Source organism: Heptranchias perlo, unplaced genomic scaffold (assembly GCF_035084215.1).
Source record: "Heptranchias perlo isolate sHepPer1 unplaced genomic scaffold, sHepPer1.hap1 HAP1_SCAFFOLD_489, whole genome shotgun sequence".
Taxonomy (NCBI): domain Eukaryota; kingdom Metazoa; phylum Chordata; class Chondrichthyes; order Hexanchiformes; family Hexanchidae; genus Heptranchias; species Heptranchias perlo.
The window spans coordinates 97616-169704 of NW_027139504.1; the positions used below are offsets into that span (position 1 = coordinate 97616).

The window sequence follows — 72089 nt, forward strand, 5'->3', positions numbered from 1 at the left end:
ACGCCGCACCGTGCCCAGCCCCGAGACGCCGCACTCTGCTCAGCCCCGAGACGCCGCACCGTGCCCAGCCCCGAGACGCCGCACTGTGCTCAGCCCGGCGACGCCGCACCGTGCCCAGCCCCGAGACGCCGCACTCTGCTCAGCCCCGAGACGCCGCACTCTGCTCAGCCCGGAGACGCCTCACTGCGCCCAGCCCCGAGACGCCGCACTGTGCTCAGCCCCGAGACGCCGCACCGCGCCCAGCACCGAGACGCCGCACCGCGCCCAGCCCTGAGACGCCGCACTCTGCTCAGCCCCGAGACGCCGCACCGTGCCCAGCCCCGAGACGCCGCACCGCGCCCAGCCCCGAGACGCCGCACTCTGCTCAGCCCCGAGACGCCGCACCGTGCCCAGCACCGAGACGCCTCACCGTGCCCAGCACCGAGACGCCGCACCGTGCCCAGCACCGAGACGCCGCACCGCGCCCAGCACCGAGTCGCCGCACCGCGCCCAGCCCCGAGACGCCGCACTCTGCTCAGCCCCGAGACGCCGCACCGCGCCCAGCACCGAGACGCCGCACCCCGCCCAGCCCCGAGACGCCGCACCGCGCCCAGCCCCGAGACGCCGCACCGTGCCCAGCCCCGAGACGCCGCACCGCGCCCAGCCCCGAGACGCCGCACCGCGCCCAGCACCGAGTCGCCGCACCGCGCCCAGCACCGAGACGCCGCACCGCGCCCAGCACCGAGACGCCGCACCGTGCCCAGCACCGAGACGCCGCACTCTGCTCAGCCCTGCCCTCCTCTGGCCAACTGCTGTCAATACGTCATTGATCCTCTTGGAGAGAACGATCTCCCGTTTCTCCAGCCCCCTTTCTCCACCTCAGGACGTCTCTCAGCCCTTCACGGCCAATGAAGTAGTGTGGTCCCTGTTGTAACGTCGGGGAGACGATTTGCGCTGGGTAAACACTGGCTTACGACAAGGAGTAGAAAAAAGTTCCTTTAATGTTGACTGGAGTTAAGCCAGCCCATTTAAAAGCGCTCCCTCTCTGTCTATCTCTCTCCCCCTCCCGCCTCTCGCCCTCCAGAATACAAAGCACCAGGACAGCCCCAGACACAAGCTGATCTGAGAGGAGGGTGAGGCTGGCTCAGCGAGAGCTCACCTCCTCCTGCTTCCTTCCCACAGTCTGGATGCTGTCCATGCTGCCTCACTTCAGCTGAACCTGGGCAGGGAGCCTGGTCCAGCTCTAATCTACACAGGCAGGAGAGGGAGAGAGAGAGAGAGAGAGAGAGACAGGGAAAGAGAGATAGAGGGGGATAGAGAGAGAGAGACAGAGAGAGAGAGAGGGGGATAGAGAGAGAGGCAGAGGGGGATAGAGAGAGAGGGAGGGGGACAGAGAGAGAGAGAGAGAGAGAGGGGGACAGAGAGAGAGGCAGAGAGAGACAGGAGAGCGAGGAGGACAGAGAGAGATAAAGAGAGAGAGAGGGGGACAGAGAGGCAGAGAAAGAGAGAGAGGCAGAGAGAGACAGAGAGAGCGACAAAGAGAGATAAAGAGAGAGAGAGGGGGAACAGAGAGACAGAGACAGAGAGAGAGACAGGAGCGACAGAGAGAGACAGGAGGGAGAGGGGGACAGAGAGAGAGAGAGAGAGGGGGACACAGAGACAGAGAGAGAGAGCGACAGAGAGAGACACACAGACAGGAGAGAGACAGAGTGGAAGAGACACACACACACTCAGATAGAGAGAGAGAGAGACACACACACATAGGAGAGAGACAGAGTGGGAGACACACGCAGAGAGAAAGGAGAAAGACAGAGCGAGAGAGAGACCGACAGGGAGAGAGGCAGCAGAGAGACAGAGGGGGACAGAGAGAGAGAGAGAAAGAGAGGCACACACACAGGAGAGAGAGACAGAGAGACAGAGAGAGAGAGACACACACACACACACAAGGGACTAACCATCTCTCCGTTCGTAACTCGCACAGACAAGAAGGCACCGAGCAAAACATTTCTCCGAAGAAAAAGTGAACAGACACAACCAGACAAACCAAAAAAGAAAGGAAGGATTTCTTTTTTCATGTGCACAGAGCTCTGCAGCTCCGGGAGTGAAAGGTGAGGGTATTTGCGGAGAATTTATTTTAAAGAATGTTATTTCGTTCGACAAGCTTTTCATGGCCATTTCCTGGTGTCTGTTTTTATGGAAATGGGAAGCAAGATACAGAACTTGGAGACAGGGACAGGTAGAGAGAGAGAGATAGAGAGAGGGAGAGAGAGAGAGAGAGAGGGAGAGAGAGACAGGGACAGGTAGAGAGAGAGAGATAGAGACAGAGACAGAGAGAGAGATAGAGAGACTGAGAGAGAGACAGAGAGAGGGAGACAGAGAGAGAGAGACTGAGAGAGAGAGAAGGACAGAGAGATAGAGAGAGCGATAGAGAGTTAGAGGCAGAGAGAGATGGAGATAGAGGCAGAGAGAGAGTCAGACAGAGAGAAAGAGACAGAGAGAGAGACAGACAAAGAGAGGGAGAGACTGAGAGAGACTGAGAGGGAGAGACAGAGAGAGAGAGAGACAGAGAGGGAGAGAGAGAGAGACTGAGGGACAGAGAGGGAGAGACAGAGACAGTGACAGAGAGAGACAGAGAGATTCAGAGAGACTGAGAGAGAGAGAGAGACAGAGAGGGGGAGAGATAGAGAGGGAGAGAGAGAGAGAGTAACAGAGAGGGGGAGAGAGAGAGAGGGGAGAGAGGGAGTAACAGAGAGGGGGGAGAGAGAGAGAGGGAGTAACATAGAGGGGGAGAGAGAGAGAGAGAGGGAGTAACAGAGAGGGGGAGAGAGAGAGAGGGGAGAGAGGGAGTAACAGAGAGGGGGGGAGAGAGAGAGGGAGTAACAGAGAGGGGGAGAGAGAGAGAGGGGAGAGAGGGAGTAACAGAGAGGGGGAGAGAGAGAGGGAGTAACAGAGAGGGGGAGAGAGAGAGAGGGGAGAGAGGGAGTAACAGAGAGGGGGAGAGAGAGAGAGGTGAATTGTCCGTGGCATTTTCCATGTGGTTTTCCTGCTGCTGAAACAATTAAATTCTTTGCATGATGACATCGGATGTATTTTACTTTGAACATTTGCAAAGTTGGCAAACCTGGAATGAAACTTCCCCTGGGGAATGCTACACACAGACCACAGAATATATATTGGCACGGCTTTAACAGCATCTGGGAGGAATGCTTCTTCAGCGAGCTGCAAATTCTCATTAAAAGGTTCAATGATTTGACTGTTTGGTTATCAGGTGGGGTGGGGTCCACAGACCTGGGGGAGAGGGTGGGGGGCAGTCCGTAAGGGAATTTGTGAGACCCTTTGGGGTTCAACCTGTCCAGGGCAGGGCAGATAGAAGCTACAGATCACACAGAGGGAGAGATATTAAAAGGGGGTCCCCGGGGAGTGTGTCAGTATTTACAGGGGGTCCCCGGGGAGTGTGTCAGTATTTACAGGGGGTCCCCGGGAGTGTGTCAGTATTTACAGGGGGTCCCCGGGAGTGTGTCAGTATTTACAGGGGGTCCCCGGGGAGTGTGTCAGTATTTACAGGGGGTCCCCGGGGAGTGTGTCAGTATTTACAGGGGGTCCCCGGGGAGTGTGTCGGTATTTACAGGGGGTCCCCGGGGAGTGTGTCAGTATTTACAGGGGGTCCCCGGGGAATGTGTCAGTATTTACAGGGGGTCCCCGGGGAGTGTGCCAGTATTTACAGGGGGTCCCCGGGGAGTGTGTCAGTATTTACAGGGGGTCCCCGGGAGTGTGTCAGTATTTACAGGGGGTCCCCGGGAGTGTGTCAGTATTTACAGGGGGTCCCCGGGAGTGTGTCAGTATTTGCGCAGAGTATTAACATGCAGGAAGGTTTGAAAGGCAATCTATTAAGGACAAAAGACCATCAGAAGGAAAATATCTGCATTTAATTCACGATATCAGTGATGGCCCAGAACGATGCTGGGCTGACTCAGAGCGGTGTCTGAGAAACTCCAGACATGAACCAAATTGAAAACTGGTGCCACCGAAGGAGACCGATTTTCCTGTTGTGTGTGTTTCAACTAATCCCACTGCCCCACTCTCTCCCCATAGCCCTGTATCAATCCCCAAACTAATCCCACTGCCCCACTCTCTCCCCATAGCCCTGTATCAATCCCCAAACTAATCCCACTGCCCCACTCTCTCCCCATAGCCCTGTATCAATCCCCAAACTAATCCCACTGCCCCACTCTCTCCCCATAGCCCTGTATCAATCCCCAAACTAATCCCACTGCCCCGCTCTCTCCCCATAGCCCTGTATCAATCCCCAAACTAATCCCACTGCCCCACTCTCTCCCCATAGCCCTGTATCAATCCCCAAACTAATCCCACTGCCCCACTCTCTCCCCATAGCCCTGTATCAATCCCCAAACTAATCCCACTGCCCCGCTCTCTCCCCATAGCCCTGTATCAATCCCCAAACTAATCCCACTGCCCCACTCTCTCCCCATAGTCCTGTATCAATCCCCAAACTAATCCCACTGCCCCGCTCTCTCCCCATAGCCCTGTATCAATCCCCAAACTAATCCCACTGCCCTGCTCTCTCCCCATAGCCCTGTATCAATCCCCAAACTAATCCCACTCTCCCCCTCTCTTTTACCTGCCCTGGGAGTGTTTGATGGGACAGTGTAGAGGGAGCTTTACTCTGTATCTAACCCTGTACCTGCCCTGGGAGTGTTTGATGGGACAGTGTAGAGGGAACTTTACTCTGTATCTAACCCTGTACCTGCCCTGGGAGTGTTTGATGGAACAGTGTAGAGGGAGCTTTACTCTGTATCTAACCCTGTGCCTGCCCTGGGAGTGTTTGACGGGACAGTGTAGAGGGAGCTTTACTCTGTATCTAACCCTGTACCTGCCCTGGGAGTGTTTGATGGGACAGTGTAGAGGGAGCTTTACTCTGTATCTAACCCTGTACCTGCCCTGGGAGTGTTTGATGGGACAGTGTAGAGGGAGCTTTACTCTGTATCTAACCCTGTACCTGCCCTGGGAGTGTTTGATGGGACAGTGTAGAGGGAGCTTTACTCTGTATCTAACCCTGTACCAGCCCTGGGAGTGTTTGATGGGACAGTGTAGAGGGAGCTTTACTCTGTATCTAACCCTGTACCTGCCCTGGGAGTGTTTGATGGGACAGTGTAGAGGGAGCTTTACTCTGTATCTAACCCTGTACCTGCCCTGGGAGTGTTTGATGGGACAGTGTAGAGGGAGCTTCACTCTGTATCTCACCCTGTACCTGCCCTGGGAGTGTTTGATGGGACAGTGTAGAGGGAGCTTCACTCTGTATCTAACCCTGTACCAGCCCTGGGAGTGTTTGATGGGACAGTGTAGAGGGAGCTTTACTCTGTATCTAACCCTGTACCTGCCCTGGGAGTGTTTGATGGGACAGTGTAGAGGGAGCTTCACTCTGTATCTAACCCTGTACCAGCCCTGGGAGTGTTTGATGGGACAGTGTAGAGGGAGCTTCACTCTGTATCTAACCCTGTACCAGCCCTGGGAGTGTTTGATGGGACAGTGTAGAGGGAGCTTTACTCTGTATCTAACCCTGTACCTGCCCTGGGAGTGTTTGATGGGACAGTGTAGAGGGAGCTTTACTCTGTATCTAACCCTGTTCCTGCCCTGGGAGTGTTTGATGGGACAGTGTAGAGGGAGCTTTACTCTGTATCTAACCCTGTACCAGCCCTGGGAGTGTTTGATGGGACAGTGTGGAGACTGGGGATGATGTGTTGTTTTATAATAATGGGGAGATTATCGGCAAAGTGTAACTGAGCAGGTGTCATGGAAAAAATGTGACAGCGAGAGTGTGACCAGAAACGTTGGATGGAGAAAGTTTGACGGAAAACTATGACGGAGGGGGCGTGACGGGGAAGGCGTGACGGGGAAGGCGTGATGGGGATGGTTTGACGGAGGGGGCGTGACGGGGAAGGCGTGAATGGGATGGTGTGACGGAGGGGGCGTGACGGGGAAGGCGTGACGGGGAAGGCGTGATGGGGATGGTGTGACGGGGAAGGCGTGACGGGGAAGGCGTGACGGGGAAGGTTTGACGGAGAAGGCGTGACGGAGAAAGCGTGACGGAGAAAGCGTGATGGGGAAGGTGTGACGGAGAAGGCGTGACGGAGAAGGCGTGACGGAGATGGCGTGACGGGGAAGGCGTGACACAGAAGGCGTGACGGGGAAGGTGTGACGGAGAAGGCGAGACGGAGAAAGCGTGATGGGGAATACGTGACAGAGGAGGCGTGACCGGGACGGTGTGATGGAGAAGGCATGACGGAGAAGGCGTGACGGGTAAGGCGTGACCGAGGAGGTGTGATGGGGAAGGTGTGACGGAGTAGGCGTGACGGAGACGGCGTGACGGAGAAGGCGTGACGGAGCAGGCGTCACGGGGAAGGCGTGACGGAGATGGCGTGACGGAGAAGGCATGACGGAGGAGGTGTGACGGAGATGGTGTGAAGGGGAAGGCGTGATGGGGAAGGCGTGATGGGGAAGGCGTGACGGGGAAGGCGTGACGGGGAAGGCGTGACGGAGAACGTGTGATGGAGGAGGCGTGACGGGGAAGCCGTGATGGAGAACGTGTGATGGAGGAGGCGTGACGGAGATGGTGTGAAGGGGAAGGCGTGATGGGGAAGGCGTGACGGGGAAGGCGTGACGGGGAAGGTGTGACGGAGGAGGCATGACGGAGAAGGCGTGACAGAGAAAATGTGACAGGGAAGCCGTGATGGAGGAGGCGTGACAGAGAAGGCATGACGGGGAAGGTGTGACGGAAGAGGCGTTACGGAGACGGTGTGACGGAGAAGGCGTGACCGAGGCGGCGTGATGGAGATGTGTGACGGAGACGGTGTGACGGGGAAGGTGTGACCGAGGCGGCGTGATGGAGATGTGTGACGGAGACGGTGTGACGGGGAAGGTGTGATGGAGCAGGCGTGACGGAGCAGGCGTGACGGAGCAGGCGTGACGGAGAAGGCGTGACGGAGACGGCGTGACGGGGAAGGTGTGACGGAGAAGGCGAGACGGAGAAAGCGTGATGGGGAATATGTGACAGAGGAGGCGTGACCGGGACGGTGTGATGGAGAAGGCGTGACGGAGAAGGCATGACGGAGAAAGCGTGACGGAAGAGGCATGACGGAGAAGGCGTGACGGGTAAGGCATGACCGAGGAGGTGTGACGGGGAAGGTGTGACGGAGAAGGTGTGACGGAGACGGCGTGACGGGTAAGGCATGACCGAGGAGGTGTGACGGGGAAGGTGTGACGGAGAAGGCGTGACGGAGACGGCGTGACGGAGAAAGCGTGACGGAGAAGGCATGACGGAGCAGGCGTGACGGGGAAGGCGTGACGGAGACGGCGTGACGGAGGAGGCATGACGGGGAAGTCATGACGGAGAAGGTGTGACGGGGAAGGCATGACGGCGAAGGCATGACGGGGAAGGCGTGACGGAGAAGGTGTGACGGGGAAGGCGTGACAGAGATGGTGTGAAGGAGATGGTGTGAAGGGGAAGGTGTGATGGGGAAGGCGTGACGGGGAAGGTGTGACGGAGGAGGCGTGACGGAGACGGCGTGACGGAGACAGCGTGACGGAGACGGTGTGACGGAGAAGGCGTGACGGAGATGGTGTGACAGAGCAGGCGTGAAGGAGATGGTGTGATGGAGAAAGCGTGACGGAGACGGTGTGACGGGGAAGGTGTGACCGAGGCGGCGTGATGGAGATGTGTGACGGAGACGGTGTGACGGGGAAGGTGTGACGGAGAAGGCGTGACGGAGCAGGCGTGACGGAGACGGTGTGACAGAGAAGGCGTGAAGGAGACGGTGTGACGGAGAAAGCGTGACGGAGACGGTGTGACGGAGAAGGCGTGACGGAGAAGGCGTGACGGAGACGGCGTGACGGAGACGGCGTGACGGGGAAGGTGTGACGGAGATGGCGTGACAGGGAAGGTGTGACGGAGATGGTGTGACGGGGAAGGTGTGACGGAGACGGTGGGACGGGGAAGGCGTGACGGGGAAGGCGTGACGGAGAATGCGTGTCCGAGAAGGCGTGATGGGGAAGGCGTGACGGAGAAGGTGTGACGGAGAATACGTGACGGGGAAGGTGTGACGGAGAATACGTGACGGAGAAAGCGTGACGGAGAAGGTGTGACGGGGAAGGCGTGACGGAGAATACGTGACGGGGAAGGCGTGAGGGGGAAGGCGTGACGGAGACGGCGTGACGGAGGAGGTATAAAATGGAGGGGCCTGAGGCTGTGGAAAGAAAGTCAGAGTTGCCAATCCTGGGCTCCCAGTGTGCCTCGAAAGTAATAAAATAATGTTAACGCTCCTGGGAATATTCAGCCAGGGGAGGGAGAGAGACGGTTGGCATGGTTACTGGAGGCGAAAGGAAATACACAAGTGGATCGTCAGTGAAAGATGCGGTCCTTTTACGGACCGTCCTGGATCTCCCGCTCCCTCTTTCTGTTCACAGGGCGCTGGCTGTTCCACTCGGCTGCTCCGCTGGGCTGATTCCCTTCCACGTCCATTAAGCAGCCCCCAGATGTCGGAGCTTGAGATCGGCCTCGTCCTCTCCCCGGGACTGAAATCCCAACCCGACTCTGAGGGGGACGGCGCGCGCGATGGTGAGTGTCGTCTTGGCGCCTTCTTCTCTGCAATGGCAAAACCTGGTCGGCGGCAGATGCAGAATCCCAATGGATCCCGAGCTAGGGCGACTTCCAGGATAACAGCTCGAGCAGACAAGGCGAGGGAGGGGTGGGGGGAGAGGGCAAAGGAAGTTGGGGGGAGTGGACTGAAGGTTCGAAGATTTCTTCAACTCTCCCCCTCACTCCCCGTCCCCTTTAATATCCCACCCAGTCTAATCCCACTCTCCCCCTCACTCCCCGTCCCCTTTAATATCCCACCCAGTCTAATCCCACTCTCCCCCCTCACTCCCCGTCCCCTTTAATATCCCACCCAGTCGAATCCCACTCTCCCCCTCACTCCCCGTCCCCTTTAATATCCCACCCAGTCTAATCCCACTCTACCCCTCACTCCACGTCCCCTTTAATATCCCACCCAGCCTAATCCCACTCTCCCCCTCACTCCCCGTCCCCTTTAATATCCCACCCAGTGTAATCCCACTCTCCCCCTCACTCCCCGTCCCCTTTAATATCCCACCCAGTCTAATCCCACTCTCCTGTTCACTCCCCATACCCTTTACTATCCCACCCAGTCTAATCCCTCTCTCCCTCTCACTCCCCGTACCCTTTAATATCCCACCCAGTCGAATCCCACTCTCCCCCTCACTCCCCGTCCCCTTTAATATCCCACCCAGTCTAATCCCACTCTCCCCCTCACTCCCCGTCCCCTTTAATATCCCACCCAGCCTAATCCCACTCTCCCCCTCACTCCCCGTCCCCTTTAATATCCCACCCAGTCTAATCCCACTCTCCCCCTCACTCCCCGTCCCCTTTAATATCCCACCCAGCCTAATCCCACTCTCCCCCTCACTCCCCGTCCCCTTTAATATCCCACCCAGTCTAATCCCACTCTCCCCCTCACGCCCCGTCCCCTTTAATATCCCACCCAGTCTAATCCCACTCTCCCCCTCACGCCCCGTCCCCTTTAATATCCCACCCAGTCTAATCCCACTCTCCCCCTCACTCCCCGTCCCCTTTAATATCCCACCCAGTCTAATCCCACTCTCCCCCTCACTCCCCGTCCCCTTTAATATCCCACCCAGCCTAATCCCACTCTCCCCCTCACTCCCCGTCCCCTTTAATATCCCACCCAGTCTAATCCCACTCTCCCCCCTCACTCCCCGTACCCTTTAATATCCCACCCAGTCTAATCCCACTCTCCCCCTCACTCCCCGTCCCCTTTAATATCCCACCCAGTCTAATCCCACTCTCCCCCTCACTCCCCGTACCCTTTAATATCCCACCCAGCCTAATCCCACTCTCCCCCTCACTCCCCGTCCCCTTTAATATCCCACCCAGTCTAATCCCACTCTCCCCCTCACTCCCCGTACCCTTTAATATCCCACCCAGCCTAATCCCACTCTCCCCCCTCACTCCCCGTACCCTTTAATATCCCACCCAGTCTAATCCCACTCTCCCCCTCACTCCCCGTCCCCTTTAATATCCCACCCAGTCCAATCCCACTCTCCCCCTCACTCCACGTCCCCTTTAATATCCCACCCAGTCTAATCCCACTCTCCCCCTCACTCCCCGTCCCCTTTAATATCCCACCCAGTCTAATCCCACTCTCCCCCTCACTCCCCGTACCCTTTAATATCCCACCCAGTCTAATCCCACTCTCCCCCTCACTCCCCGTCCCCTTTAATATCCCACCCAGTCTAATCCCACTCTCCCCCTCACTCCCCGTCCCCTTTAATATCCCACCCAGTCCAATCCCACTCTCCCCCTCACTCCCCGTCCCCTTTAATATCCCACCCAGTCCAATCCCACTCTCTCCCTCACTCCCCGTCCCCTTTAATATCCCACCCAGTCTAATCCCACTCTCCCCCCTCACTCCCCGTCCCCTTTAATATCCCACCCAGTCTAATCCCACTCTCCCCCTCACTCCCCGTCCCCTTTAATATCCCACCCAGTCTAATCCCACTCTCCCCCTCACTCCCCGTCCCCTTTAATATCCCACCCAGTCTAATCCCACTCTCCCCCTCACTCCCCGTCCCCTTTAATATCCCACCCAGTCTAATCCCACTCTCCCCCTCACTCCCCGTCCCCTTTAATATCCCACCCAGTCTAATCCCACTCTCTCCCTCACTCCCCGTCCCCTTTAATATCCCACCCAGTCTAATCCCACTCTCCCCCCTCACTCCCCGTCCCCTTTAATATCCCACCCAGTCTAATCCCACTCTCCCCCTCACTCCCCGTCCCCTTTAATATCCCACCCAGTCTAATCCCACTCTCCCCCTCACTCCCCGTCCCCTTTAATATCCCACCCAGTCTAATCCCACTCTCCCCCTCACTCCCCGTCCCCTTTAATATCCCACCCAGTCTAATCCCACTCTCCCCCTCACTCCCCGTCCCCTTTAATATCCCACCCAGTCTAATCCCACTCTCCCCCTCACTCCCCGTCCCCTTTAATATCCCACCCAGTCTAATCCCACTCTCCCCCTCACTCCCCGTCCCCTTTAATATCCCACCCAGTCTAATCCCACTCTCCCCCTCACTCCCCGTCCCCTTTAATATCCCACCCAGTCTAATCCCACTCTCCCCCTCACTCCCCGTCCCCTTTAATATCCCACCCAGTCTAATCCCACTCTCCCCCTCACTCCCCGTCCCCTTTAATATCCCACCCAGTCTAATCCCACTCTCCCCCTCGCTCCCCTTCCCCTTTAATATCCCACCCAGTCTAATCCCACTCTCCCCCTCACTCCCCGTACGCTTTAATATCCCACCCAGTCTAATCCCACTCTCCCCCCTCACTCCCCGTACCCTTTAATATCCCACCCAGTCTAATCCCACTCTCCCCCTCGCTCCCCGTCCCCTTTAATATCCCACCCAGTCTAATCCCACTCTCCCCCTCACTCCCCGTCCCCTTTAATATCCCACCCAGTCTAATCCCACTCTCTCCCCTCACTCCCCGTACCCTTTAATATCCCACCCAGTCTAATCCCACTCTCTCCCTCACTCCCCGTCCCCTTTAATATCCCACCCAGTCTAATCCCACTCTCTCCCTCACTCCCCGTACCCTTTAATATCCCACCCAGTCTAATCCCACTCTCCCCCTCACTCCCCGTCCCCTTTAATATCCCACCCAGTCTAATCCCACTCTCCCGCTCACTCCCCGTCCCCTTTAATATCCCACCCAGTCTAATCCCACTCTCCCCCTCACTCCCCGTCCCCTTTAATATCCCACCCAGTCTAATCCCACTCTCCCCCTCACTCCCCGTACGCTTTAATATCCCACCCAGTCTAATCCCACTCTCCCCCCTCACTCCCCGTCCCCTTTAATATCCCACCCAGTCTAATCCCACTCTCCCCCTCACTCCCCGTCCCCTTTAATATCCCACCCAGTCTAATCCCACTCTCCCCCTCACTCCCCGTCCCCTTTAATATCCCACCCAGTCTAATCCCACTCTCCCGCTCACTCCCCGTACCCTTTAATATCCCACCCAGTCTAATCCCACTCTCCCCCTCACTCCCCGTCCCCTTTAATATCCCACCCAGTCTAATCCCACTCTCCCCCTCACTCCCCGTCCCCTTTAATATCCCACCCAGTCTAATCCCACTCTCCCCCTCACTCCCCGTCCCCTTTAATATCCCACCCAGTCTAATCCCACTCTCCCCCTCGCTCCCCTTCCCCTTTAATATCCCACCCAGTCTAATCCCACTCTCCCCCTCGCTCCCCGTACCCTTTAATATCCCACCCAGCCTAATCCCACTCTCCCCCTCACTCCCCGTACCCTTTAATATCCCACCCAGTCTAATCCCACTCTCCCCCCTCACTCCCCGTCCCCTTTAATATCCCACCCAGTCTAATCCCACTCTCCCCTCACTCCCCGTACCCTTTAATATCCCACCCAGTCTAATCCCACTCTCCCCCTCACTCCCCGTACCCTTTAATATCCCACCCAGTCTAATCCCACTCTCCCCCTCACTCCCCGTCCCCTTTAATATCCCACCCAGTCTAATCCCACTCTCCCCTCACTCCACGTACCCTTTAATATCCCACCCAGTCTAATCCCACTCTCCCCCTCACTCCCCGTCCCCTTTAATATCCCACCCAGTCTAATCCCACTCTCCCCTCACTCCACGTACCCTTTAATATCCCACCCAGTCTAATCCCACTCTCCCCCTCACTCCCCGTACCCTTTAATATCCCACCCAGCCTAATCCCACTCTCCCCCTCACTCCCCGTCCCCTTTAATATCCCACCCAGTCTAATCCCACTCTCCCCCTCACTCCCCGTCCCCTTTAATATCCCACCCAGTCTAATCCCACTCTCCCCCTCGCTCCCCTTCCCCTTTAATATCCCACCCAGTCTAATCCCACTCTCCCCCTCGCTCCCCGTACCCTTTAATATCCCACCCAGTCTAATCCCACTCTCCCCTCACTCCCCGTCCCCTTTAATATCCCACCCAGTCTAATCCCACTCTCCCCTCACTCCACGTACCTTTATTATCTGCAAATAATCCATAGAGTTACATCGAGGAACAGGCCATTCAGCCCAACTGGTCTCTGCTGGATATTCTGCTCCACATGATCCAATTTGGGATACAGTATCTGAGTAATTTGAGACGTGATATGTGGGAGGTGTAGGAGGTTCGGGAGGAACAAAGTGACTTTTTAAAAAACAAATCATTCATTCTCGGGATGCGGGCATCGCTGGCAAGGCTGGCATTTATCGCTCGTTCCCTAGCTGCTCCTTGAGAAGGTGGCGGTGAGCCGCCTTCTTGAACCACTGCACCTGGAGTATTGTGTACAATTTTGGTCTCCTTACCTAAGAAAGGATAGACTTGCCACAGAGGGAGTGCAACAAAGGTTCACCAGATTCCTGAGATGGCGGGATTGTTGCATGAGGAGAGATTAAGTAAATCCGACAAAATTTCACACCGAGCCACATCTGGACATATTAGGACAGGTGACCAAAAGCTTGGTCAAAGAGGGAGGTTTTAAGGAGCGTCTTAAAGGAGGAGAGAGAGAGGCGGAGAGGTTTAGGGAGGGAATTCCAGAGCTCAGGGCCGAGGCAGCTGAAGGCACGGCCGCCAATGGCGGAGCGATGGGAATCGGGGGATGCGATTTGCCCTATCCGTTAGGGGAACCGAGAATTACAAGGAACCTGTTGATTTGCTCTCCGTTCTCTCCTCTCTTTCCCCAAAAGACAGGGGCGGAGATGGCCACCCATCCAACAGACAGCGCTCCCTCGCCGGAGACGAGTTCAGCACCAACGAGAGTTCTCGGCTGCTCCCGAGTCAAGAAGGACAAACTTCGGTGACACAGCTAGGTAAAAGTACAGCCCCCCTTGCTCCCCCGTCCCCGTCCTGCATTCTTGCAACCATCCGGGCCCCCTTTCCGAGAGTAAATCTCCCCTGGGATCGTCCCGCTCTGTGTGGGTTTGAGGAGTCAAGGACTGAAGACCCCTCACCCAGGTTACCTCAACTCTGACAGTGGGCGTCAGGCTGGGGAATTCCACCACGTGGGGCTTCGCAGCTGAGCCGGACGATTTGCGAGAGAGAGAGAGAATGTGTGAAAGAGATAGAGAATGTGTGAAAGAGAGAGAGAGAATGTGTGAAAGAGAGAGAGAGGGATAAGAATGTGTGAAAGAGAGAGAGATAGAGGATATGTGAAAGAGAGAGAGAGAGAGAACGTGTGAAAGAGAGAGAGATAGAGAGAGAATGTGTGAAAGAGAGAGAGAGAATGTGTGAAAGAGAGAGAGAGAATGTGTGAAAGAGACAGAGAGAGAGAATGTGTGAAAAAGAGAGAGAATGTGTGAAAGAGAGAGAGAATGTGTGAAAGAGAGAGAGAGAGAATGTGTGAAAGAGAGAGAGAGAGAATGGGTGAAAGAGAGAGAGAGAATGTGTGAAAGAGAGAGAGATAGAGAATGTGTGAAAGAGAGAGAGAGAGATAGAGAATGTGTGAAAGAGAGTGAGAGAGAGAATGTGTGAAAGAGAGAGAGAGAGATAATGTGTGAAAGAGAGAGAGAGTGAATGTGTGAAAGAGAGAGAGAGAGAGAGAGAATGTGTGAAAGAGAGAGAGAGAGAATGTGTGAAAGAGAGAGAGAGAGAGAATGTGTGAAAGATAGACAGAGGATATGTGAAAGAGAGAGAGAGAGAGATAGAGAATGTGTAAAAGAGAGACAGAGAGAGATAGAATGTGTTAAAGAGAGAGAGAGAATGTGTGAAAGAGAGAGAGAGATAGAGAATGTGTAAAAGAGAGACAGAGAGAGAGATAGAATGTGTGAAAGAGAGAGAGAGAAATAGCGAGGCCGGCATTTATTGCCCATCCCTAATTGCCCCTTGAGAAGGTGGTGGTGAGCCGCCTTCTTGAACCGCTGCAGTCCGTGTGGTGACGGTTCTCCCACAGTGCTGTTTGGGAGGGAGTTCCATGATTTTGACCCAGCGACGATGAAGGAACGGCCGATATATTTCCAAGTCGGGATGGTGTGTGACTTGGAGGGGAACGTGCAGGTGGTGTTGTTCCCATGTACCTGCTGCTCTTGTCCTTCTAGGTGGTAGAGGTCGTGGGTTTGGGAGGTGCTGTCGAAGAAGCCTTGGCGAGTTGCTGCAGTGCATCCTGTGGATGGTACACACTGCAGCCACAGTGCGCCGGTGGTGAAGGGAGTGAATGTTTAGGGTGGTGGATGGGGTGCCAATCAAGCGGGCTGCTTTGTCCTGGACGGTGTCGAGCTTCTTGAGTGTTGTTGGAGCTGCACTCATCCAGGCAAGTGGAGAGTATTCCATCACACTCCTGACTTGTGCCTTGTAGATGGTGGAAAGGCTTTGGGGAGTCAGGAGGTGAGTCACTCGCCGCAGAACACCCAGCCTCTGACCTGCTCTTGTAGCCACAGTATTTATGTGGCTGGTCCAGTTAAGTTTCTGGTCAATGGTGACCCCCAGGATGTTGATGGTGGGGGATTCGGCGATGGTAATGCCGTTGAATGTCAAGGGGAGGTGGTTAGACTCTCTCTTGTTGGAGATGGTCATTGCCTGGCACTTGTCTGGCGCGAATGTTACTTGCCACTTATGAGCCCAAGCCTGGATGTTGTCCAGGTCTTGCTGCATGCAGGCACGGACTGCTTCATTATCTGAGGGGTTGCGAATGGAACTGAACACTGTGCAATCATCAGCGAACATCCCCATTTCTGACCTTATGATGGAGGGAAGGTCATTGATGAAGCAGCTGAAGATGGTTGGGCCTAGGACACTGCCCTGAGGAACTCCTGCAGCAATGTCCTGGGGCTGAGATGATTGGTCTTCAACAACCACTACCATCTTCCTTTGTGCTAGGTATGACTCCAGCCACTGGAGAGTTTTCCCCGATTCCCATTGACTTCAATTTTACTCGGGCTCCTTGGTGCCACACTCGGTCAAATGCTGCCTTGATGTCAAGGGCAGTCACTCTCGCCTCACCTCTGGAATTCAGCTCTTTTGTGAAAGAGAGGCAGAGAGAGATAGAGAATGTGTGAAAGAGATAGAGAGAGACAGAGAGAAAGATACAGAGCTCTTGTGGCTACAAGAGCAGGTCAGAGGCTGGGTATTCTGCAGCGAGTGACTCACCTCCTGACTCTCCAAAGCCTTTCCACCATCTACAAGGCACAAGTCAGGAGTGTGATGGAATACTCTCCACTTGCCTGGATGAGTGCAGCTCCAACAACACTCAAGAAGCTCGACACCGTCCAGGACAAAGCAGCCCGCTTGATTGGCACCCCATCCACCACCCTAAACATTCACTCCCTTCACCACCGGCGCACTGTGGCTGCAGTGTGTACCATCCACAGGATGCACTGCAGCAACTCGCCAAGGCTTCTTCGACAGCACCTCCCAAACCCGCGACCTCTACCACCTAGAAGGACAAGAGCAGCAGGCACATGGGAACAACACCACCTGCACGTTCCCCTCCAAGTCACACACCATCCCGACTTGGAAATATATCGGCCGTTCCTTCATCGTCACTGGGTCAAAATCCTGGAACTCCCTTCCTAACAGCACTGTGGGAGAACCTTCACCACACGGACTGCAGCGGTTCAAGAAGGCGGCTCACCACCACCTTCTCAAGGGGCAATTAGGGATGGGCAATAAATGCCGGCCTCGCCAGCGACGCCCACATCCCATGAACAAATAAAAAAAAAGAGAATGTGTGAAAGAGAGAGAGAGAGAGATAGAGAATGTGTGAAAGAGAGAGAGAGATAGAGAGAATTTGTGAAAGAGAGAGAGAGAGAGAATGTGAGAGAGAGAGATAGAAAATGTGTGTGAGAGAGAGAAAGTGTGAAAGAGAGAGAGAGATAGAGAATGTGTAAGAGAGAGAGAGAATGTGTAAGAGAGAGAGAGAGAATGTGTAAAAGAGAGAGAGAGAATGTGTAAAAGAGAGAGAGATAGAGACTGTGTGAAAGAGAGAGATAGAGAATGTGTGAAAGAGAGAGAGAGAGAGAATGTGTGAAAGAGAGAGATAGAGAATGTGTGAAAGAGGGAGAGAGAGAGAATGTGTGAAAGAGAGAGAGAGAGAGAGAGAGAATGTGTGAAAGAGAGAGAGAGAGAATGTGTGAAAGAGAGAGAGAATGTGTGAAAGAGAGAGAGAGAGAGAATGTGTGAAAGAGAGAGAGAGAGATAGAATGTGTGAAAGAGAGACAAAGAGAGAATGTGTGAAAGAGAGAGAGAATGTGTGAAAGAGAGAGAGAGAGAGAATGTGTGAAAGAGAGAGAGAATGTGTGAAAGAGAGAGAGAGAGAGAATGTGTGAAAGAGAGAGAGAGAGAGAGAATGTGTGAAAGAGGGAGAGGAGGGTGTGTGAGAGACACTGAGACAGAGACGATTCCATGTGTGAGAGGGAAACAGGAAATCAGTGAGAAAGAGAAACCAGGGAGAGTGTGTGAGAGAGAGAGGGAGAGGGAGAATCAGTCAGAGCCTTCAGTCCGGGCTTTAAGGAAGATTGATGCTAAATGGACGAGTGCTGGCAGTCAGCCTCTGTCTGTCTCTTCCGTTCCATTAAGCCTGACATGCAGAGGTTGGGAGGGGAAGGAATTGCCAGACGGGGCTGTGACCAGATCAATCAGCACTGAGTGCAGGAAGACGGACTTCCAATTAAACTGCACCTTATCCTGTCGAAACCTTTCACATCCCGCAAAGTACATTGGAACACAATCACTGCTGGTTTGGTGACCGAGTCACACAGCAAGATCCCAGTGCAAGGAATCACAAGGCGAACCCATTTTATTTTTGGGGTGAGTGTTGGTCGAGGGATAAATATCGGCCCCAGGACCCCGGGGAGAACTCTTCCTCCCTCTGCTCTTCTTCCAATAGCGGCCATGGGATCTTTTACGTCCCGTCTGAGAGGGCAGACGGGGGCCTCGGTTTAACGTCTCATCCCGAAAGACGGCCCCTCCGACAGGGCGGCGCTCCCTCAGTACCGGCAACAGGGGAGTGTCGGGGCACTCACTGTAACACTCTGATATATCCCACACCCCTCACTGTAACACTCTGATATATCCCACACCCCTCACTGTAACACTCTGATATATCCCACACCCCTCACTGTAACACTCTGATATACCCCACACCCCTCACTGTAACACTCTGATATATCCCACACCCCTCACTGTAACACTCTGATATATCCCACACCCCTCACTGGAACACACTGATATACCCCACACCCCTCACTGTAACACTCTGATATATCCCACACCCCTCACTGTAACACTCTGATATACCCCACACCCCTCACTGTAACACTCTGATATATCCCACACCCCTCACTGTAACACTCTGATATACCCCACACCCCTCACTGTAACACTCTGATATATCCCACACCCCTCACTGTAACACTCTGATATATCCCACACCCCTCACTGTAACACACTGATATATCCCACACCCCTCACTGTAACACTCTGATATATCCCACACCCCCTCACTGTAACACTCTGATATACCCCACACCCCTCACTGTAACACTCTGATATATCCCACACCCCTCACTGTAACACTCTGATATATCCCACACCCCTCACTGTATCACTGTGATATACCCCACACCCCTCACTGTAACACTCTGATATATCCCACACCCCTCACTGTAACACTCTGATATATCCCACACCCCTCACTGTAACACTCTGATATACCCCACACCCCTCACTGTAACACTCTGATATACCCCACACCCCTCACTGTAACACTCTGATATATCCCACACCCCTCACTGTAACACTCTGATATATCCCACACCCCTCACTGTAACACTCTGATATACCCCACACCCCTCACTGTAACACTCTGATATATCCCACACCCCTCACTGTAACACTCTGATATATCCCACACCCCTCACTGTAACACTCTGATATATCCCACAGCCCTCACTGTAACACTCTGATATATCCCACACCCCTCACTGTAACACTCTGATATATCCCACACCCCTCACTGTAACACTCTGATATATCCCACACCCCTCACTGTAACACTCTGATATATCCCACACCCCTCACTGTAACACTCTGATATACCCCACACCCCTCACTGTAACACTCTGATATATCCCACACCCCTCACTGTAACACTCTGATATACCCCACACCCCTCACTGTAACACTCTGATATATCCCACACCCCTCACTGTAACACTCTGATATATCCCACACCCCTCACTGTAACACTCTGATATATCGCACACCCCTCACTGTAACACTCTGATATACCCCACACCCCTCACTGTAACACTCTGATATACCCCACACCCCTCACTGTAACACTCTGATATATCCCACACCCCTCACTGTAACACTCTGATATACCCCACACCCCTCACTGTAACACTCTGATATATCCCTCACCCCTCACTGTAACACTCTGATATATCCCACACCCCTCACTGTAACACTCTGATATATCCCACACCCCTCACTGTAACACTCTGATATACCCCTCACCCCTCACTGTAACACTCTGATATACCTCACACCCCTCACTGCAACACTCTGATATATCCCACACCCCTCACTGTAACACTCTGATATACCCCACACCCCTCACTGTAACACTCTGATATATCCCACACCCCTCACTGTAACACTCTGATATATCCCACACCCCTCACTGTAACACTCTGATATATCCCACACCCCTCACTGTAACACTCTGATATATCCCACACCCCTCACTGTAACACTCTGATATATCCCACACCCCTCACTGTAACACTCTGATATATCCCACAGCCCTCACTGTAACACTCTGATATATCCCACACCCCTCACTGTAACACTCTGATATACCCCACACCCCTCACTGTAACACTCTGATATATCCCACACCCCTCACTGTAACACTCTGATATACCCCACACCCCTCACTGTAACACTCTGATATACCCCACACCCCTCAGTGTAATACTCTGATATATCCCACACCCCTCACTGTAACACTCTGATATATCCCACATCCCTCACTGTAACACTCTGATATATCCCACACCCCTCACTGTAACACTCTGATATACCCCACACCCCTCACTGCAACACTCTGATATACCCCACACCCCTCACTGTAACACTCTGATATACCCCACACCCCTCACTGTAACACTCTGATATATCCCACACCCCTCACTGCAACAATCTGATATACCCCACACCCCTCACTGTAACACTCTGATATACCCCACACCCCTCACTGCAACACTCTGATATATCCCACACCCCTCACTGTAACACTCTGATATACCCCACACCCCTCACTGTAACACTCTGATATATCCCACACCCCTCACTGTAACACTCTGATATATCCCACACCCCTCACTGTAACACGGATATACCCCACACCCCTCACTGTAACACTCTGATATACCCCACACCCCTCACTGTAACACTCTGATATACCCCACACCCCTCACTGTAACACTCTGATATATCCCACACCCCTCACTGTAACACTCTGATATACCCCACACCCCTCACTGTAACACTCTGATATACCCCACACCCCTCACTGCAACACTCTGATATACCCCACACCCCTCACTGTAACACTCTGATATATCCCACACCCCTCACTGTAACACTCTGATATATCCCACACCCCTCACTGTAACACTCTGATATACCCCACACCCCTCACTGTAACACTCTGATATACCCCACACCCCTCACTGCAACACTCTGATATACCCCACACCCCTCACTGTAACACTCTGATATATCCCACACCCCTCACTGTAACACTCTGATATACCCCACACCCCTCACTGTAACACTCTGATATACCCCACACCCCTCACTGCAACACTCTGATATACCCCACACCCCTCACTGTAACACTCTGATATATCCCACACCCCTCACTGTAACACTCTGATATATCCCACACCCCTCACTGTAACACTCTGATATATCCCACACCCCTCACTGTAACACTCTGATATACCCCACACCCCTCACTGTAACACTCTGATATATCCCACACCCCTCACTGTAACACTCTGATATATCCCACACCCCTCACTGTAACACTCTGATATATCCCACACCCCTCACTGTAACACTCTGATATATCCCACACCCCTCACTGTAACACTCTGATATACCCCACACCCCTCACTGTAACACTCTGATATATCCCACACCCCTCACTGTAACACTCTGATATACCCCACAACCTTCAGTGTTTGATGGGACAGTGTAGAGGGAGCTTTACTCTGTATCTAACCCTGTACCTGCCCTGGGAGTGTTTGATGGGACAGTGTAGAGGGAGCTTTACTCTGTATCTAACCCTGTACCTGCCCTGGGAGTGTTTGATGGGACAGTGTAGAGGGAGCTTTACTCTGTATCTAACCCTGTACCTGCCCTGGGAGTGTTTGATGGGACAGTGTAGAGGGAGCTTTACTCTGTATCTAACCCTGTACCTGCCCTGGGAGTGTTTGATGGGACAGTGTAGAGGGAGCTTTACTCTGTATCTAACCCTGTACCTGCCCTGGGAGTGTTTGATGGGACAGTGTAGAGGGAGCTTTACTCTGTATCTAACCCTGTCCCTGCCCTGGGAGTGTTTGATGGGACAGTGTAGAGGGAGCTTTACTCTGTATCTAACCCTGTACCTGCCCTGGGAGTGTTTGATGCTCACACTTGATGTTCTACTCACCACCTCTCCCTTCGTGTTTTTTCTTCTCTTCCTTCTCCTCTGATGTGCAGTCACCTCCCTACCTCAGCCAGGAGACCCAGGCTCCGGCCCCAGCCCAGTCCCAGGCCCTACCAACAAGGGATCCAAGCGAGCGGCCTCCCTGTACGTCAACGGAGGCACCGCGTCGAGCTGCGTCCAGAGCGTGCCCGGGTCGCTCCCACCTCCGCCGCCCGTCTGCAAGTCGCCGGGCGCCCGGCCGGAGAAGATGCATCTGAGCTCGACCCCGTCTGTCTGCACCGGCGGCAGCTACAAGTCGGCAGCCTCCCAGATCCCGGCCGCTGCCAGCGACGGTGAGTTACCGCGGCCCCCCGCCCCATCACTTTGCCTCGACCGTCGGCCGACGGGGACTTCCAACCCGGGACGGCGCTGGGTCTCGAGCCCCCTGCTCCATGGGCCCATAATCTAAGGCCGGCCCCTCCCAGAGCAGCGCCGGGGGAGCGCGGTAATGGCGGATGTCAGACAGAAGGCTCTTGATAAAGTGCCACATGAGAGGCTTCTTGCAAAATGAAAAATTAAGGCTCACCAGATGAAATTTGCCCGGCTGGAGGATGGGGTAAGCGGCTGATGACAGAGAGTAGTGTTAAATGGCGGGTAAAGAAGTTTCTCCTGAATTCCCCGATTGGATTTGTTTGTGACTCTCTATTATTGATGGCCCGTCACCCACCAACCCGTCCACCGCCCCACCCCCCCCCCCGAGGGAACTCCCTTCTCTTCCAAAATCAAAGTGATCTAGACACAAGTACAAGGTAAATTTGCCGACGTTGTCAAATTAGGGGCCATGAGCAAGAGAATACGGGCACGGTTTGACGCCAAGAAATGGGAAGTCGGACGTTTTGGGAGAGTTAGCGAGGGGGAGTCTCGATGGGAAAATGCTTTAGGTTGTGGAGGGACAGAGTGCGGTGTGGAGTAGCAGAAGGATCCGCAGGCAGATTAACAGCCTGACAGGCCACGTTGTGGACCCTCCCCCCATGGCCGTAGCCATCTCTGTCCCAGCCGATAGCAGGGGGAGGGCGGGGGGTTAGTCCCACAGGGCGGGAGGGTTTTATGGTCCGGAGTTGCGGTCTCCGGGAGGTGGGGCTCGATCCTGACTCCGAATCCAGCGGGGGTTGGTCATCGGGGGGCTCAGTCATTAGGGGGTTCAGGGGGTCAGTCGTCGGGGTCAGGGGTCAATTCGGGGGTCGGAGATCGTAGGGGAGGGGGCGTGGTCCGCTGCAGCTAGGCCCGTTGAGCCTGGGGAGGTCACTCCCGCTCCTCTGGCTGTGCTTTTAAGGCACGGACCTGCAGTTCTGAGCCTTCTCGCCTCCTCTCACATGGCGTGAGGGAGTAGGCTCCAGAATCCCGGTCCCCAGGGGTTAAAAGCAAACAAAAAAACGTTAAAAATGGAGGCCCGCAGCCTCCTAGAAAGCATTCACTGACCGACCCGCCTCCGAAGAGCTAGTCAATCGCCTGCCCCTCGTCCCGCCTCCTTGAAAACCGGAAGTGGGCGACTTGGGGGGCGGGTTTTAGATTTAAACATTTTTTACTGTCCCCGGCTCGCTGCCAACCCATGTTTGTCCCATTTAAAATCACGTCCAAAAGCAAGGAAGTTGTGCTAAACCTTTATAAAACACTGGTTGGAGTATTGTGTCCAATTCTGGGCACCGCACTTTAGGAAGGATGTGAAGGCCTCGGAGAGGGTGCAGAGGAGATTTGCCAGAATGGTTCCAGGGATGAGGGACTCCAGTTATGTGGATAGACTGGAGAATCTGGGATTGTTCTCCTCAGAGCAGAGAAGGTTAAGGGGAGATTTGATCGAGGGGTTCAAAATCAGGAAGGGTTTTGATGGAGTAAATAAGGAGAAACCGTTTCCAGTGGGCAGGAGGGTCGGTGACCAAAGGACACGGATTTAAGATAATCGGGAAAAGACCCAGAGGGGGAGATGAGGAGATATTTTTTACGCAGCGAGTTGTTCTGATCTGGAATTCACTGCCTGAAAGGGAATAACTTTCGAAAGGGAATTGGATAAATACTTGAAGGGGAAAAATTTGCAGGGCTAAAGGGAAAGTAGGACGAATTGGATAGATCTTTCCTCAGCGGCAGTACAGGCACAATGGGCCGAATGGCCTTTAACACAAGGGGCGACTGAGGCAGAGGCTGTAACATCTCAAAGGAATGGACGGAGGTTTGGAAGGAAAGAATCAGGAAAGTTACAGGGAAATTGGACAAGAGAAGAGAGCTCCCATGAAGAGCTAGCCCAGGCACAATGGGCAGAACGGCCTCCTTCTGTGCTGCATTGTCTGCGACAGTCGGAGGTGCCGTCTTTCAGATGAGACTTTAAACCGAGGCCCTTAGTGCCTTTCTGGTGGACGTTAAAGACGCCAGAATGGATATCTGTACACTGACTGGTGTCTCTCAGTCCCTCTCTCTCAGGGAGATATCTGTACACTGACTGGTGTCTCTCAGTCCCCTCTCCCTCAGGGAGATATCTGTACACTGACTGGTGTCTCTCAGTCCCTCTCTCTCAGGGAGATATCTGTACACTGACTGGTGTCTCTCAGTCCCTCTCTCTCAGGGAGATATCTGTACACGGACTGGTGTCTCTCAGTCCCTCTCTCTCAGGGAGATATCTGTACACTGACTGGTGTCTCTCAGTCCCTCTCTCTCAGGGAGATATCTGTACACTGACTGGTGTCTCTCAGTCCCTCTCTCTCGGGGAGATATCTGTACACTGACTGGTGTCTCTCAGTCCCCTCTCTCTCAGGGTGATATCTGTACACTGACTGGTGTCTCTCAGTCCCCTCTCTCTCAGGGAGATATCTGTACACTGACTGGTGTCTCTCAGTCCCTCTCTCTCAGGGAGATATCTGTACACTGACTGGTGTCTCTCAGTCCCCTCTCTCTCAGGGAGATATCTGTACACTGACTGGTGTCTCTCAGTCCCCTCTCCCTCAGGGAGATATCTGTACACTGACTGGTGTCTCTCAGTCCCCTCTCCCTCAGGGAGATATCTGTACACTGACTGGTGTCTCCCAGTCCCCTCTCTCTCAGGGAGATATCTGTACACTGACTGGTGTCTCTCAGTCCCTCTCTCTCAGGGAGATATCTGTACACTGACTGGTGTCTCTCAGTCCCTCTCCCTCAGGGAGATATCTGTACACGGACTGGTGTCTCTCAGTCCCCTCTCTCTCAGGGAGATATCTGTACACTGACTGGTGTCTCTCAGTCCCCTCTCTCTCAGGGAGATATCTGTACAGTGATTGGGTCTCTCAGTCCCTCTCTCTCAGGGAGATATCTGTACACTGACTGGTGTCTCTCAGTCCCCTCTCTCTCAGGGAGATATCTGTACACTGACTGGTGTCTCTCAGTCCCTCTCTCCCTCAGGGAGATATCTGTACACTGACTGGTGTCTCTCAGTCCCCTCTCTCTCAGGGAGATATCTGTACACTGACTGGTGTCTCTCAGTCCCCTCTCTCTCAGGGAGATATCTGTACACTGACTGGTGTCTCTCAGTCCCTCTCTCTCAGGGAGATATCTGTACACTGACTGGTGTCTCTCAGTCCCCTCTCTCTCAGGGAGATATCTGTACACTGACTGGTGTCTCTCAGTCCCTCTCTCTCAGGGAGATATCTGTACACTGACTGGTGTCTCTCAGTCCCCTCTCTCTCAGGGAGATATCTGTACACTGACTGGTGTCTCTCAGTCCCCTCTCTCTCAGGGTGATATCTGTACACTGACTGGTGTCTCTCAGTCCCCTCTCTCTCAGGGAGATATCTGTACACTGACTGGTGTCTCTCAGTCTCCTCTCTCTCAGGGTGATATCTGTACACTGACTGGTGTCTCTCAGTCCCTCTCTCCCTCAGGGAGATATCTGTACACTGACTGGTGTCTCTCAGTCCCTCTCTCCATCAGGGAGATATCTGTACACGGACTGGTGTCTCTCAGTCCCTCTCTCTCAGGGAGATATCTGTACACTGACTGGTGTCTCTCAGTCCCCTCTCTCAGGGAGATATCTGTACACTGACTGGTGTCTCTCAGTCCCTCTCCCTCAGGGTGATATCTGTACACTGACTGGTGTCTCTCAGTCCCTCTCTCTCAGGGAGATATCTGTACACTGACTGGTGTCTCTCAGTCCCCTCTCTCATGGAGATATCTGTACACTGACTGGTGTCTCTCAGTCCCCTCTCTCTCAGGGAGATATCTGTACACTGACTGGTGTCTCTCAGTCCCCTCTCCCTCAGGGAGATATCTGTACAGTGATTGGGTCTCTCAGTCCCTCTCTCTCAGGGAGATATCTGTACATGGACTGGTGTCTCTCAGTCCCTCTCTCTCAGGGAGATATCTGTACACTGACTGGTGTCTCTCAGTCCCTCTCTCTCAGGGTGATATCTGTACACTGACTGGTGTCTCTCAGTCCCTCTCTCCATCAGGGAGATATCTGTACACTGACTGGTGTCTCTCAGTCCCTCTCTCCCTCAGGGAGATATCTGTACACTGACTGGTGTCTCTCAGTCCCTCTCTCCATCAGGGAGATATCTGTACATGGACTGGTGTCTCTCAGTCCCTCTCTCTCAGGGAGATATCTGTACACTGACTGGTGTCTCTCAGTCCCTCTCCCTCAGGGTGATATCTGTACACTGACTGGTGTCTCTCAGTCCCTCTCTCTCAGGGAGATATCTGTACACTGACTGGTGTCTCTCAGTCCCTCTCTCTCAGGGTGATATCTGTACACTGACTGGTGTCTCTCAGTCCCTCTCTCTCAGGGAAATATCTGTACACTGACTGGTGTCTCTCAGTCCCTCTCTCTCAGGGAGATATCTGTACACTGACTGGTGTCTCTCAGTCCCCTCTCCCTCAGGGTGATATCTGTACACTGACTGGTGTCTCTCAGTCCCTCTCTCCCTCAGGGAGATATCTGTACACTGACTGGTGTCTCTCAGTCCCTCTCTCTCAGGGTGATATCTGTACACTGACTGGTGTCTCTCAGTCCCTCTCTCTCAGGGAGATATCTGTACACTGACTGGTGTCTCTCAGTCCCTCTCTCTCAGGGAGATATCTGTACACTGACTGGTGTCTCTCAGTCCCTCTCTCTCAGGGAGATATCTGTACACTGACTGGTGTCTCTCAGTCCCTCTCCCTCAGGGAGATATCTGTACACTGACTGGTGTCTCTCAGTCCCTCTCCCTCAGGGAGATATCTGTACACTGACTGGTGTCTCTCAGTCCCTCTCCCTCAGGGAGATATCTGTACACTGACTGGTGTCTCTCAGTCCCTCTCTCTCAGGGAGATATCTGTACACTGACTGGTGTCTCTCAGTCCCTCTCCCTCAGGGAGATATCTGTACACTGACTGGTGTCTCTTAGTCCCTCTCTCTCAGGGAGATATCTGTACACTGACTGGTGTCTCTCAGTCCCTCTCCCTCAGGGAGATATCTGTGCACTGACTGGTGTCTCTCAGTCCCCTCTCCCTCAGGGAGATATCTGTACACTGACTGGTGTCTCTCAGTCCCCTCTCTCTCAGGGAGATATCTGTACACTGACTGGGATCTCTCAGTCCCCTCTCCCTCAGGGAGATATCTGTACACTGACTGGTGTCTCTCAGTCCCTCTCTCTCAGGGAGATATCTGTACACTGACTGGTGTCTCTCAGTCCCCTCTCCCTCAGGGAGATATCTGTACACTGACTGGTGTCTCTCAGTCCCCTCTCTCTCAAAGCGGGGTCTTTGATATGACAGTCAATACTCAGCAACTCAAACCAAAAATGCATGAGTTTGAGACAGAGGCAAATGAGGCATAACAAGATTGAAGTTCTCACAATTGTTTTGCACTTGGAATAAGGCCGACCTTTGACCCACCTCTGATGGACCGTGGAAACTATGCAGGCAGCTTGTTTAAAGTATTTAGAGTTTCGGCCCTCACCCCCCCCTGCCTCTAACCCTGTTTTCTCTCAATACCTGTTGGGGATACGCTGTTTTTGAACAGAAACAAGCTCGTTTCGTCTCCTGAGCCAGGCGCACATCTGCGCGGGAGGAAGCCTGGGGCCTGGGCCTGGACAGGAAGGTTTAGTTGCCAGGAAACCAAGGTTTATTTGGGGGCTTATGTCATCTGGTTGGCTCTCGCCCAACAGAGAGCTCAAAGCACATCTCCCAGGCTCCCTCTGCATGGTTACCCCAGAGCACTGGATTCTGGGAGCGTGCAGCTGGATTTGGAGACTGGTTCAATGTAGGCCTCGGGCCTATAGCTGTGAGGTGGCCCATCTCCGCACTTATCTGTTGCTGAAACCCTCATCTGTGCCTCTGTCCCCTCCAGACTCTTCTATTCCAATGCTCCCCTGTCCGGCCTCCCACCTTTCACCCTGCGTAAACTCCAGCTCATCCAAAACTCTGCCCGCCCCCCCTCCCCGTATCCTAACTCGCACCGAGTCCCGTTCACCCATCACCCCGATGTGCTCGCTGACCTACATCGGCTCCCGGTCCTGCAACGCCTCGATTTTAAAATTCTCATCCTCGTGTTCAAATCCCTCCATGGCCCTCGCCCCCCCCTCACTATCTCTGTGACCTCCTCCAGCCCTGACAACCCTCCGAGATCTCTGCGCTCCTCCAATTCTGGCCTCTTGCGCATCCCCGCCGATTTCCATCGCTCCACCATTGGCGGCCGTGCCTTCAGCCGCCTCGGCCCTAAGCTCTGGAATTCCCTCCCTAAACCTCTCCGCCTCTCTCTCTCCTCCTTTAAGACGCTCCTTAAAACCTCCCTCTTTGACCGAGCTTTTGGTCACCTGTCCTAACATCTCCTTATGTGCCTCGGTGTCAAATTTTGTCTGATTTACGCTCCTGGGAAGAACCCTGGGACATTTTACTACGTTAAAGGTGCTATATTTCTGTAATTTCCTGGGTTGTCAAAATGTCAAGGAGCAGGGAAATGGATGAGGCCTCTCTCACCTCTCGCTAGAGGCCCAAATAGTCAACCATGGACTTGGAGGGAGAGGTTACTGAGTAAGAAGATGGGACACAGAATCACAGGAAGGGTGTCTGTGCCTTGACAGGGGGAGCCAAGGAATATCCCGGGATTTCAATTGGAGCAGAGGTGAAACAGGTGGGGTCTGTTTTCCCCGGGAGAGGAGACCGAGGGGATCGAACCGAAGTTTTCGGGATTGGGAGGGGGGTTGGGTAAATCTGATCTGGGGTGGATTGTTCAAATCTCGCAGTGGGGAGTTGGAGGGGGGGGGCGGGGGTCGCAGGGTGAAAATGAGGGGATTGGGAGCGGGAAGGGATGTTCTGGAGAACGTTCTCACCCAAAGGGAAAGTTAATGGGCAAGAGGCAATGAAGTGGGCGGTGTAAATGAGGTCAAAGGGCAAATTGATGGGATTCTGAAGAGAGAGAGAGAGAAGGAGGATTGAGGGATATGGGGAGAAGGTGGGTGGGTGGGATTGAGAGATATGGGGAGAAGGTGGGCAGGTGGGATTGAGGGATATGGGGAGAAGGTGGGCAGGTGGGATTGAGGGATATGGGGAGAAGGTGGGTCAGTGGGATTGAGGGATATGGGGAGAAGGTGGGCAGGTGGGATTGAGGGATATGGGGAGAAGGTGGGTCAGTGGGATTGAGGGATATGGGGAGAAGGTGGGCAGGTGGGATTGAGGGATATGGGGAGAAGGTGGGCAGGTGGGATTGAGGGATATGGGGAGAAGGTGGGCGGGTGGGATTGAGGGATATGGGGAGAAGGTGGGCACGTGGGATTGAGGGATATGGGGAGAAGGTGGGCAGGTGGGATTGAGGGATATGGGGAGAAGGTGGGCAGGTGGGATTGCGGGATATGGGGAGAAGGTGGGTCGTGGGATTGAGGGATCTGGGGAGAAGGTGGGCAGGTGCGATTGAGGGATATGGGGAGAAGGTGGGCAGGTGGGATTGAGGGATATGGGGAGAAGGTGGGATTGAGGGATATGGGGAGAAGGTGGGTAGGTGGGATTGAGGGATATGGGGATAAGGTGGGTCGGTGGGATTGAGGGATATGGGGAGAAGGTGGGTAGGTGGGATTGAGGGATATGGGGAGAAGGTGGGTAGGTGGGATTGAGGGATATGGGGAGAAGGTGGGTAGGTGGGATTGAGGGATACGGGGAGGTGGGATTGAGGGATATGGGGAGAAGGTGGGTAGGTGGGATTGAGGGATATGGGGAGGTGGGATTGAGGGATATGGGGAGAAGGTGGGTCAGTGGGATTGAGGGATATGGGGAGAAGGTGGGTAGGTGGGATTGAGGGATACGGGGGAGAAGGTGGGTCGGTGAGATTGGGGGATACGGGGAGAAGGTGGGTCGGTGGGATTGAGGGATATGGAGAGAAGGTGGGTCGGTGGGATTGAGGAGTATGGGGAGAAGGTGGGATTGAGGGATATGAGGAGAAGGTGGGTGGGTGGGATTGAGGGATACGGGGGAGAAGGTGGGTAGGTGGGATTGGGGGATTTGGGGAGAAGGTGGGTCGGTGGGATTGAGGGATATGGGGAGAAGGTGGGTAGGTGGGATTGAGGGATATGGGGAGAAGGTGGGTCGGTGGGATTGAGGAATATGGGGAGAAGGTGGGTAGGTGGGATTGAGGGATATGGGGAGAAGGTGGGTCGGTGGGATTGAGGGATATGGGGAGAAGGTGGGTAGGTGGGATTGAGGGATATGGGGAGAAGGTGGGTCGGTGGGATTGAGGAATATGGGGAGAAGGTGGGTAGGTGGGATTGAGGAATATGGGGAGAAGGTGGGTAGGTGGGATTGGGGGATTTGGGGAGAAGGTGGGTCGGTGGGATTGAGGGATACGGGGAGAAGGTGGGATTGAGGGATATGGGGAGAAGGTGGGTTGGTGGGATTGAGGGATACGGGGAGAAGGTGGGTCGGTGGGATTGAGGGATATGGGGAGAAGGCGGGTAGGTGGGATTGAGGGATACGGGGAGAAGGTGGGTCGGTGGGATTGAGGGATATGGGGAGAAGGTGGGTAGGTGGGATTGAGGGATACGGGGAGAAGGTGGGATTTGAGGGATTATGGGGAGAAGGTGGGTGGGTGGGATTGAGGGATATGGGGAGAAGTAGGTGGGTGGGATTGAGGGATATGGGGAGAAGTTGGGTAGGTGGGATTGAGGGATACGGGGAGAAGGTGGGTCGGTGGGATTGAGGGATACGGGGAGAAGGTGGGTCGGTGGGATTGAGGGATATGGGGAGAAGGTGGGTAGGTGGGATTGAGGGATATGGGGAGAAGGTGGGTAGGTAGGATTGAGGGATACGGGGGAGAAGGTGGGTGGGTGGGATTGAGGAATATGGGGAGAAGGTGGGTAGGTGGGATTGAGGGATATGGGGAGAAGGTGGGTAGGTGGGATTGAGGGATATGGGGAGAAGGTGGGTAGGTGGGATTGAGGGATACGGGGGAGAAGGTGGGTAGGTGGGATTGAGGGATACGGGGGAGAAGGTGGGTCGGTGGGATTGAGGGATACGGGGAGAAGGTGGGTAGGTGGGATTGAGGGATACGGGGGAGAAGGTGGGTAGGTGGGATTGAGGGATATGGGGAGAAGGTGGGTCGGTGGGATTGAGGGATATGGGGAGAAGGTGGGTCGGTGGGATTGAGGGATACGGGGAGAAGGTGGGTAGGTGGGATTGAGGGATACGGGGAGAAGGTGGGTCGGTGGGATTGAGGGATATGGGGAGAAGGTGGGTGGGTGGGATTGAGGGATATGGGGAGGTGGGATTGAGGGATACGGGGAGAAGGTGGGATTTGAGGGATTAGGGGGAGAAGGTGGGTCGGTGGGATTGAGGGATATGGGGAGAAGGTGGGTAGGTGGGATTGAGGGATATGATGAGAAGGTGGGTAGGTGGGATTGAGAGATATGGGGAGAAGGTGGGTCGGTGGGATTGAGGGATATGGGGAGAAGGTGGGTCGGTGGGATTGAGGGATATGGGGAGAAGGTGGGTGGGTGGGATTGAGGGATATGGGGAGAAGGTGGGTAGGTGGGATTGAAGGGTATGGGGAGAAGGTGGGATTTGAGGGATTATGGGGAGAAGGTGGGTCGGTGGGATTGAGGGATATGGGGAGAAGGTGGGTTTTGAGGGATTATGGGGAGAAGGTGGGATTTGAGGGATTATGGGGAGTAGGTGGGTCCGTGGGATTGAGGGATACGGGGAGAAGGTGGGTCGGTGGGATTGAGGGATATGGGGAGAAGGCGGGTCGGTGGGATTGAGGGATATGGGGAGAAGGTGGGTAGGTGGGATTGAGGGATACGGGGAGAAGGTGGGTAGGTGGGATTGAGGGATACGGGGAGAAGGTGGGTAGGTGGGATTGAGGGATACGGGGAGAAGGTGGGTCGGTGGGATTGAGGGATATGCGGAGAAGGCGGGTTGGTGGGATTGTGGGATATGGGGAGAAGGTGGGATTTGAGGGATTATGGGGAGAAGGTGGGATTTGAGGGATAATGGGGAGAAGGTGGGTCGGTGGGATTGAGGGATACGGGGAGAAGGTGGGTAGGTGGGATTGAAGGGTATGGGGAGAAGTTGGGTGGGTGGGATTGAGGGATATGGGGAGAAGGTGGGTAGGTGGGATTGAGGGATATGGGGAGAAGGTGGGTAGGTGGGATTGAGGGATATGGGGAGAAGGTGGGATTGAGGGATATGGGGAGAAGGTGGGTCGGTGGGATTGCGGGATATGGGGAGAAGGTGGGTAGGTGGGATTGAGGGATATGGGGAGAAGGTGGGATTGAGGGATATGGGGAGAAGGTGGGTGGGTGGGATTGAGGGATATGGGGAGAAGGCGGGATTTGAGGGATATGGTGAGAAGGTGGGTCGGTGGGATTGAGGGATATGGGGAGAAGGTGGGATTGAGGGATATGGGGAGAAGGTGGGTCGGTGGGATTGCGGGATATGGGGAGAAGGTGGGATTGAGGGATATGGGGAGAAGGTGGGTGGGTGGGATTGAGGGATATGGGGAGAAGGTGGGATTGAGGGATATGGGGAGAAGGTGGGTCGGTGGGATTGCGGGATATGGGGAGAAGGTGGGATTGAGGGATATGGGGAGAAGGTGGGTGGGTGGGATTGAGGGATATGGGGAGAAGGTGGGATTGAGGGATATGGGGAGAAGGTGGGTCGGTGGGATTGCGGGATATGGGGAGAAGGTGGGATTGAGGGATATGGGGAGAAGGTGGGTCGGTGGGATTGAGGGATATGGGGAGAAGGCGGGATTTGAGGGATATGGGGAGAAGGTGGGTCGGTGGGATTGAGGGATATGGGGAGAAGGTGGGATTGAGGGATATGGGGAGAAGGTGGGTAGGTGGGATTGAGGGATATGGGGAGAAGGCGGGATTTGAGGGATATGGGGAGAAGGTGGGTCGGTGGGATTGAGGGATATGGGGAGAAGGTGCGATTGAGGGATATGGGGAGAAGGTGGGTAGGTGGGATTGAGGGATATGGGGAGAAGGTGGGTCGGTGGGATTGCGGGATATGGGGAGAAGGTGGGATTGAGGGATATGGGGAGAAGGTGAGTAGGTGGGATTGAGGGATATGGGGAGAAGGTGAGTAGGTGGGATTGAGGGATATGTGAAGAAGGTGAGTAGGTGGGATTGAGGGATATGGGAAGAAGGTGAGTAGGTGGGATTGAGGGATATGGGGAGAAGGTGAGTAGGTGGGATTGAGGGATATGGGAAGAAGGTGAGTAGGTGGGATTGAGGGATATGGGGAGAAGGTGAGTAGGTGGGATTGAGGGATATGGGAAGAAGGTGAGTAGGTGGGACTGAGGGATATGGGAAGAAGGTGAGTAGGTGGGATTGAGGAATATGGGGAGAAGGTGAGTAGGTGGGATTTGAGGGATATGGGGAGAAGGTGGGTAGGTGGGATTGAGGGATATGGGGAGAAGGTGGGTAGGTGGGACTTGAGGGATATGGGGAGAAGGTGGGTAGGTGGGATTGAGGGATATGGGGAGAAGGTGGGTCGGTGGGATTGAGGGATACGGGGAGAAGGTGAGTAGGTGGGATTGAGGGATATGGGAAGAAGGTGAGTAGGTGGGATTGAGGGATATGGGGAGAAGGTGAGTAGGTGGGATTGAGGGATATGGGAAGAAGGTGAGTAGGTGGGACTGAGGGATATGGGAAGAAGGTGAGTAGGTGGGATTCAGGGATATGGGGAGAAGGTGGGTAGGTGGGATTTGAGGGATATGGGGAGAAGGTGGGTAGGTGGGATTGAGGGATATGGGGAGAAGGTGGGTCGGTGGGATTGAGGGATATGGGGAGAAGGTGAGTAGGTGGGACTGAGGGATATGGGAAGAAGGTGAGTAGGTGGGATTGAGGGATATGGGGAGAAGGTGGGATTTGAGGGATATGGGGAGAAGGTGAGTAGGTGGGACTGAGGGATATGAGGAGAAGATGAGTAGGTGGGATTGAGGGATATGGGAAGAAGGTGAGTAGGTGGGATTGAGGGATATGGGGAGAAGGTGGGTAGGTTGGATTTGAGGGATATGGGGAGAAGGTGGGATTTGAGGGATATGGGGAGAAGGTGGGTCGGTGAGATTGAGGGATATGGGGAGAAGGTGGGTCGGTGGGATTGAGGGATACGGGGAGAAGGTGGGTCGGTGAGATTGAGGGATATGGGGAGAAGGTGGGTCGGTGGGATTGAGGGATATGGGGAGAAGGTGGGTAGGTGGGATTGAGGGATATGGGGAGAAGGTGGGTCGGTGGGATTGAGGGATATGGGGAGAAGGTGGGTAGGTGGGATTGAGGGATATGGGGAGAAGGTGGGTCGGTGGGATTGAGGGATATGGGGAGAAGGTGAGTAGGTGGGATTGAGGGATATGGGGAGAAGGTGGGTAGGTGGGATTGAGGGATATGGGGAGAAGGTGGGTCGGTGGGATTGAGGGATATGGGGAGAAGGTGAGTAGGTGGGATTGAGGGATATGGGGAGAAGGTGGGTCGGTGGGATTGAGGGATATGGGGAGAAGGTGGGTAGGTGGGACTGAGGGATATGGGGAGAAGGTGAGTAGGTGGGATTTGAGGGATATGGGGAGAAGGTGGGGGTGGGATTGAGGGATATGGAGAGAAGGTGGGTAGGTGGGACTGAGGGATATGGGGAGAAGGTGGGTAGGTGGGACTGAGGGATATGGGGAGAAGGTGAGTAGGTGGGATTTGAGGGATATGGGGAGAAGGTGGGTAGGTGGGACTGAGGGATATGGGGAGAAGGTGAGTAGGTGGGATTTGAGGGATATGGGGAGAAGGTGGGTAGGTGGGACTGAGGGATATGGGGAGAAGGTGAGTCGGTGGGATTGAGGGATATGGGGAGAAGGTGGGTCGGTGGGATTGAGGGATATGGGTAGAAGGTGAGTAGGTGGGACTGAGGGATATGGGGAGAAGGTGAGTAGGTGGGATTGAGGGATATGGGGAGAAGGTGGGTCGGTGGGACTGAGGGATATGGGGAGAAGGTGGGTAGGTGGGACTGAGGGATATGGGGATAAGGTGAGTAGGTGGGATTTGAGGGATATGGGGAGAAGGTGGGTAGGTGGGACTGAGGGATATGGGGAGAAGTTGAGTAGGTGGGATTTGAGGGATATGGGGAGAAGGTGGGTAGGTGGGACTGAGGGATATGGGGAGAAGGTGAGTAGGTGGGATTGAGGGATATGGGGAGAAGGTGGGTCGGTGGGATTGAGGGATATGGGGAGAAGGTGAGTCGGTGGGACTGAGGGATATGGGGAGAAGGTGGGTCGGTGGGACTGAGGGATATGGGGAGAAGGTGGGTCGGTGGGACTGAGGGATATGGGGAGAAGGTGGGTCGGTGGGACTGAGGGCGTGCCACCGGACTGGCTGAGGTGGGCTTTAACTGCACTAACTGCTCTCTCTCTCTCTCTCTCTGCTCTGCTTCTCCATTCCTCCTCTCCTGTCCTCCTCCCTGCCTCTCCCTCAGACGTCTGTGCCACGCTGCTGCTCAGCTGCCTCTTCTGCCAGTTCTCCGACTGCTGCCAGCTGCTCCCCGCCCTGTGCCTGGACTGGCTCTGCTGCTGCCTGTGCCTGCCGTGCCAGGCCTGGGGCGCCCACCAGCGGGACAGGGTGTGCGACTGCCGGTGCGGCTGCCAGGCCGACTACTCCGTGTTCGACGCATGCCAGCAGACCAGCGAGTGTCTAGACCTGGCCCTGGAGATCTCCGAGCTCTGCTGTCACTGAGTAACTGCTCCGACTGACTAACTAACAGCGGGGAGCGGGGAGAGAGGGGGGAGGGAGAAAGACCAGCGAGAGGTGGAGCAATGGACGTGGTTGTCGAATTGTAGGGCGCAAAAACAGGCCCTTCGGCCCATCATGCCTGTAACACTCTCTGATATATCCCACACCCCTCACTGTAACACTCTGATATATCCCACACCCCTCACTGTAACACTCTGATATATCCCACACCCCTCACTGTAACACTCTGATATACCCCACACCCCTCACTGTAACACTCGGATATATCCCACACCCCTCACTGTAACACTCTGATATATCCCACACCCCTCACTGTAACACTCTGATATATCCCACACCCCTCACTGTAACACTCTGATATACCCCACACCCCTCACTGTAACACTCTGATATATCCCACACCCCTCACTGTAACACTCTGATATATCCCACACCCCTCACTGTAACACTCTGATATACCCCACACCCCTCACTGTAACACTCTGATATATCCCACACCCCTCACTGTAACACTCTGATATATCCCACACACCTCACTGTAACACTCTGATATATCCCACACCCCTCACTGTAACACTCTGATATACCCCACACCCCTCACTGTAACACTCTGATATATCCCACACACCTCACTGTAACACTCTGATATATCCCACACCCCTCACTGTAACACTCTGATATACCCCACACCCCTCACTGTAACACTCGGATATATCCCACACCCCTCACTGTAACACTCTGATATATCCCACACCCCTCACTGTAACACTCTGATATACCCCACACCCCTCACTGTAACACTCTGATATATCCCACACCACTCACTGTAACACTCTGATATACCCCACACCCCTCACTGTAACACTCTGATATATCCCACACCCCTCACTGTAACACTCTGATATATCCCACACCCCTCACTGCAACACTCTGATATATCCCACACCCCTCACTGTAACACTCTGATATATCCCACACCCCTCACCGTAACACTCTGATATACCCCACACCCCTCACTGTAACACTCTGATATATCCCACACCCCTCACTGTAACACTCTGATATATCCCACACCCCTCACTGTAACACTCTGATATACCCCACACCCCTCACTGTAACACTCTGATATATCCCACACCCCTCACTGTAACACGCTGATATATCCCACACCTCTCACTGTAACACTCTGATATACCCCACACCCCTCACTGTAACACTCTGATATATCCCACACCCCTCACTGTAACACTCTGATATATCCCACACCCCTCACTGTAACACTCTGATATACCCCACACCCCTCACTGTAACACTCTGATATACCCCACACCCCTCACTGTAACACTCTGATATATCCCACACTCCTCACTGGAACACTCTGATATATCCCACACTCCTCACTGGAACACTCTGATATACCCCACACCCCTCACTGTAACACTCTGATATATCCCACACCCCTCACTGTAACACTCTGATATAACCCACACCCCTCACTGTAACACTCTGATATATCCCACACCCCTCACTGTAACACTCTGATATATCCCACACCCCTCACTGTAACACTCTGATATATCCCACACCCCTCACTGTAACACTCTGATATACCCCACACCCCTCACTGTAACACTCTGATATATCCCACACCCCTCACTGTAACACTCTGATATACCCCACACCCCTCACTGTAACACTCTGATATATCCCACACCCCTCACTGTAACACTCTGATATACCCCACACCCCTCACTGTAACACTCTGATATACCCCACACCCCTCACTGTAACACTCTGATATATCCCACACCCCTCACTGTAACACTCTGATATACCCCACACCCCTCACTGTAACACTCTGATATATCGCACACCCCTCACCGTAACACTCTGATATATCCCACACCCCTCACTGTAACACTCTGATATATCCCACACCCCTCACTGTAACACTCTGATATATCCCACACCCCTCACTGTAACACTCTGATATACCCCACACCCCTCACTGTAACACTCTGATATACCCCACACCCCTCACTGTAACACTCTGATATATCCCACACCCCTCACTGTAACACTCTGATATATCCCACACCCCTCACTGTAACACTCTGATATATCCCACACCCCTCACTGTAACACTCTGATATATCCCACACCCCTCACTGTAACACTCTGATATATCCCACACCCCTCACTGTAACACTCTGATATACCCCACACCCCTCACTGTAACACTCTGATATATCCCACACCCCTCACTGTAACACTCTGATATATCCCACACCCCTCACTGTAACACTCTGATATACCCCACACCCCTCACTGTCATACTCTGATATATCCCACACCCCTCACTGTAACACTCCGATATACCCCACACCCCTCACTGTAACACTCTGATATACCCCACACCCCTCACTGTAACACTCTGATATACCCCACACCCCTCACTGTAACACTCTGATATACCCCACACCCCTTACTGTAACACTCTGATATATCCCACACCCCTCACTGTAACACTCTGATATATCCCACACCCCTCACTGTAACACTCTGATATATCCCACACCCCTCACTGTAACACTCTGATATATCCCACACCCCTCACTGTAACACTCTGACATATCCCACACCCCTCACTGTAACACTCTGATATATCCCACACCCCTCACTGTAACACTCTGATATATCCCACACCCCTCACTGTAACACTCTGATATATCCCACACCCCTCACTGTAACACTCTGATATACCCCACACCCCTCACTGTCACACTCTGATATACCCCACACCCCTCACTGTAACACTCTGATACACCCCACACCCCTCACTGTAACACTCTGATATATCCCACACCCCTCACTGTAACACTCTGATATATCCCACACCCCTCACTGTAACACTCTGATATATCCCACACCCCTCACTGTAACACTCTGATATACCCCACACCCCTCACTGTAACACTCTGATATACCCCACACCCCTCACTGTAACACTCTGATATATCCCACCCCCCTCACTGTAACACTCTGATATCCCCCACACCCCTCACTGTAACACTCTGATATACCCCACCCCCCTCACTGTAACACTCTGATATATCCCACACCCCTCACTGTAACACTCTGATATACCCCACACCCCTCACTGTAACACTCTGATATATCCCACCCCCCTCACTGTAACACTCTGATATCCCCCACACCCCTCACTGTAACACTCTGATATACCCCACGCCCCTCACTGTAACACTCTGATATATCCCACACCACTCACTGTAACACCCTGATATCCCCCACACCCCTCACTGTAACACTCTGATATACCCCACGCCCCTCACTGTAACACTCTGATATATCCCACACCCCACACTGTAACACTCTGATATATCCCACACCCCTCACTGTAACACTCTGATATATCCCACACCCCTCACTGTAACACTCTGATATATCCCACACCACTCACTGTAACACTCTGATATATCCCACACCACTCACTGTAACACTCTGATATATCCCACACCCCTCACTGTAACACTCTGATATACCCCACACCCCTCACTGTAACACTCTGATATACCCCACACCCCTCACTGTAACACTCTGATATATCCCACACCCCTCACTGTAACACTCTGATATACCCCACACCCCTCACTGTAACACTCTGATATATCCCACACCCCTCACTGTAACACTCTGATATATCCCACACCCCTCACTGTAACACTCTGATATACCCCACACCCCTCACTGTAACACTCTGATATATCCCACACCCCTCACTGTAACACTCTGATATACCCCACACACCTCACTGCAACACTCTGATATACCCCACACCCCTCACTGTAACACTCTGATATATCCCACACCCCTCACTGTTACACTCTGATATACCCCACACCCCTCACTGTAACACTCTGATATATCCCACACCCCTCACTGTAACACTCTGATATATCCCACACCCCTCACTGTTACACTCTGATATATCCCACACCCCTCACTGTTACACTCTGATATACCCCACACCCCTCACTGTAACACTCTGATATAACCCACACCCCTCACTGTAACACTCTGATATACCCCACACCCCTCACTGTAACACTCTGATATAACCCACACCCCTCACTGTAACACTCTGATATATCCCACACCACTCACTGTATCACTCTGATATACCCCACACCCCTCACTGTAACACTCTGATATACCCCACACCCCTCACTGTAACACTCTGATATAACCCACACCCCTCACTGTAACACTCTGATATATCCCACACCACTCACTGTATCACTCTGATATACCCCACACCCCTCACTGTAACACTCTGATATATCCCACACCCCTCACTGTAACACTCTGTTATATGCCACACCCCTCACTGTAACACTCTGATATATCCCACACCCCTCACTGTAACACTCTGATATACCCCACACCCCTCACTGTAACACTCTGATATACCGCACACCCCTCACTGTAACACTCTGATGCATCCCACACCCCTCACTGTAACACTCTGATATATCCCACACCCCTCACTGTAACACTCTGATATATCCCACACCCCTCACTGTAACACTCTGATATACCCCACACCCCTCACTGTAACACTCTGATATGCCCCACACCCCTCACTGTAACACTCTGATATGCCCCACACCCCTCACTGTAACACTCTGATATATCCCACACCCCTCACTGTAACACTCTGATATATCCCACACCCCTCACTGTAACATTCTGATATATCCCACACCCCTCACTGTAACACTCTGTTATATCCCACACCCCTCGCTGTAACACTCTGATATACCCCACACCCCTCACTGTAACACTCTGATATATCCCACACCCCTCACTGTAACACTCTGATATATCCCACACCCCTCACTGTAACATTCTGATATATCCCACACCCCTCACTGTAACACTCTGATATATCACACACCCCTCACTGTAACACTCTGATATACCCCACACCCCTCACTGTAACACTCTGATATATCCCACACCCCTCACTGTAACACTCTGTTATATCCCACACCCCTCGCTGTAACACTCTGATATACCCCACACCCCTCACTGCAACACTCTGATATATCCCACACCCCTCACTGTAACACTCTGATATATCCCACACCCCTCACTGTAACATTCTGATATATCCCACACCCCTCACTGTAACACACTGAAAGATCCCACACCCGTCACTGTAACACTCTGATATATCCCACACCCCTCACTGTAACACTCTGATATATCCCACACCCCTCACTGTAACACTCTGATATATCCCACACCCCTCACTGTAACACTCTGATATACCCCACACCCCTCACAGTAACACTCTGATATATCCCACACCCCTCACTGTAACACTCTGATATATCCCACACCCCTCACTGTAACACTCTGATATACCCCACACCCCTCACTGTAACACTCTGATATATCCCACACCCCTCACTGTAACACTCTGATATATCCCACACCCCTCACTGTAACACTCTGATATACCCCACACCCTTCACTGTAACACTCTGATATATCCCACACCCCTCACTGTAACACTCTGATATATCCCACACCCCTCACTGTAACACTCTGATATACCCCACACCCCTCACTGTAACACTCTGATATACCCCACACCCCTCACTGTAACACTCTGATATATCCCACACCCCTCACTGTAACACTCTGATATTTCCCACACCCCTCACTGTAACACTCTGATATATCCCACACCCCTCACTGTAACACTCTGATATAACCCACACCCCTCACTGTAACACTCTGATATACCCCACACCCCTCACTGTAACACTCTGATATATCCCACACCCCTCACTGTAACACTCTGATATACCCTACACCCCTCACTGTATCACTCTGATACACCCCACACCCCTCACTGTAACACTCTGATATATACCACACCCCTCACTGTAACACTCTGATATACCCCACACCCCTCACTGTAACACTCTGATATATCCCACACCCCTCACTGTAACACTCTGATATATACCACACCCCTCACTGTAACACTCTGATATACCCCACACCCCTCACTGTAACACTCTGATATATCCCACACCCCTCACTGTAACACTCTGATATACCCCACACCCCTCACTGTAACACTCTGATATATCCCACACCCCTCACTGTAACACTCTGATATATCCCACACCCCTCACTGTAACACTCTGATATACCCCACACCCCTCACTGTAACACTCTGATATATCCCACACCCCTCACTGTAACACTCTGATATACCCCACACACCTCACTGCAACACTCTGATATACCCCACACCCCTCACTGTAACACTCTGATATATCCCACACCCCTCACTGTTACACTCTGATATACCCCACACCCCTCACTGTAACACTCTGATATATCCCACACCCCTCACTGTAACACTCTGATATATCCCACACCCCTCACTGTTACACTCTGATATATCCCACACCCCTCACTGTTACACTCTGATATACCCCACACCCCTCACTGTAACACTCTGATATAACCCACACCCCTCACTGTAACACTCTGATATACCCCACACCCCTCACTGTAACACTCTGATATAACCCACACCCCTCACTGTAACACTCTGATATATCCCACACCACTCACTGTATCACTCTGATATACCCCACACCCCTCACTGTAACACTCTGATATACCCCACACCCCTCACTGTAACACTCTGATATAACCCACACCCCTCACTGTAACACTCTGATATATCCCACACCACTCACTGTATCACTCTGATATACCCCACACCCCTCACTGTAACACTCTGATATATCCCACACCCCTCACTGTAACACTCTGTTATATGCCACACCCCTCACTGTAACACTCTGATATATCCCACACCCCTCACTGTAACACTCTGATATACCCCACACCCCTCACTGTAACACTCTGATATACCGCACACCCCTCACTGTAACACTCTGATGCATCCCACACCCCTCACTGTAACACTCTGATATATCCCACACCCCTCACTGTAACACTCTGATATATCCCACACCCCTCACTGTAACACTCTGATATACCCCACACCCCTCACTGTAACACTCTGATATGCCCCACACCCCTCACTGTAACACTCTGATATGCCCCACACCCCTCACTGTAACACTCTGATATATCCCACACCCCTCACTGTAACACTCTGATATATCCCACACCCCTCACTGTAACATTCTGATATATCCCACACCCCTCACTGTAACACTCTGTTATATCCCACACCCCTCGCTGTAACACTCTGATATACCCCACACCCCTCACTGTAACACTCTGATATATCCCACACCCCTCACTGTAACACTCTGATATATCCCACACCCCTCACTGTAACATTCTGATATATCCCACACCCCTCACTGTAACACTCTGATATATCACACACCCCTCACTGTAACACTCTGATATACCCCACACCCCTCACTGTAACACTCTGATATATCCCACACCCCTCACTGTAACACTCTGTTATATCCCACACCCCTCGCTGTAACACTCTGATATACCCCACACCCCTCACTGCAACACTCTGATATATCCCACACCCCTCACTGTAACACTCTGATATATCCCACACCCCTCACTGTAACATTCTGATATATCCCACACCCCTCACTGTAACACACTGAAAGATCCCACACCCGTCACTGTAACACTCTGATATATCCCACACCCCTCACTGTAACACTCTGATATATCCCACACCCCTCACTGTAACACTCTGATATATCCCACACCCCTCACTGTAACACTCTGATATACCCCACACCCCTCACAGTAACACTCTGATATATCCCACACCCCTCACTGTAACACTCTGATATATCCCACACCCCTCACTGTAACACTCTGATATACCCCACACCCCTCACTGTAACACTCTGATATATCCCACACCCCTCACTGTAACACTCTGATATATCCCACACCCCTCACTGTAACACTCTGATATACCCCACACCCTTCACTGTAACACTCTGATATATCCCACACCCCTCACTGTAACACTCTGATATATCCCACACCCCTCACTGTAACACTCTGATATACCCCACACCCCTCACTGTAACACTCTGATATACCCCACACCCCTCACTGTAACACTCTGATATATCCCACACCCCTCACTGTAACACTCTGATATTTCCCACACCCCTCACTGTAACACTCTGATATATCCCACACCCCTCACTGTAACACTCTGATATAACCCACACCCCTCACTGTAACACTCTGATATACCCCACACCCCTCACTGTAACACTCTGATATATCCCACACCCCTCACTGTAACACTCTGATATACCCTACACCCCTCACTGTATCACTCTGATACACCCCACACCCCTCACTGTAACACTCTGATATATACCACACCCCTCACTGTAACACTCTGATATACCCCACACCCCTCACTGTAACACTCTGATATATCCCACACCCCTCACTGTAACACTCTGATATATACCACACCCCTCACTGTAACACTCTGATATATCCCACACCCCTCACTATCACACTCTGATATATCCCACACCCCTCACTGTAACACTCTGATATACCCCACACCCCTCACTGTAACACTCTGATATGCCCCACACCCCTCACTGTAACACTCTGATATACCCCACACCCCTCACTGTAACACTCTGATATATCCCACACCCCTCACTGTAACACTCTGATATATCACACACCCCTCACTGTAACACTCTGATATATCCCACACACCTCACTGTAACACTCTGATATATCCCACATCCCTCACTGTAACACTCTGATATACCCCACACCCCTCACTGTAACACTCTGATATATCCCACACCCCTCACTGTAACACTCTGATATATCCCACACCCCTCACTGTAACACTCTGATATACTCCACACCCCTCACTGTAACGCTCTGATGTATCCCACACCCCTCACTGTAACACTCTGATATATCCCACACCCCTCACTGTAACACTCTGATATACTCCACACCCCTCACTGTAACACTCTGATATACCCCAAACCCCTCACTGTAACACTCTGATATAACCCACACCCCTCACTGTAACACTCTGATATATCCCACACCCCTCACTGTAACACTCTGATATATCCCACACCCCTCACTGTAACACTCTGATATATCCCACACCCCTCACTGTAACACTCTGATATATCCCACACCCCTCACTGTAACACTCTGATATATCCCACACCCCTCACTGTAACACTCTGATATATCCCACACCCCTCACTGTAACGCTCTGATGTATCCCACACCCCTCACTGTAACACTCTGATATATCCCACACCCCTCACTGTAACACTCTGATATACCCCACACCCCTCACTGTAACACTCTGATATACCCCACACCCCTCACTGTAACACTCTGATATACCCCTCACCCCTCACTGTAACACTCTGATATATCCCACACCCCTCACTGTAACACTCTGATATATCCCACACCCCTCACTGTAATACTCTGATGTATCCCACACCCCTCACTGTAACACTCTGATATATCCCACACCCCTCACTGTAACACTCTGAAATATCCCACACCCCTCACTGTAACACTCTGATATATCCCACACCCCTCACTGTAACACTCTGATATACCCCACACCCCTCACTGTAACACTCTGATATACCCCACACCCCTCACTGTAACACTCTGATATACCCCACACCCCTCACTGTAACACTCTGATATATCCCACACCCCTCACTGTAACACTCTGATATACCCCACACCCCTCACTGTAACACTCTGATATACCCCACACCCCTCACTGTAACACTCTTATATATCCCACACCCCTCACTGTAACACTCTGATATATCCCACACCCCTCACTGTAACACTCTGATATATCCCACACCCCTCACTGTAACACTCTGATATATCCCACACCCCTCACTGTAACACTCTGATATATCCCACACCCCTCACTGTAACACTCTGATATATCCCACACCCCTCACTGTAACACTCTGATATATCCCACACCCCTCACTGTAACACTCTGATATATCCCACACCCCTCACTGTAACACTCTGATATATCCCACACCCCTCACTGTAACACTCTGATATACCTCACACCCCTCACAGTAACACTCTGATATATCCCACACCCCTCACTGTAACACTCTGATATATCCCACGCCCCTCACTGTAACACTCTGATATATCCCACACCCCTCACTGTAACACTCTGATATACCCCACACCCCTCACTGTAACACTCTGGTATATCCCACACCCCTCACTGTCACACTCTGATATATCCCACACCCCTCACTGTAACACTCTGATATATCCCACACCCCTCACTGTAACACTCTGATATACCTCACACCCCTCACAGTAACACTCTGATATATCCCACACCCCTCACTGTAACACTCTGATATATCCCACGCCCCTCACTGTAAAACTCTGATATATCCCACACCCCTCACTGTAACACTCTGATATATCCCACACCCCTCACTGTAACACTCTGATATATCCCACACCCCTCACTGTAACACTCTGATATACCCCACGCCCCTCACTGTAACACTCTGATATATCCCACACCCCTCACTGTAACACTCTGATATACCCCACGCCCCTCACTGTAACACTCTGATATACCCCACGCCCCTCACTGTAACACTCTGATATATCCCACACACCTCACTGTAACACTCTGATATATCCCACACCCCTCACTGTAACACGCTGATATATCCCACACCCCTCACTGTAACACACTGATATACCCCACACCCCTCACTGTAACACTCTGATATACCCCACACACCTCAATGTAACACTCTGATATATCCCACACCCCTCACTGTAACACTCTGATATACCCCACACCCCTCACTGTAACACTCTGATATATCCCACACCCCTCACTGTAACACTCTGATATACCCCACACCCCTCACTGTAACACTCTGATATATCCCACAACCCTCACTGTAACACTCTGATATACCCCACACCCCTCACTGGAACACTCTGATATACCCCACACCCCTCACTGGAACACTCTGATATATCCCACACCACCCACTGGAACACTCTGATATACCCCACACCCCTCACTGTTACACTCTGATATATCCCACACCCCCTCACTGTAACACTCTGATATATCCCACACCCCTCACTGTAACACTCTGATATATCCCACACCCCTCACTGTAACACTCTGATATACCCCACATCCCTCACTGTAACACTCTGATATACCCCACACCCCTCACTGTAACACTCTGATATACCCCACACCCCTCACTGTAACACTCTGATATACCCCACACCCCTCACTGTAACACTCTGATATATTCCACACCCCTCACTGTAACACTCTGATATACCCCACACCCCTCACTGTAACACTCTGATATATCGCACACCCCTCACTGTAACACTCTGATATATCCCACACCCCTCACTGTAACACTCTGATATACCCCACACCCCTCACTGTAACACTCTGATATATCGCACACCCCTCACTGGAACACTCTCTGATATATCCCACACCCCTCACTGTAACACTCTGATATATCCCACAACCCTCACTGCAACACTCTGATATATCCCACACCCCTCACTGTAACACTCTGATATATCCCACACCCCTCACTGTAACACTCTGATATACCCCACACCCCTCACTGGAACACTCTGATATATCCCACACCCCTCACTGTAACACTCTGATATATCCCACACCCCTCACTGTAACACTCTGATATATCCCACACCCCTCACTGTAACACTCTGATATATCCCACACCCCTCACTGTAACACTCTGATATATCCCACACCCCTCACTGTAACACTCTGATATACCCCACACCCCTCACTGTCACACTCTGATATATCCCACACCCCTCACTGTAACACACTGATAGACCCCACACCCCTCACTGTAACACTCTGATATATCCCACACCCCTCACTGTAACACTCTGATATACCCCACACCCCTCACTGTAACACTCTGATATACCCCACACCCCTCACTGTAACACTCTGATATATCCCACACCCCTCACTGTAACACTCTGATATATCCCACACCCCTCACTGTAACACTCTGATATATCCCACACCCCTCACTGTAACATTCTGATATATCCCACACCCCTCACTGTAACACTCTGATATATCCCACACCCCTCACTGTAACACTCTGATATATCCCACACCCCTCACTGTAACACTCTGATATACCTCACACCCCTCACTGTAACACTCTGATATATCCCACACCCCTCACTGTAACACTCTGATATATCCCACACCCCTCACTGTAACACTCTGATATATTCCACACCCCTCACTGTAACACTCTGATATACCCCACACCCCTCACTGTAACACTCTGATATACCCCACACCCCTCACTGTAACACTCTGATATACCCCACACCCCTCACTGTAACAGTCTGATACACCCCACACCCCTCACTGTCACACTCTGATATATCCCACACCCCTCACTGTAACACTGATATACCCCACACCCTTCACTGTAACACTCTGATATACCCCACACCCCTCACTGTAACACTCTGATATACCCCACACCCCTCAAAGTAACACACTGATATATCCCACACCCCTCACTGTAACACTCTGATATATCCCACACCCCTCACTGTAACACTCTGATATACCCCACACCCCTCACTGTAACACTCTGATATATAACACACCCTTCACTGTAACACTCTGATATATCCCACACCACTCACTGTAACACTCTGATATACCCCACACCCCTCACTGTAACACTCTGATATATCCCACACCACTCACTGTAACACTCTGATATACCCCACACCCCTCACTGTAACACTCTGATATATCCCACACCCCTCACTATAACACTCTGATATACCCAACACCCCTCACTGTAACACTCTGATATATCCCACACCCCTCACTGTATCACTCTGATATACGCCACACCCCTCACAGTAACACTCTGATATATCCCACACCACTCACTGTATCACTCTGATATACCCCACACCCCTCACTGTAACACTCTGATGTATCCCACACCCCTCATTGCAACACTCTGATATATCCCACACCCCTCACTGTAACACTCTGATATATCCCACACCCCTCACTGTAACACTCTGATATATCCCACAACCCTCACTGTAACACTCTGATATACCCCACACCCCTCACTGTAACACTCTGATATGCCCCACACCCCTCACTGTAACACTCTGATATATCCCACACCCCTCACTGTAACACTCTGATATATCCCACACCCCTCACTGTAACATTCTGATATATCCCACACCCCTCACTGTAACACTCTGATATACCCCACACCCCTCACTGTAACACTCTGATATATCCCACACCCCTCACTGTAACACTCTGATATATCCCACACCCCTCACTGTAACACTCTGATATACCCCACACCCCTCACTGTAACACTCTGATATATCCCACACCCCTCGCTGTAACACTCTGATATACCCCACACCCCTCACTGTAACACTCTGATATATCCCACACCCCTCACTGTAACACTCTGATATATCCCACACCCCTCACGTAACACTCTGATATATCCCACACCCCTCACTGTAACACTCTGATATATCCCACACCCCTCACTGTAACACACTGAAAGATCCCACACCCGTCACTGTAACACTCTGATATATCCCACACCCCTCACTGTAACACTCTGATATATCCCACACCCCTCACTGTAACACTCTGATATATCCCACACCCCTCACTGTAACACTCTGATATACCCCACACCCCTCACAGTAACACTCTGATATATCCCACACCCCTCACTGTAACACTCTGATATACCCCACACCCCTCACTGTAACACTCTGATATATCCCACACACCTCACTGTAACACTCTGATATACCCCACACCCCTCACAGTAACACTCTGATATATCCCACACCCCTCACTGTAACACTCTGATATATCCCACACCCCTCACTGTAACACTCTCTGATATACCCCACACCCCTCACTGTAACACTCTGATATATCCCACACCCCTCACTGTAACACTCTGATATATCCCACAACCCTCACTGTAACACTCTGATATACCCCACACCCCTCACTGTAACACTCTGATATACCCCACACCCCTCACTGTAACACTCTGATATATCCCACACCCCTCACTGTAACACTCTGTTATACCCCACACCCCTCACTGTAACACTCTGATATATCCCACACCCCTCACTGTATCACTCTGATATACCCCACACCCCTCACTGTAACACTCTGATATATCCCACACCCCTCACTGTAACACTCTGATATACCCCACACCCCTTACTGTAACACTCTGATATACCCCACACCCCTCACTGTAACACTCTGATATACCCCACACCCCTCACTGTTACACTCTGATATATCCCACACCCCTCACTGTAACACTCTGATATATCCCACACCCCTCACTGTAACACTCTGATATACCCCACACCCCTCACTGTAACGCTCTGAGTTATCCCACACCCCTCACTGTAACACTCTGATATATCCCACACCCCTCACTGTAACACTCTGATATACCCCACACCCCTCACTGTAACACTCTGATATACCCCACACCCCTCACTGTAACACTCTGATATATCCCACACCCCTCACTGTAACACTCTGATATATCCCACACCCCTCACTGTAACATTCTGATATATCCCACACCCCTCACTGTAACACTCTGATATATCCCACACCCCTCACTGTCACACTCTGATGTATCCCACACCCCTCACTGTAACACTCGATATACCCCACACCCCTCACTGTAACACTCTGATATACCCCACACCCCTCACTGTAACACTCTGATATACCCCACACCCCTCACTGTAACACTCTGATATATCCCACACCCCTCACTCTAACACTCTGATATACCCCACACCCCTCACTGTAACACTCTGATGTATCCCACACCCCTCACTGTAACACTCTGATATATCCCACACCCCTCACTGTAACACTCTGATATATCCCACACCCCTCACTGTAACACTCTGATATATCCCACACCCCTCACTGTAACACTCTGATATATCTCACACCCCTCACTGTAACACTCTGATATATCCCACACCCCTCACTTTAACCCTCTGATATATCCCACACCCCTCACTGTAACACTCTGATATATCCCACACCCCTCACTGTAACACTCTGATATATCCCACACCCGTCACTGTCACACTCTGATATACCCCACACCCCTCACTGTAACACACTGATATATCCCACACCCCTCACTGTAACACTCTGATATACCCCACACCCCTCACTGTAACACTCTGATATATCCCACACCCCTCACTGGAACACTCTGATATATCCCACACCCCTCACTGTAACACTCTGATATATCCCACACCCCTCACTGTAACACTCTGATATACCCCTCACCCCTCACTGTAACACTCTGATATATCCCACACCCCTCACTGTTACACTCTGATATATCCGACACCCCTCACTGGAACACTCTGATATATCCCACACCCCTCACTGTAACACTCTGATATATTCCACACCCCTCACTGTAACACATACCTGCACATACATGCATGCACACTCATACATGCACACGCATACATACACATACATGTTCATTAATGCATGCACACATATAGTCACACACACATGTACATGCCCATACATGGACACACATGTACACCATTGTCTCCCTCCACTTTCAGTGAGACGGAGGCCAGGAGAAGAAGGATTGGCTGAGACACCGAGACACACAGAGAGGGGCGTCTCCCCACCGAGACACACAGAGAGAGGGGCATCTCCCCACCGAGACACACAGAGAGGGGCATCTCCCCACCGAGACACACAGAGAGGGGCATCTCCCCACCGAGACACACAGAGAGGGGCGTCTCCCCACCGAGACACACAGAGAGGGGCATCTCCCCACCGAGACACACAGAGAGGGGCATCTCCCCACCGAGACACACAGAGAGAGGGGCATCTCCCCACCGAGACACAGAGAGAGGGGCATCTCCCCACCGAGACACAGAGAGAGAGGGGCATCTCCCCACCGAGACACAGAGAGAGGGGCATCTCCCCACCGAGACACACAGAGAGGGGCATCTCCCCACCGAGACACACAGAGAGAGGGGCATCTCCCCACCGAGACACACAGAGAGGGGCATCTCCCCACCGAGACACACAGAGAGGGGCATCTCCCCACCGAGACACAGAGAGAGGGTCATCTCCCCACCGAGACACACAGAGAGGGGCATCTCCCCACCGAGACACACAGAGAGGGGCATCTCCCCACCGAGACACACAGAGAGGGGCATCTCCCCACCGAGACACACAGAGAGAGGGGCATCTCCCCACCGAGACACACAGAGAGGGGCATCTCCCCACCGAGACACACAGAGAGAGGGGCATCTCCCCACCGAGACACACAGAGAGGGGCATCTCCCCACCGAGACACACAGAGAGGGGCATCTCCCCACCGAGACACACAGAGAGAGGGGCATCTCCCCACCGAGACACACAGAGAGGTGCATCTTCCTACCGAGACACACAGAGAGAGGGGCATCTCCCCACGGAGACACACAGAGAGGGGCATCTCCCCACCGAGACACACAGAGAGAGGGGCATCTCCCCACCGAGACACACAGAGAGGGGCATCTCCCCACCGAGACACACAGAGAGGGGCATCTCCCCACCGAGACACAGAGAGAGGGGCATCTCCCCACCGAGACACACAGAGAGGGGCATCTCCCGACCGAGACACACAGAGTGGGGCATCTCCCCACCGAGACACACAGAGAGGGGCATCTCCCCACCGAGACATACAGAGAGGGGCATCTCCCCACCGAGACACAGAGAGAGGGGCATCTCCCCACCGAGACACACAGAGAGGGGCATCTCCCCACCGAAACACACAGAGAGAGGGGCATCTCCCCACCGAGACACACAGAGAGGGGCATCTCCCCACCGAGACACACAGAGAGGGGCATCTCCCCACCGAGACACACAGAGAGGGGCATCTCCCCACCGAGACACACAGAGCAGGGCATCTCCCCACCGAGACACACAGAGAGGGGCATCTCCCCACCGAGACACACAGAGAGGGGCATCTCCCCACCGAGACACGCAGAGAGGGGCATCTCCCCACCGAAACACACAGAGAGAGGGGCATCTCCCCACCGAGACACACAGAGAGGGGCATCTCCCCACCGAGACACACAGAGAGGGGCATCTCCCCACCGAGACACACAGAGAGGGGCATCTCCCCACCGAGACACACAGAGAGGGGCATCTCCCCACCGAGACACACAGAGAGGGGCATCTCCCCACCGAGACACACAGAGAGGGGCATCTCCCCACCGAGACACACAGAGAGAGGGGCATCTCCCCACCGAGACATACAGAGAGGGGCATCTCCCCACCGAGACACACAGAGAGGGGCATCTCCCCACCGAGACACACAGAGAGGGGCATCTCCCCACCGAGACACACAGAGAGAGGGGCATCTCCCCACCGAGACACACAGAGAGGGGCATCTCCCCACCGAGACACACAGAGAGGGGCATCTCCCCACCGAGGCACACAGAGAGGGGCATCTCCCCACCGAGACACACAGAGAGGGGCATCTCCCCACCGAGACACACTGAGAGGGGCATCTCCCCACCGAGACACACAGAGAGGGGCATCTCCCCACCGAGACACACAGAGAGAGGGGCATCTCCCCACCGAGACACACAGAGCGGGGCATCTCCCCACCGAGACACACAGAGAGAGGGGCATCTCCCCACCGAGACACACAGAGAGGGGCATCTCCCCACCGAGACACACAGAGCAGGGCATCTCCCCACCGAGACACACAGAGAGAGGGGCATCTCCCCACCGAGACACACAGAAAGGGGCATCTCCCCACCGAGACACACAGAGAGGGGCATCTCCCCACCGAGACACACAGAGAGGGGCATCTCCCCACCGAGACACACAGAGCGGGGCATCTCCCCACCGAGACACACAGAGAGGGGCATCTCCCCACCGAGACACACAGAGAGGGGCATCTCCCCACCGAGACACAGAGAGAGGGGCATCTCCCCACCGAGACACAGAGAGAGGGGCATCTCCCCACCGAGACATACAGAGAGAGGGGCATCTCCCCACCGAGACACACAGAGCAGGGCATCTCCCCACCGAGACACACAGAGAGAGGGGCATCTCCCCACCGAGACACACAGAGAGAGGGGCATCTCCTCACCGAGACACACAGAGTGGGGCATCTCCCCACCGAGACACACAGAGAGAGGGGCATCTCCCCACCGAGACACACAGAGAGGGGCATCTCCCCACCGAGACACACAGAGCAGGGCATCTCCCCACCGAGACACACAGAGAGAGGGGCATCTCCCCACCGAGACACACAGAGTGGGGCATCTCCCCACCGAGACACACAGAGAGGGGCATCTCCCCACCGAGACACACAGAGTGGGGCATCTCCCCACCGAGACACAGAAAGAGGGGCATCTCCCCACCGAGACACACAGAGAGGGTCATCTCCCCACCGAGACACAGAGAGAGGGTCATCTCCCCACCGAGACACACAGAGAGGGGCATCTCCCCACCGAGACACACAGAGAGGGGCATCTCCCCACCGAGACACACAGAGAGAGGGGCATCTCCCCACCGAGACACACAGAGAGAGGGGCATCTCCCCACCGAGACACACAGAGAGGGGCATCTCCCCACCGAGACACACAGAGAGGGGCATCTCCCCAACGAGACACACAGAGAGGGGCATCTCCCCACCGAGACACACAGAGAGAGGGGCATCTCCCCACCGAGACACACAGAGAGGGGCATCTCCCCACCGAGACACACTGAGAGGGGCATCTCCCCACCGAGACACACAGAGAGGGGCATCTCCCCACCGAGACACACAGAGAGGGGCATCTCCCCACCGAGACACACAGAGAGGGCCATCTCCCCACCAAGACACAGAAAGAGGGGCATCTCCCCACCGAGACACAAAGAGATGGGCATCTCCCCACCGAGACACACTGAGAGGGGCATCTCCCCACCGAGACACACAGAGAGGGGCATCTCCCCACCGAGACACACAGAGAGAGGGGCATCTCCCCACCGAGACACAGAGAGAGGGGCATCTCCCCACCGAGAGACACAGAGAGGGGCATCACCCCACCGAGACACACAGAGAGGGGCATCTCCCCACCGAGACACACAGAGAGGGGCATCTCCCCACCGAGACACACACAGAGCAGGGCATCTCCCCACCGAGACACAAAGAGGTGGGCATCTCCCCACCGAGACACACTGAGAGGGGCATCTCCCCACCGAGACACACTGAGAGGGGCATCTCCCCACCGAGACACACAGAGAGGGGCATCTCCCCACCGAGACACACAGAGAGGGGCATCTCCCCACCGAGACACACAGAGAGAGGGGCATCTCCCCACCGAGACACACAGAGAGAGGGGCATCTCCCCACCGAGACACACAGAGAGGGGCATCTCCCCACCGAGACACAGAGAGAGAGGGGCATCTCCCCACCGAGACACACAGAGAGGGGCATCTCCCCACCGAGACACAGAGAGGGGCATCTCCCCACCGAGACACACAGAGAGGGGCATCTCCCCACCGAGACACACAGAGAGGGGCATCTCCCCACCGAGACACACAGTTGTTTTTGTTCAGTTTGGGTGAATATGATCTAACCTGTTTTTATCTCTCCTCTTTCCTCTCTCTCCCCTCCTGTATCTCTCTCTCTCCACCCCCCACCCCCCCGTATCTCTCTCTCCCCTCATGTATCTCTCTCTCCCCCTCCTGTATCTCTCTCTCTCCCCTTCCTGTATCTCTCCCTCTCTCCCCCGTATCTCTCTCTCCCCCTCCTGTATCTCTCTCCCCCTCCTGTATCTCGCTCTCCACCTCCTGTATCTCTCTCTCCCCCTCCTGTATCTCTCTCCCCCTCCTGTATCTCTCTCCCCCTCCTGTATCTCTCTCTCCACCTCCTGTATCTCTCTCCCTCCCCGTATCTCTCTCTCCCCCTCTTGTATCTCTCCCCCCTTTTCTCTCTCTCCCCCTCCTGTATTTCTCTCTCCCCCTTCTGTATCTCTCTCCCCGTCCTGTATCTCTCTCTCCCCCCGTATCTCTCTCTCCCCCTCCTGTATCTCTCTCTCCCCGTCCTGTATTTCTCTCTCTCCCGTATCTCTCTCTCCCCCTCCTGTATCTTTCTCTCTACCCCCCCCATGTCTCTTTCCCCCCATATCTCTCTTTCCCACCCATACCTCTCCCTCTCCCCCTGTATCTCTCTCTCTCCCCCCCCCGTATCTCTCTCTTTCCATCCCCCTGTATCTCACTCTCCCTCCCCTTGTGTCCCTCTCTCTCCCTCCCGTGTATCTCTCTCTCCCCATCACACTCCCCTGTCACTCTCCCCTGTCACTCTCCCCCTGTCTATCTCTCCTGTATCTCTCCCGCTGTATCTCTTACCCTGTATCTCCCCCTGCATCTCCCCCTTTATCTCTCTCCCTATATTTCTCCCCCCTGTATCCCTCCCGCTGTATCACCCCTCCTTCTCCCCATATCTCTCCCTCTGAATCACCCCCTCTTTCTCCTCCTGTATCTCTTCCAATATATCTCCCCCTGTATCTCCCCTGTATCTTCCCCTCTTACTCCCATTTTATCTCACCCTCTTTCTCCCCCTGTATGTCCCCTTGTAACTCCCCCTGTATTTCCTCCTGTATCTCTCCCCTTTATCTCTCCCCTGTATCTCTCCCCCTGTATCTCTCCCCCTGCATCTTACCTCTGTTTCTCTCCCCATTTATCATCCCCTGTATCCTCCTCCATATCTCCCCCACTGTATCTCCCCATGTATCTCACACCATGTATCTCCCCCTATATCTCCCCTGTAACTTCCCGTGTATCTCTCTCCTGTGTCTCCCCCTGTATCTCTCCCTTGTATCTCTCCCCCTGTATCTTGCCCCGTGTATCTTCCCCTGTATCTCCCCATGTATCTCTCCCCATCTATCTCCTTCTGTTTTTTCCACTGTATTTCCCCCTGTATCGCCTCATGTATCACTGCCCATGTATCTCTCCCTCTCTATCTCCCCCTGTACCTCTCCCTCTTTATCACCCCTTGTATCTCCCCCTGTACCTCTCCCCCTGTATCTCCCCCTTGTATCTCCCCCTGTACCTCTCCCCCTGTATCTATCCCTGTATCTCCCCTGTATCTTCCGCTGTATCTCCCCTGTATCTCCTGCTGTATCTCCCCCTGTATCTCCCCCTGTATCTCCTCCTATATCTCCCGCTGTATCTCCCCCTGTATCTCCTGCTGTATCGCCCCCTATATCTTCCCCTGTATCTCCCACTGTATCTCTCCCTGTTTCTCCCAATGTATCTCTCCCCATTTACCGCTCCCTCTGTATCTCCCCCTGTATCTCCTCCTATATCTCCCGCTGTATCTCCCCCTGTTTCTCCCCCTGTATCGCCCCCTATATCTTCCCCTGTATCTCCCACTGTATCTCTCCCTGCTTCTCCCAATGTATCTCTCCCCATGTACCGCTCCCTCTGTATCTCCCCCTGTATCTCCTCCTATATCTCCCGCTGTATCTCCCACTGTTTCTCCCCCTGTATCTCCCCCTCTTACTCCCATTTTATCTCACCCTCTTTCTCCCCCTGTATGTCCCCTTGTAACTCCCCCTGTATTTCCTCCTGTATCTCTCCCCTTTATCTCTCCCCTGTATCTCTCCCCCTGTATCTCTCCCCCTGCATCTTACCTCTGTTTCTCTCCCCATTTATCATCCCCTGTATCCTCCTCTATATCTCCCCCACTGTATCTCCCCATGTATCTCACCCTCTTTCTCCCCCTGTATGTCCCCTTGTAACTCCCCCTGTATTTCCTCCTGTATCTCTCCCCTTTATCTCTCCCCTGTATCTCTCCCCCTGTATCTCTCCCCCTGCATCTTACCTCTGTTTCTCTCCCCATTTATCATCCCCTGTATCCTCCTCTATATCTCCCCCACTGTATCTCCCCATGTATCTCACACCATGTATCTCCCCCTATATCTCCCCTGTAACTTCCCGTGTATCTCTCTCCTGTGTCTCCCCCTGTATCTCTCCCTTGTATCTCTCCCCCTGTATCTTGCCCCGTGTATCTTCCCCTGTATCTCCTCCTATATCTTCCCCTGTATCTCCTCCTATATCTTCCCCTGTATCTCCTCCTGTATCTCTCCCCCCATATCCCTCCCCTCCTGTAGATTGCTGTGTCCACTGTATTCTTGCCTGCCTGTTTTGCGAGTTCCTCACTTTCTGCGACCTCCTGTTGGATTGTGCCTCATGTGGAGCCGAGGGTGAGGCCTGCTGCTGCTGGGGGGTCGGAGAGGCCTGCAGTGGGGTTGAGGAGGGCTCCCCCTGTAGCCTGGACTGCGGTGTGCTGAGCGACTGCTGCGAGTCGGCCGACTGCCTGGAGATCTGCCTGGAGTGCTGCTCCATCTGCTTCCCAGCCTGAGGGGGCGTCAGTGAGGGTGGAGGCGGGGCGGGGGGGAACAGTGTGTCACCCATCCCCCATCCACCCGAACCTCCCCTCCCCCATCCACCCAACCCACCCCCCATCCACCCACCCATCCCCCATTCACCCACCCCTCCCCCATCCACCCAACCCACCCCTCCCCCATCCACCCAACCCACCCCTCCCCCATCCACCCAACCCACCCATCCCCCATTCACCCACCCCTCCCCCATCCACCCAACCCACCCATCCCCCCACCCCTCCCCCATCCACCCCAACCTCCCCTCCCCCACCCACCCGAACCTCCCCTCCCCCATCCACCCGAACCTCCCCTCCCCCACCCACCCGAACCTCCCCTCCCCCATCCACCCCAACCTCCCCTCCCCCACCCACCCGAACCTCCCCTCCCCCATCCACCCCAACCTCCCCTCCCCCACCCACCCGAACCTCCCCTCCCCCATCCACCCAAACCTGCCGTCCTAACCTGGCCTCGGCCTATATGTGACTCCAGTCCCACGCCAAGGTGGTTGACTCTTAACTGCCCTCTGAAGCGGGCCCAGCACCACCTTCGCAGGGCAACTAGGGGACGGGAGTGTTTGATGGGACAGTGTAGAGGGAGCTTTACTCTGTATCTAACCCTGTACCTGCCCTGGGAGTATTTGATGGGACAGTGTAGAGGGAGCTTTACTCTGTATCTAACCCTGTACCTGCCCTGGGAGTGTTTGATGGGACAGTGTGGAGGGAGCTTTACTCTGTATCTAACCCTGTACCTGCCCTGGGAGTGTGTGATGGGACAGTGTAGAGGGAGCTTTACTCTGTATCTAACCCTGTACCTGCCCTGGGAGTGTTTGATGGGACAGTGTAGAGGGAGCTTTACTCTGTATCTAACCCTGTACCTGCCCTGGGAGTGTTTGATGGGACAGTGTAGAGGGAGCTTGACTCTGTATCTAACCCTGTACCTGCCCTGGGAGTGTTTGATGGGACAGTGTGGAGGGAGCTTTACTCTGTATCTAACCCTGTACCTGCCCTGGGAGTGTTTGGCCTCAATAAAAGGGGTCCCTGATGGTGAGACTCCCTCTATAAAAGGGGTCCCTGATGGTGAGACTCCCTCTATAAAAGGGGTCCCTGATGGTGAGACTCTCTCTATAAAAGGGGTCCCTGATGGTGAGACTCTCTCTATAAAAGGGGTCCCTGATGGTGAGACTCCCTCTATAAAAGGGGTCCCTGATGGTGAGACTCCCTCTATAAAAGGGGTCCCTGATGGTGAGACTCTCTCTATAAAAGGGGTCCCTGATGGTGAGACTCCCTCTATAAAAGGGGTCCCTGATGGTGAGACTCCCTCTATAAAAGGGGTCTCTGATGGTGAGACTCCCTCTATAAAAGGGGTCCCTGATGGTGAGACTCTCTCTATAAAAGGGGTCCCTGATGGTGAGACTCCCTCTATAAAAGGGGTCCCTGATGGTGAGACTCCCTCTATAAAAGGGGTCCCTGATGGTGAGACTCTCTCTATAAAAGGGGTCCCTGATGGTGAGACTCCCTCTATAAAAGGGGTCCCTGATGGTGAGACTCCCTCTATAAAAGGGGTCCCTGATGGTGAGACTGCCCCAGTTCCAGTTCAAAGTGTGACCGTAACTCCGCAGTGACTCCCCTTTGCTGCGATCCCCATTGGATTGCTGGGGTAAAGCTTAACTCCGACGAACACGGGCAGCGATGAACGAGCAGGAGACACTGAGCTACATGTCATTCTCCCGGCCCCCAGAACGGTGTGAAACCCCTGACCCTCGCGATCTCGACACTTGGCGCGAGGCCTGTTACGCTGGGCCGTTGCGGTCATTGGCGCTGTTTGGTGATGTCGTGTTGTCATGAGGACGCAGCCCCACCATTGGCCGTCCAATGGAAGTGTCCGCCATTGCTTCATCTTGGCCATCGCTGTTGGACGTCGTCATCTAGTAAGGCGAGATGCCATTGGCCAAAACTGCCGAGGGGCTGGAGTCTGCTCCGCCCCATTGTCTGATATCTATCATCCATCCACTGATTCGCTGACCTCAAATATTGTTGGCTCCTTTCTGTAATTTACGGAGAGGGATGTTAAGAACGTTGCTGGAGAGAAGCCATTTTGTGACAGCACCGAGCTGGCGGCCATGAAATGAAGTTACTCCACAGAACTGCTTTTCTGTAAACCGAGTTTGCCTTTATATTGTATATTTGCTAACTTTCAGTAATAAAATCGAACGACGTTATTTCCTGCTTGTGTACTTTGCTCCTTTATTCATGTCTCCAAGTTCTCCCCGGTGTCCAGGGGCCGATTATTATCCCTCAACCAACTTCACCAAAAACAGAGGCCCAGGCCATTATCACGGGGCTGATTCTGGGATCTTGCTGTGCGGCAGCGAGGGATGTAAAATATGGACCGGGAGAGTTAAGGGGCAGCCAGAAAATTGCTTTAAGGTCGGCTAGGGCCCGGTGAGTTCGGTATCGGACCGGGTGAGTTCGGTATCGGACCGGGTGATTTCTGTATCGGACCGGGTGAGTTCCGTATCGGACCGGGTGAGTTCCGTATCGGACCGGGTGAGTTCAGTATCGGACCGGGTGAGTTCAGTATCGGACAGGGTGAGTTCGGTATCGGACAGGGTGAGTTCGGTATCGGACCGGGTGAGTTCGGTATCGGACCGGGTGAGTTCGGTATCGGACAGGGTGAGTTCGGTATCGGACCGGGTGAGTTCGGTATCGGACCGGGTGAGTTCGGTATCGGACCGGGTGAGTTCGGTATCGGACCGGGTGAGTTCGGTATCGGACCGGGTGAGTTCGGTATCGGACCGGGTGAGTTCGGTATCGGACCGGGTGAGTTCGGTATCGGACAGGGTGAGTTCGGTATCGGACCGGGTGAGTTCGGTATCGGACCGGGTGAGTTCGGTATCGGACCGGGTGAGTTCGGTATCGGACCGGGTGAGTTCCGTATCGGACCGGGTGAGTTCCGTATCGGACCGGGTGAGTTCGGTATCGGACCGGGTGAGTTCGGTATCGAACCGGGTGAGTTCGGTATCGGACCGGGTGAGTTTGGTATCGGACCGGGTGAGTTCGGTATCAGACCGGGTGAGTTTGGTATCAGACCGGGTGAGTTCGGTATCAGACAGGGTGAATTCAATATCAGACCGGGTGAGTTCGGTATCAGACCGGGTGAATTCAATATCGGACCGGGTGAGTTCGGTATCGGACCGGGTGAGTTCCGTATCGGACCGGGTGAGTTCGGTATCGGACCGGGTGAGTTCGGTATCGGACCGGGTGAGTTCGGTATCGAACCGGGTGAGTTCGGTATCGGACCGGGTGAGTTTGGTATCGGACCGGGTGAGTTCGGTATCAGACCGGGTGAGTTTGGTATCAGACCGGGTGAGTTCGGTATCAGACAGGGTGAATTCAATATCAGACCGGGTGAGTTCGGTATCAGACCGGGTGAATTCAATATCGGACCGGGTGAGTTCGGCATCGGACCGGGTGAGTTCCGTATCGGACCGGGTGAGTTCGGTATCGGACCGGGTGAGTTCGGTATCGGACCGGGTGAGTTCGGTATCGGATTGGGTGAGTTCAGTATCGGACCGGGTGAGTTCGGTATTGGACCGGGTGAGTTCGGTATCGGACCGGGTGAGTTCGGTATCGGACCGGGTGAGTTCGGTATCGGACCGGGTGAGTTCAGTATCGGACCGGGTGAGTTCGGTATCGGACAGGGTGAGTTCGGTATCGGACAGGGTGAGTTCTGTATCGGACCGGGAGAGTTCGGTATCGGACCGGGTGAGTTCGGTATCGGACCGGGTGAGTTCGGTATCGGACCGGGTGAGTTCGGTATCGGACCGGGTGAGTTCGGTATCGGACCGGGTGAGTTCGGTATCGGACCGGGTGAGTTCCGTATCGGAGCGGGTGAGTTCCGTATCGGACCGGGTGAGTTCGGTATCGGACCGGGTGAGTTCGGTATCGAACCGGGTGAGTTCGGTATCGGACCGGGTGAGTTTGGTATCGGACCGGGTGAGTTCGGTATCAGACCGGGTGAGTTTGGTATCAGACCGGGTGAGTTCGGTATCAGACAGGGTGAATTCAATATCAGACCGGGTGAGTTCGGTATCAGACCGGGTGAATTCAATATCGGACCGGGTGAGTTCGGTATCGGACCGGGTGAGTTCCGTATCGGACCGGGTGAGTTCGGTATCGGACCGGGTGAGTTCGGTATCAGACTGGGAGAGTTCAATATCGGACTGGGTGAGTTCAGTATCGGACCGGGTGAGTTCAATATCGGACTGGGTGAGTTCGGTATCGGACCGGGTGAGTTCAGTATCGGACCGGGTGAGTTCAATATCAGACTGGGAGAGTTCAATATCGGACTGGGTGAGTTCAGTATCGGACCGGGTGAGTTCAGTATCGGACCGGGTGAATTCAATATCAGACTGGGAGAGTTCAATATCGGACTGGGTGAGTTCAGTATCGGACCGGGTGAGTTCAGTATCGGACCGGGTGAGTTCAATATCAGACTGGGAGAGTTCAATATCGGACTGGGTGAGTTCAGTATCGGACTGGGTGAGTTCAGTATCGGACCGGGTGAGTTCAATATTGGACTGGGTGAATTCAATATCAGACCAGGTGAGTTCGGTATCGGACTGGGTGAGTTCAATATCGGACCGGGTGAATTCAATATCAGACCGGGTGAGTTAAGTATCGGACTGGGTGAGTTCAATATCGGACCGGGTGAGTTCAATATCAGACCGGGAGAGTTCAATATCGGACTGGCTGAGTTCGGTATCGGTCCGGGTGAGTTCAATATCGGACCGGGGGAATTCAATATCAGACCGGGTGAGTTTGGTATCGGACTGGGTGAGTTCAATATCGGACCGGGTGAATTCAATATCAGACCGGGTGAGTTCAGTATTGGACCGGGTGAGTTCGGTATCGGACCGGGTGAGTTCGGTATCGGACCGGGTGAGTTCAGAATTGGACTGGGTTAGTTCGGTATCGGACCGGGTGAGTTCGGTATCGGACAGGGTGACTTCAGAATCGGACCGGGTGAATCATAGAAGTTACAACATGGAAACAGGCCCTTCGGCCCAACATGTCCATGTCGCCCAGTTTATACCACTAAGCTAGTCCCAATTGCCTGCACTTGACCCATATCCCTCTATACTCATCTTACCCATGTAACTGTCCAAATGCTTTTTAAAAGACAAAATTGTACCCGCCTCCACGACTGCTTCTGGCAGCTCGTCCCAGACACTCACCACCCTTTGATTGAAAAAATTGCCCCTCTGGACCCTTTTGTATCTCTCCCCTCTCACCTTAAATCTATGCCCCCTCGTTATAGACTCCCCTACCTTTGGGAAAAGATTTTGACTATCGACCTTATCTATGCCCCTCATTATTTTATAGACTTCTATAAGATCACCCCTTAACCTCCTACTCTCCAGGGAAAAAAGTCCCAGTCTGTCTAACCTCTCCCTGTAAGTCAAACCATCAAGTCCCGGTAGCATCCTAGTAAATCTTTTCTGCACTCTTTCTAGTTTAATAATATCCTTTCTATAATAGGGTGACCAGAACTGTACACAGTACTCCAAGTGTGGCCTCACCAATGCCCTGTACAACTTCAACAAGACATCCCAACTCCTGCATTCAATGTTCTGACCAATGAAACCAAGCATGCCGAATGCCTTCTTCACCACCCTATCCACCTGTGACTCCACTTTCAAGGAGCTATGAACCTGTACTCCCAGATCTCTTTGTTCTATAACTCTCCCCAACGCCCTACCATTAACGGAGTAGGTCCTGGCCCGATTCGATCTACCAAAATGCATCACCTCACATTTATCTAAATTAAACTCCATCTGCCATTCATCGGCCCACTGGCCCAATTGATCAAGATCCCGTTGCAATCCCAGATAACCTTCTTCACTGTCCACAATGCCACCAATCTTGGTGTCATCTGCAAACTTACTAATCATGCCTCCTAAATTCTCATCCAAATCATTAATATAAATAACAAATAAAAGCGGACCCAGCACCGATCCCTGAGGCACACCGCTGGACACAGGCATCCAGTTTGAAAAACAACCCTCGACAACCACCCTCTGTCTTCTGTCGTCAAGCCAATTTTGTATCCAATTGGCTACCTCACCTTGGATCCCATGAGATTTAACCTTATATAACAACCTACCATGCAGTACCTTGTCAAATGCTTTGCTGAAGTCCATGTAGACCACGTCTACTGCACAGCCCTCATCTATCTTCTTGGTTACCCCTTCAAAAAACTCAATCAAATTCGTGAGACATGATTTTCCTCTCACAAAACCATGCTGACTGTTCCTAATTAGTCCCTGCCTCTCCAAATGCCTGTAGATCCTGTCCCTCAGAATACCCTCGAACAACTTACCCACTACAGATGTCAGGCTCACTGGTCTGTAGTTCCCAGGCTTTTCCCTGCCGCCCTTCTTAAACAAAGGCACAACATTTGCTACCCTCCAATATTCAGGCACCTCACCTGTAGCGGTGGATGATTCAAATATCTCTGCTAGGGGACCCGCAATTTCCTCCCTAACCTCCCATAACGTCCTGGGATACATTTCACCAGGTCCCGGAGATTTATCTACCTTGATGCGCGTTAAGACTTCCAGCACCTCCTTCTCTGTAATATGTACACTCCTCAAGACATCACTATTTATTTCCCCAAGTTCCCTAACATCCATGCCTTTCTCAACCGTAAATACCGATGTGAAATATTCATTTAGGATCTCACCCATCTCTTGTGGTTCCGCACATAGATGACCTTGTTGATCCTTAAGAGGCCCTACTCTCTCCCTCGTTACCCTTTTGCCCTTTATGTATTTCATAGAATCATAGAATCATAGAAGTTACAACATGGAAACAGGCCCTTCGGCCCAACATGTCCATGTCGCCCAGTTTATACCACTAAGCTAGTCCCAATTGCCTGCACTTGGCCCATATCCCTCGATACCCATCTTCCCCATGTAACTGTCCAAATGCTTTTTAAAAGACAAAATTGTACCCGCCTCTACTACTGCCTCTGGCAGCTCGTTCCAGACACTCACCACCCTTTGAGTGAAAAAATTGCCCCTCTGGATCCTTTTGTATCTCTCCCCTCTCACCCGGGTGAGTTCGGTATCGGACCGGGTGAGTTCGGTATCGGACCGGGTGAGTTCAGTATCGGACCGGGTGAGTTCAGAATCGGACCGGGTGAGTTCGGTATCGGACCGGGTGAGTTCGGTATCGGACCGGGTGAGTTCGGTATCGGACCGGGTGAGTTCGGTATCGGACAGGGTGAGTTCGGTATCGGACCGGGTGAGTTCGGTATCGGACCGGGTGAGTTCGGTATCGGACCGGGTGAGTTCGATATCGGACCGGGTGAGTTCGGTATCGGACCGGGTGAGTTCGGTATCGGACCGGGTGAGTTCGGTGTCGGACCGGGTGAGTTCGGTGTCGGACCGGGTGAGTTCGGTGTCGGACCGGGTGAGTTCGGTGTCGGACCGGGTGAGTTCGGTGTCGGACCGGGTGAGTTCGGTATCGGACCGGGTGAGTTCGGTATCGGACCGGGTGAGTTCGGTATCGGACCGGGTGAGTTCGGTATCGGACCGGGTGAGTTCAATATCGGACTGGCTGAGTTCGGTATCGGTCCGGGTGAGTTCAATATCGGACCGGGGGAATTCAATATCAGACCGGGTGAGTTTGGTATCGGACTGGGTGAGTTCAATATCGGACCGGGTGAATTCAATATCAGACCGGGTGAGTTGAGTATCGGACCGGGTGAGTTCAGTATCGGACCGGGTGAGTTCGGTATCGGACCGGGTGAGTTCGGTATCGGACCGGGTGAGTTCGGTATCGGACCGGGTGAGTTCAATATCGGACTGGCTGAGTTCGGTATCGGTCCGGGTGAGTTCAATATCGGACCGGGGGAATTCAATATCAGACCGGGTGAGTTTCGTATCGGACTGGGTGAGTTCAATATCGGACCGGGTGAATTCAATATCAGACCGGGCGAGTTGAGTATCGGACCGGGTGAGTTCGGTATCGGACCGGGTGAGTTCGGTATCGGACCGGGTGAGTTCGGTATCGGACCGGGTGAGTTCAGTATCGGACCGGGTGAGTTCAGAATCGGACTGGGTTAGTTCGGTATCGGACCGGGTGAGTTCGGTATCGGACCGGGTGACTTCAGAATCGGACCGGGTGAGTTCGGTATCGGACCGGGTGAGTTCAGTATCGGACCGGGTGAGTTCAGTATCGGACCGGGTGAGTTCAGAATCGGACCGGGTGAGTTCGGTATCGGACCGGGTGAGTTCGATATCGGACCGGGTGAGTTCGATATCGGACCGGGTGAGTTCGGTATCGGACCGGGTGAGTTCGGTATCGGACCGGGTGAGTTCGGTATCGGACCGGGTGAGTTCGGTATCGGACCGGGTGAGTTCCGTATTGGACCGGGTGAGTTCCGTATCGGACCGGGTGAGTTCGGTATCGGACCGGGTGAGTTTGGTATCGGACCGGGTGAGTTCGGTATCAGACCGGGTGAGTTTGGTATCAGACCGGGTGAGTTCGGTATCAGACAGGGTGAATTCAATATCAGACCGGGTGAGTTCGGTATCAGACCGGGTGAATTCAATATCGGACCGGGTGAGTTCGGTATCGGACCGGGTGAGTTCCGTATCGGACCGGGTGAGTTCGGTATCGGACCGGGTGAGTTCGGTATCAGACTGGGAGAGTTCAATATCGGACTGGGTGAGTTCAGTATCGGACCGGGTGAGTTCAATATCGGACTGGGTGAGTTCGGTATCGGACCGGGTGAGTTCAGTATCGGACCGGGTGAGTTCAATATCAGACTGGGAGAGTTCAATATCGGACTGGGTGAGTTCAGTATCGGACCGGGTGAGTTCAGTATCGGACCGGGTGAATTCAATATCAGACTGGGAGAGTTCAATATCGGACTGGGTGAGTTCAGTATCGGACCGGGTGAGTTCAGTATCGGACCGGGTGAGTTCAATATCAGACTGGGAGAGTTCAACATCGGACTGGGTGAGTTCAGTATCGGACTGGGTGAGTTCAGTATCGGACCGGGTGAGTTCAATATTGGACTGGGTGAATTCAATATCAGACCAGGTGAGTTCGGTATCGGACTGGGTGAGTTCAATATCGGACCGGGTGAATTCAATATCAGACCGGGTGAGTTAAGTATCGGACTGGGTGAGTTCAATATCGGACCGGGTGAGTTCAATATCAGACCGGGAGAGTTCAATATCGGACTGGCTGAGTTCGGTATCGGTCCGGGTGAGTTCAATATCGGACCGGGGGAATTCAATATCAGACCGGGTGAGTTTGGTATCGGACTGGGTGAGTTCAATATCGGACCGGGTGAATTCAATATCAGACCGGGTGAGTTGAGTATCGGACCGGGTGAGTTCAGTATCGGACCGGGTGAGTTCGGTATCGGACCGGGTGAGTTCGGTATCGGACCGGGTGAGTTCGGTATCGGACCGGGTGAGTTCAGAATCGGACTGGGTTAGTTCGGTATCGGACCGGGTGAGTTCGGTATCGGACAGGGTGACTTCAGAATCGGACCGGGTGAATCATAGAAGTTACAACATGGAAACAGGCCCTTCGGCCCAACATGTCCATGTCGCCCAGTTTATACCACTAAGCTAGTCCCAATTGCCTGCACTTGGCCCATATCCCTCTATACTCATCTTACCCATGTAACTGTCCAAATGCTTTTTAAAAGACAAAATTGTACCCGCCTCCACGACTGCTTCTGGCAGCTCGTCCCAGACACTCACCACCCTTTGATTGAAAAAATTGCCCCTCTGGACCCTTTTGTATCTCTCCCCTCTCACCTTAAATCTATGCCCCCTCGTTATAGACTCCCCTACCTTTGGGAAAAGATTTTGACTATCGACCTTATCTATGCCCCTCATTATTTTATAGACTTCTATAAGATCACCCCTTAACCTCCTACTCTCCAGGGAAAAAAGTCCCAGTCTGTCTAACCTCTCCCTGTAAGTCAAACCATCAAGTCCCGGTAGCATCCTAGTAAATCTTTTCTGCACTCTTTCTAGTTTAATAATATCCTTTCTATAATAGGGTGACCAGAACTGTACACAGTACTCCAAGTGTGGCCTCACCAATGCCCTGTACAACTTCAACAAGACATCCCAACTCCTGCATTCAATGTTCTGACCAATGAAACCAAGCATGCCGAATGCCTTCTTCACCACCCTATCCACCTGTGACTCCACTTTCAAGGAGCTATGAATCTGTACTCCTAGATCTCTTTGTTCTATAACTCTCCCCAACGCCCTACCATTAACGGAGTAGGTCCTGGCCCGATTCGATCTACCAAAATGCATCACCTCACATTTATCTAAATTAAACTCCATCTGCCATTCATCGGCCCACTGGCCCAATTGATCAAGATCCCGTTGCAATCCCAGATAACCTTCTTCACTGTCCACAATGCCACCAATCTTGGTGTCATCTGCAAACTTACTAATCATGCCTCCTAAATTCTCATCCAAATCATTAATATAAATAACAAATAAAAGCGGACCCAGCACCGATCCCTGAGGCACACCGCTGGACACAGGCATCCAGTTTGAAAAACAACCCTCGACAACCACCCTCTGTCTTCTGTCGTCAAGCCAATTTTGTATCCAATTGGCTACCTCACCTTGGATCCCATGAGATTTAACCTTATATAACAACCTACCATGCGGTACCTTGTCAAATGCTTTGCTGAAGTCCATGTAGACCACGTCTACTGCACAGCCCTCATCTATCTTCTTGGTTACCCCTTCAAAAAACTCAATCAAATTCGTGAGACATGATTTTCCTCTCACAAAACCATGCTGACTGTTCCTAATTAGTCCCTGCCTCTCCAAATGCCTGTAGATCCTGTCCCTCAGAATACCCTCGAACAACTTACCCACTACAGATGTCAGGCTCACTGGTCTGTAGTTCCCAGGCTTTTCCCTGCCGCCCTTCTTAAACAAAGGCACAACATTTGCTACCCTCCAATATTCAGGCACCTCACCTGTAGCGGTGGATGATTCAAATATCTCTGCTAGGGGACCCGCAATTTCCTCCCTAACCTCCCATAACGTCCTGGGATACATTTCACCAGGTCCCGGAGATTTATCTACCTTGATGCGCGTTAAGACTTCCAGCACCTCCTTCTCTGTAATATGTACACTCCTCAAGACATCACTATTTATTTCCCCAAGTTCCCTAACATCCATGCCTTTCTCAACCGTAAATACCGATGTGAAATATTCATTTAGGATCTCACCCATCTCTTGTGGTTCCGCACATAGATGACCTTGTTGATCCTTAAGAGGCCCTACTCTCTCCCTCGTTACCCTTTTGCCCTTTATGTATTTCATAGAATCATAGAATCATAGAAGTTACAACATGGAAACAGGCCCTTCGGCCCAACATGTCCATGTCGCCCAGTTTATACCACTAAGCTAGTCCCAATTGCCTGCACTTGGCCCATATCCCTCGATACCCATCTTCCCCATGTAACTGTCCAAATGCTTTTTAAAAGACAAAATTGTACCCGCCTCTACGACTGCCTCTGGCAGCTCGTTCCAGACACTCACCACCCTTTGAGTGAAAAAATTGCCCCTCTGGATCCTTTTGTATCTCTCCCCTCTCACCCGGGTGAGTTCGGTATCGGACCGGGTGAGTTCGGTATCGGACCGGGTGAGTTCGGTATCGGACCGGGTGAGTTCGGTATCGGACCGGGTGAGTTCGGTATCGGACCGGGTGAGTTCGGTATCGGACCGGGTGAGTTCGGTATCGGACCGGGTGAGTTCAATATCGGTCCGGGTGAGTTCAATATCGGTCCGGGTGAATTCAATATCGGACCGGGGGAATTCAATTTCAGACTGGGTGAGTTCAATATCGGACCGGGTGAGTTCAATATCGGACCGGGTGAGTTGAGTATCGGACCGGGTGAGTTCAGTATCGGACCGGGTGAGTTCGGTATCGGACCGGGTGAGTTCGGTATCGGACCGGGTGAGTTCGGTATCGGACCGGGTGAGTTCGGTATCGGACTGGCTGAGTTCAATATCGGACTGGCTGAGTTCGGTATCGGTCCGGGTGAGTTCAATATCGGACCGGGTGAGTTTGGTATCGGACTGGGTGAGTTCAATATCGGACCGGGTGAGTTCAATATCAGACCGGGTGAATTCAATATCGGACCGGGTGAGTTCGGTATCGGACCGGGTGAGTTCGGTATCGGACCGGGTGAGTTCGGTATCGGACCGGGTGAGTTCAGTATCGGACCGGGTGAGTTCAGTATCGGACCGGGTTAGTTCGGTATCGGACCGGGTGAGTTCGGTATCGGACCGGGTGACTTCGGAATCGGACCGGGTGAGTTCAGTATCGGACCGGGTGAGTTCGGTATCGGACCGGGTGAGTTCGGTATCGGACCGGGTGAGTTCGGTATCGGACCGGGTGAGTTCGATATCGGACCGGGTGAGTTCGGTATCGGACCGGGTGAGTTCGGTATCGGACCGGGTGAGTTCCGTATCGGACCGGGTGAGTTCTGTATCGGACCGGGTGAGTTCGGTATCGGACCGGTTGAGTTCTGTATCGGACCGGGTGAGTTCGGTGTCGGACCGGGTGAGTTCGGTATCGGACCGGGTGAGTTCGGTATCGGACCGGGTGAGTTCAGTATCGGACCGGGTGAGTTCGGTATCGGACCGGGTGAGTGTGATATGGGTCTGGGTGAGTGTAATATCGGACTGGGTGAGTCTCTGTGTCTCTTTCTCTCCCTCTCTCTATCTCACTCTCTCTCTCTCTCTCTATCTCACTCTCCTTCTCTCCTAAACCACTGATTTATATGGTCCATTAGCCTTTGCCCTGCTCAGGATGAACATTAATGTTTTAACAACTGCCTGTCCCATCCTCGCCAGGACTAGGAACGGGTAAGACAATCTCACACTCCCTGCACAATTCCTGCCCACCTCCATTACCAATCAATACAGCACGTGGGTTACAGAGAGACACGGGCATTTTAAACCAGACCTACTGGAGCCTGACGGAGATTTAATCTAACTTATTGATACAGAGTTAGAACTGCAAGATACAGTGACAATACCATTCAATACATGACTGGAAAACACCATCAGAGACCCCTTTTATAGAGGGAGTCTCACCATCAGGGACCCCTTTTATAGAGAGAGTCTCACCATCAGGGACCCCTTTTATAGAGGGAGTCTCACTGTCAGGGACTCCTTTTATAGAGGGAGTCTCACCGTCAGGGACCCCTTTTATAGAGGGAGTCTCACCGTCAGGGACCCCTTTTATAGAGAGAGTCTCACCGTCAGGGACCCCTTTTATAGAGGGAGTCTCACCGTCAGGGACCCCTTTTATAGAGAGAGTCTCACCATCAGGGACCCCTTTTAT

The 72089-nt window shown here is 53.1% G+C and overlaps 1 protein-coding gene across 2 annotated transcripts; it reads left to right on the plus strand.

Moving 5' to 3' along the window:
* The first annotated feature begins 1545 nt into the window (after positions 1 to 1545).
* On the plus strand, positions 1546 to 58829 carry LOC137313850 (myoD family inhibitor-like). Of its 2 annotated transcripts, none has more exons than XM_067979597.1 (5): positions 1546 to 2087; positions 8461 to 8611; positions 13821 to 13943; positions 21844 to 22122; positions 58396 to 58829. In XM_067979597.1, exons 2-5 carry the CDS (start codon positions 8530 to 8532, stop codon positions 58644 to 58646), a joined length of 735 nt encoding a protein of 244 aa, XP_067835698.1. In that variant the 5' UTR covers positions 1546 to 2087; positions 8461 to 8529; the 3' UTR covers positions 58647 to 58829. The 2 variants fall into 2 exon arrangements, with proteins under 2 accessions (XP_067835698.1, XP_067835699.1); XM_067979598.1 differs by lacking the exon at positions 58396 to 58829 and adding an exon at positions 35708 to 35964.
* Positions 58830 to 72089: the final 13260 nt, after the last annotated feature.

What these genes read in the sequence shown, in the direction of transcription:
- LOC137313850 (XM_067979598.1), top strand. Translation starts at nt 8,530, where the DNA reads ATGTCGGAGCTTGAGATCGGCCTCGTCCTCTCCCCGGGACTGAAATCC. An exon ending in AACTTCGGTGACACAGCTAG is followed by an intron (nt 13,944 to 21,843) that starts GTAAAAGTACAG and finishes TCTGATGTGCAG; the next exon opens with TCACCTCCCTACCTCAGCCA. An exon ending in CCCGGCCGCTGCCAGCGACG is followed by an intron (nt 22,123 to 35,707) that starts GTGAGTTACCGC and finishes CCTCTCCCTCAG; the next exon opens with ACGTCTGTGCCACGCTGCTG.